The 72,089-nt window shown below is 44.5% G+C and overlaps 1 protein-coding gene across 1 annotated transcript; it reads left to right on the plus strand.

Moving 5' to 3' along the window:
• The first annotated feature begins 18,241 nt into the window (after nucleotides 1–18,241).
• On the plus strand, nucleotides 18,242–60,220 carry LOC135537149 (globoside alpha-1,3-N-acetylgalactosaminyltransferase 1-like). The gene is made up of 7 exons (XM_064963349.1): nucleotides 18,242–18,357; nucleotides 40,151–40,189; nucleotides 40,297–40,332; nucleotides 50,860–50,913; nucleotides 57,341–57,373; nucleotides 57,865–57,999; nucleotides 59,290–60,220. Exons 1-7 carry the CDS (start codon nucleotides 18,290–18,292, stop codon nucleotides 59,978–59,980), a joined length of 1,056 nt encoding a protein of 351 aa, XP_064819421.1. The 5' UTR covers nucleotides 18,242–18,289; the 3' UTR covers nucleotides 59,981–60,220.
• The last annotated feature ends 11,869 nt before the right edge of the window (nucleotides 60,221–72,089 follow it).

Raw genomic sequence — 72,089 nt, forward strand, 5'->3', positions numbered from 1 at the left:
CTATAGGGCTCTGGTCTAAAGTATTGCACTATATAGGGAACAGGGCTCTGGTCTAAAGTAGTGCACTATATAGGGAATAGGGCTCTGGTCTAAAGTAGTGCACCATTTAGGGAATAGGGCTCTGGTCTATAGTAGTGCACTATATAGGGAATAGGGCTCTGGTCTAAAGTAGTGCACTATTTAGGGAATAGGGCTCTGGTCTATAGTAGTGCACTATATAGGGAATAGGGCTCTGGTCTAAAGTAGTGCACTATATAGGGAATAGGGCTCTGGTCTAAAGTAGTGCACTATTTAGGGAATAGGGCTCTGGTCTATAGTAGTGCACTATATAGGGAATAGGGCTCTGGTCTAAAGTAGTGCACTATAAAGGGAATATGGTTCTATAGGGCTCTGGTCTAAAGTAGTGCACTATGTACGGAATAGGGTTCTATAGGGCTCTGGTCTAAAGTAGTGCACTATATAGGGAATAGGGCTCTGGTCTAAAGTAGTGCACTATTTAGGGAATAGGGTTCTATAGGACTCTGGTCTAAAGTATTGCACTATATAGGGAATAGGACTCTGGTCTATAGTAGTGCACTATATAGGGAATAGGGCTCTGGTCTAAAGTAGTGCACTATAAAGGGAATATGGTTCTATAGGGCTCTGGTCTAAAGTAGTGCACTATATGCGGATTGGGTTCTATAGGTCTCTGGTCTAAAGTAGTGCACTATATAGGGAATAGGGTTCTAAAGGGCTCTGGTCTAAAGTAGTGCACTATATAGGGAATAGGGTTCTATAGGGCTCTGGTCTAAAGTAGTGCACTATATAGGGAATAGGGCTCTGGTCTAAAGTAGTGCACTATATAGTGAATAGGGCTCTGGTCTAAAGTAGTGCACTATATAGTGAATAGGGCTCTGGTCTAAAGTAGTGCACTATATAGGGAATATGGCTCTGGTCTAAAGTAGTGCACTATATAGGGAATAGGACTCTGGTCTATAGTAGTGCACTATATAGGGAATAGGGTTCTATAGGGCTCTGGTCTAAAGTAGTGCACTATATAGGGAATAGGGTTCTATAGGGCTCTGGTCTAAAGTAGTGCACTATATACAGAATAGGGTTCTATAGGGTTCTGGTCTAAAGTAGTGCACTATATAGGGAATAGGGCTCTGGTCTAAAGTAGTGCACTATTTAGGGAATAGGGTTCTATAGGGCTCTGGTCTAAAGTATTGCACTATATAGGGAATAGGGCTCTGGTCTAAAGTAGTGCACTATATAGGGAATAGGGCTCTGGTCTAAAGTAGTGCACTATTTAGGGAATAGGGCTCTGGTCTATAGTAGTGCACTATATAGGGAATAGGGCTCTGGTCTAAAGTAGTGCACTATATAGGGAATAGGGCTCTGGTCTAAAGTAGTGCACTATTTAGGGAATATGGTTCTATAGGGCTCTGGTCTAAAGTATTGCAATATATAGGGAATAGGGCTCTGGTCTAAAGTAGTGCACTATTTAGGGAATAGGGCTCTGGTCTATAGTAGTGCACTATATAGGGAATAGGGCTCTGGTCTAAAGTAGTGCACTATAAAGGGAATATGGTTCTATAGGGCTCTGGTCTACAGTAGTGCACTATATAGGGAATAGGGATCTTTAGGGCTCTGGTCTAAAGTAGTGCACTATATATGGAATAGGGTTCTATAGGCCTCTGGTCTAAAGTAGTGCACTATATAGGGAATAGGGCTCTGGTCTAAAGTAGTGCACTATTTAGGGAATAGGGTTCTATAGGACTCTGGTCTAAAGTATTGCACTATATAGGGAATAGGGCTCTGGTCTATAGTAGTGCACTATATAGGGAATAGGGCTCTGGTCTAAAGTAGTGCACTATAAAGGGAATATGGTTCTATAGGGCTCTGGTCTAAAGTAGTGCACTATATACGGATTGGGTTCTATGGGTCTCTGGTCTAAAGTAGTGCACTATATAGGGAATAGGGTTCTATAGGGCTCTGGTCTAAAGTAGTGCACTATATAGGGAATAGGGTTCTATAGGGCTCTGGTCTAAAGTAGTGCACTATATAGTGAATAGGGCTCTGGTCTAAAGTAGTGCACTATATAGGGAATATGGATCTGGTCTAAAGTAGTGCACTATATAGGGAATAGGGCTCTGGTCTGAAGTAGTGCACTATATAGGGAATAGGGTTCTATAGGCCTCTGGTCTAAAGTAGTGCACTATATACGGAACAGGGTTCTATAGGGCTCTGGTCTAAAGTAGTGCACTACATAGGGAATAGGGCTCTGGTCTAAAGTAGTGTACTCCATAGGGAATAGGGCTCTGGTCTAAGGTAGTGTACTACATAGGGAATAGGGCTCTGGTCTAAAGTAGTGTACTACATAGAGAATAGGGCTCTGGTCTAAAGTAGTGTACTACATAGGGAATAGGGCTCTGGTCTAAAGTAGTGTACTACATAAGGAATAGGGCTCTTGTCTATAGTAGTGCACTATATAGGGAATATGGTTCTATAGGGCTCTGCTCTAAAGTAGTGCACTATATAGGGAATAGGGTTCTATAGGGCTCTGGTCTAAAGTAGTGCACTATATAGGGAAAATGGCTCTGGTCTAAAGTAGTGCACTATATAGTGAATACGGCTCTGGTCTAAAGTAGTGCACTATTTAGGAATAGGGCTCTGGTCTAAAGTAGTGCACTGTATAGGGAATAGGGTTCTATAGGGCTCTGGTCTAAAGCATTGCACTATATAGGAATAGGGCTCTGGTCTAAAGTAGTGCACTATATAGGGAATAGGGCCCTGGTCTAAAGTAGTGCACTATTTAGGGAATAGGGTTCTATAGGGCTCTGGTCTAAAGCATTGCACTATATAGGGAATAGGGCTCTGGTCTAAAGTAGTGCTCTATATAGGGAATAGGGCTCTGGTCTAAAGTAGTGCACTATTTAGGGAATAGGGCTCTGGTCTATAGTAGTGCACTATATAGGGAATAGGGCTCTGGTCTAAAGTAGTGCACTATAAAGGGAATATGGTTCTATAGGGCTCTGCTCTAAAGTAGTGCACTATATAGGGAATAGGGTTCTATAGGGCTCTGGTCTAAAGTAGTGCACTATTTAGGGAATAGGTCTCTGGTCTAAAGTAGTGCACTGTATAGGGAATAGGGTTCTATAGGGCTCTGGTCTAAAGTAGTGCTCTATATAGGGAATAGGGCTCTGGTCTAAAGTAGTGCACTATTTAGGAATAGGGCTCTGGTCTATAGTAGTGCACTATATAGGGAATAGGGCTCTGGTCTAAAGTAGTGCACTATAAAGGGAATATGGTTCTATAGGGCTCTGCTCTAAAGTAGTGCACTATATAGGGAATAGGGTTCTATAGGGCTCTGGTCTAAAGTAGTGCACTATTTAGGGAATAGGTCTCTGGTCTAAAGTAGTGCACTGTATAGGGAATAGGGTTCTATAGGGCTCTGGTCTAAAGCATTGCACTATATAGGGAATAGGGCTCTGGTCTAAAGTAGTGCACTATATAGGGAATAGGGCCCTGGTCTAAAGTAGTGCACTATTTAGGGAATAGGGTTCTATAGGGCTCTGGTCTAAAGCATTGCACTATATAGGGAATAGGGCTCTGGTCTAAAGTAGTGCTCTATATAGGGAATAGGGTTCTATAGGGCTCTGGTCTAAAGTAGTGCACTATATAGGGAATAGGGTTCTATAGGGCTCTGGTCTATAGTAGTGCACTATATAGGGAATAGGGCTCTGGTCTAAAGTAGTGCACTATAAAGGGAATATGGTTCTATAGGGCTCTGCTCTAAAGTAGTGCACTATATAGGGAATAGGGTTCTATAGGGCTCTGGTCTAAAGTAGTGCACTATATAGGGAAAATGGCTCTGGTCTAAAGTAGTGCACTATATAGTGAATACGGCTCTGGTCTAAAGTAGTGCACTATATAGTGAATAGGGCTCTGGTCTAAAGTAGTGCACTATATAGGGAATAGGGTTCTATAGGGCTCTGGTCTAAAGTAGTGCACTATATACAGAATTGGGTTCTATAGGGCTCTGGTCTAAAGTAGTGCACTATATAGGGAATAGGGTTCTATAGGGCTCTGGTCTAAAGTAGTGCACTATATAGGGAATAGGGCTCTGGTCTAAAGTAGTGCACCATATAGTGAATAGGGTTCTGGTCTAAAGTAGTGCACTATATAGTGAATAGGGCTCTGGTCTAAAGTAGTGCACTATATAGGGAATAGGGTTCTATAGGGCTCTGGTCTAAAGTAGTTCACTATATATGGAATAGGGTTCTATAGGGCTCTGGTCTAATTTAGTGCACTATATAGGGAATAGGGTTCTATTGGGCACTGGCCTAAAGTAGTACACTATATACGGAATAGGGTTCTATAGGTCTCTGGTCTAAAGTAGTGCACTATATATGGAATAGGGCTCTGGTCTAAAGTAGTGCACTATTTAGGGAATAGGGTTCTATATGGCTCTGGTCTAAAGCATTGCACTATATAGGGAATAGGTCTCTGGTCTAAAGTAGCGCTCTATATAGGGAATAGGGCTCTGGTCTAAAGTAGTGCACTATTTAGGGAATAGGGCTCTGGTCTATAGTAGTGCACTATATAGGGAATAGGGCTCTGGTCTAAAGTAGTGCACTATAAAGGGAATATGGTTCTATAGGGCTCTGCTCTAAAGTAGTGCACTATATAGGGAATAGGGTTCTATAGGGCTCTGGTCTAAAGTAGTGTACTCCATAGGGAATAGGGCTCTGGTCTAAGGTAGTGTACTACATAGGGAATAGGGCTCTGGTCTAAAGTAGTGTACTACATAGAGAATAGGGCTCTGGTCTAAAGTAGTGTACTACATAGGGAATAGGGCTCTGGTCTAAAGTAGTGTACTACATAAGGAATAGGGCTCTTGTCTATAGTAGTGCACTATATAGGGAATATGGTTCTATAGGGCTCTGCTCTAAAGTAGTGCACTATATAGGGAATAGGGTTCTATAGGGCTCTGGTCTAAAGTAGTGCACTATATAGGGAAAATGGCTCTGGTCTAAAGTAGTGCACTATATAGTGAATACGGCTCTGGTCTAAAGTAGTGCACTATTTAGGGAATAGGGCTCTGGTCTAAAGTAGTGCACTGTATAGGGAATAGGGTTCTATAGGGCTCTGGTCTAAAGCATTGCACTATATAGGGAATAGGGCTCTGGTCTAAAGTAGTGCACTATATAGGGAATAGGGCCCTGGTCTAAAGTAGTGCACTATTTAGGGAATAGGGTTCTATAGGGCTCTGGTCTAAAGCATTGCACTATATAGGGAATAGGGCTCTGGTCTAAAGTAGTGCTCTATATAGGGAATAGGGCTCTGGTCTAAAGTAGTGCACTATTTAGGGAATAGGGCTCTGGTCTATAGTAGTGCACTATATAGGGAATAGGGCTCTGGTCTAAAGTAGTGCACTATAAAGGGAATATGGTTCTATAGGGCTCTGCTCTAAAGTAGTGCACTATATAGGGAATAGGGTTCTATAGGGCTCTGGTCTAAAGTAGTGCACTATTTAGGGAATAGGTCTCTGGTCTAAAGTAGTGCACTGTATAGGGAATAGGGTTCTATAGGGCTCTGGTCTAAAGTAGTGCTCTATATAGGGAATAGGGCTCTGGTCTAAAGTAGTGCACTATTTAGGGAATAGGGCTCTGGTCTATAGTAGTGCACTATATAGGGAATAGGGCTCTGGTCTAAAGTAGTGCACTATAAAGGGAATATGGTTCTATAGGGCTCTGCTCTAAAGTAGTGCACTATATAGGGAATAGGGTTCTATAGGGCTCTGGTCTAAAGTAGTGCACTATTTAGGGAATAGGTCTCTGGTCTAAAGTAGTGCACTGTATAGGGAATAGGGTTCTATAGGGCTCTGGTCTAAAGCATTGCACTATATAGGGAATAGGGCTCTGGTCTAAAGTAGTGCACTATATAGGGAATAGGGCCCTGGTCTAAAGTAGTGCACTATTTAGGGAATAGGGTTCTATAGGGCTCTGGTCTAAAGCATTGCACTATATAGGGAATAGGGCTCTGGTCTAAAGTAGTGCTCTATATAGGGAATAGGGCTCTGGTCTAAAGTAGTGCACTATTTAGGGAATAGGGCTCTGGTCTATAGTAGTGCACTATATAGGGAATAGGGCTCTGGTCTAAAGTAGTGCACTATAAAGGGAATATGGTTCTATAGGGCTCTGCTCTAAAGTAGTGCACTATATAGGGAATAGGGTTCTATAGGGCTCTGGTCTAAAGTAGTGCACTATATAGGGAAAATGGCTCTGGTCTAAAGTAGTGCACTATATAGTGAATACGGCTCTGGTCTAAAGTAGTGCACTATATAGTGAATAGGGCTCTGGTCTAAAGTAGTGCACTATATAGGGAATAGGGTTCTATAGGGCTCTGGTCTAAAGTAGTGCACTATATACAGAATTGGGTTCTATAGGGCTCTGGTCTAAAGTAGTGCACTATATAGGGAATAGGGTTCTATAGGGCTCTGGTCTAAAGTAGTGCACTATATAGGGAATAGGGCTCTGGTCTAAAGTAGTGCACCATATAGTGAATAGGGTTCTGGTCTAAAGTAGTGCACTATATAGTGAATAGGGCTCTGGTCTAAAGTAGTGCACTATATAGGGAATAGGGTTCTATAGGGCTCTGGTCTAAAGTAGTTCACTATATATGGAATAGGGTTCTATAGGGCTCTGGTCTAATTTAGTGCACTATATAGGGAATAGGGTTCTATTGGGCACTGGCCTAAAGTAGTACACTATATACGGAATAGGGTTCTATAGGTCTCTGGTCTAAAGTAGTGCACTATATATGGAATAGGGCTCTGGTCTAAAGTAGTGCACTATTTAGGGAATAGGGTTCTATATGGCTCTGGTCTAAAGCATTGCACTATATAGGGAATAGGTCTCTGGTCTAAAGTAGCGCTCTATATAGGGAATAGGGCTCTGGTCTAAAGTAGTGCACTATTTAGGGAATAGGGCTCTGGTCTATAGTAGTGCACTATATAGGGAATAGGGCTCTGGTCTAAAGTAGTGCACTATAAAGGGAATATGGTTCTATAGGGCTCTGCTCTAAAGTAGTGCACTATATAGGGAATAGGGTTCTATAGGGCTCTGGTCTAAAGTAGTGCACTATATAGGGAAAACGGCTCTGGTCTAAAGTAGTGCACTATGTAGTGAATAGGGCTCTGGTCTAAAGTAGTGCACTATATAGTGAATAGGGCTCTGGTCTAAAGTAGTGCACTATATAGGGAATAGGGTTCTGGTCTAAATTAGTGCACTATATAGGGAATAGGGCTCTGGTCTAAAGTAGTGCACCATATAGGGAATAGGGCTCTGGTCTGAAGTAGTGCACTATATAGGGAATAGGGTTCTATAGGGCTCTGGTCTAAAGTAGTGCACTACATAGGGAATAGGGCTCTGGTCTAAAGTAGTGCACTATATACGGAATAGGGTTCTATAGGGCTCTGGTCTAAAGTAGTGCACTACATAGGGAATAGGGCTCTGGTCTAAAGTAGTGTACTCCATAGGGAATAGGGCTCTGGTCTAAGGTAGTGTACTACATAGGGAATAGGGCTCTTGTCTAAAGTAGTGTACTACATAGGGAATAGGGCTCTGGTCTAAAGTAGTGCACTATATACGGAATAGGGTTCTATAGGGCTCTGGTCTAAAGTAGTGCACTATATAGGGAATAGGGCTCTGGTCTAAAGTAGTGCACTATATAGTGAATAGGGTTCTGGTCTAAAGTAGTGCACTATTTGGGGAATAGGGCTCTGGTCTAAAGTAGTGCACTATATAGGGAATAGGACTCTGGTCTATAGTAGTGCACTATATAGGGAATAGGGTTCTATAGGGCTCTGGTCTAAAGTAGTGCACTATATAGGGAATAGAGTTCTATAGGGCTCTGGTCTAAAGTAGTGCACTATATACGGAATTGGGTTCTATAGGGCTCTGGTCTAAAGTAGTGCACTATATAGGGAATAGGGTTCTATAGGGCTCTGGTCTAAAGTAGTGCACTATATAGGGAATAGGGCTCTGGTCTAAAGTAGTGCACTATATAGTGAATAGGGTTCTGGTCTAAAGTAGTGCACTATATAGTGAATAGGGCTCTGGTCTAAAGTAGTGCACTATATAGGGAATAGGGTTCTGGTCTAAAGTAGTGCACTATATAGGGAATAGGGCTCTGGTCTGAAGTAGTGCACTATATAGGGAATAGGGTTCTATAGGCCTCTGGTCTAAAGTAGTGCACTATATACGGAATAGGGTTCTATAGGGCTCTAGTCTAAAGTAGTGCACTACATAGGGAATAGGGCTCTGGTCTAAAGTAGTGTACTCCATAGGGAATAGGGCTCTGGTCTAAGGTAGTGTACTACATAGGGAATAGGGCTCTGGTCTAAAGTAGTGTACTACATAGTGAATAGGGCTCTGGTCTAAAGTAGTGTACTACATAGGGAATAGGGCTCTGGTCTAAAGTAGTGTACTACATAAGGAATAGGGCTCTGGTCTATAGTAGTGCACTATATAGGGAATAGGGTTCTATAGGGCTCTGGTCTAAAGTAGTGCACTATATATGGAATAGGGTTCTATAGGGCTCTGGTCTAAAGTAGTGCACTATATAGGGAATAGACCTCTGGTCTAAAGTAGTGCACTATATAGGGAATACGGCTCTGGTCTAAAGTAGTGCACTATATAGGGAATAGGGTTCTATAGGGCTCTGGTCTAAAGTAGTGCACTATATAGGGAATAGGCCTCTGGTCTAAAGTAGTGCACTATATAGGGAATACGACTCTGGTCTAAAGTAGTGCACTATATAGGGAATAGGGTGCCATTTCGGCAAGAGCTGTCACTACAGTCCCTGGTTTGATTCCAGGCTGTATCACATCTGGCCGTGATTGGCAGTCCCATAGGGGCGTGTCGTCTGGGTTTGGCCCGGTGGTTGGCCGTCCGTTGTAAATAAGAATTAGTTCTTTAACTGCCTAGTTAAATGAAAGGTTAAATCAACAAACAGCTGCCATCTTGGTCACCTTCTGGCTCTGCTTGTTGTGAGCTTGTTAGCTGCTCCCCCCGTTACACACTTCCTGTCAACTTTCTCCCACTTCCTGTCAACTAACTCCCACTTCCTGTCAACTATCTCCCACTTCCTGTCAACTATCTCCCACTTCCTGTCAACTATCTCCCACTTGTTTACTTCACACAATATTAGGCCATCTGTGTGGCTAGCTATCGGCCGATGTGTTCCCTTGTCTCATTCTTTATCCCTGACGGCGTCTTTAATGGAAACATCCTCCAACTGAAGAAGAGGGGACTGTGTTACTAATGTCCGGCTGTGTCCTGAATGGCGCCGTGGGCCCTGGTCAAATGTAGGCCTCTGTATAGGGAATAGAGTGCCATTTTGGAGGCAGTCCTGCTCCAGCTGACTCTATCAGCTTCCTGTCTATCAGCTTCCTGTCTATCAGCTGACCTCCACCCTTCTCAAGAAATACATTCATTATTCAAATCACTGTGGGGGGAGTATAACAAACGCTCAGTAGCATCAGATTATTCACATTACAGAGACATCACCAGAGACTTTGGTCCGATGAGTCCAAATGTAAGATTTTTGGATCCAACCACCGTGTCTTTGTGAGACGCGGAGTAGGTGAACGGATGACCTCCGCATGTGTGATTTCCACCGTGAAGCATGGAGGAGGAGGTGTGATGGCGTGGGTTGCTTTGCTGGTGTCTGTGATTTATTTACAATTCAAGGCACAGTTAACCAACATGGCTACCACAGCATTCTGCAGCGATACGCCATCCCATTTGGTTTGCACGTAGTGAGATTATCATTTGTTTTTCAACCGGACAATGACCCAACACACCTCCAGGCTGTGTAAGGGATATTTGACCAAGAAGGAGAGTAATGGAGTGCTGCATCCGGGTTGGAGCGAGCGGTCGCATCTACACTTCGGTCCGCAGGTAGTATAACTTTTCATTACATTTCATTACATTTCATTATAGTACAACGGTTTGATTTGTCTAATCTTAGCAATTTCTTCTTAGCTAGCTACATAGCCGTCTTTGTATCAAAGATAATTGCGTAATTATCGTATTTCGTCGTCCTAACGTAGTCTACACTGCTTTCTGCCCAGCAGCTAGCTAACGTCCACTAGCACAGCAGCTAGCTAACGTCCACTAGCACTGTAGAAACTATTACACTCAACGACTCGATTAGTGTAGTGTTAGCTAGCTACATAGTTGTCTTTGCTGATCGTATTTTGTCGTCCTAACGTAGTCTACACTGCTTTCTGCCCAGCAGCTAGCTAACGTCCACTAGCACAGCAGCTAGCTAACGTCCACTAGCACTGTAGAAACTATTACACTCAATGACTCGATTAGTGTAGTGTTAGCTAGCTACATAGTTGTCTTTGCTGTCTTCGTATCCAAGGTAATTGTGTAGCTTAGAGTGTGTAGACTTAGAGTGATTATCTTAATTTACCGAGGTTAGCTAGCCAGCTATTTGTCGTCCTTAACGTAGGAGTCACTGCTAGCTAGCTAGCCAACAGCTAGCCAACGTCTTCCGAATTGAACTTCAACAACCCGGTCAACATTCCGCCTCGCTCCACAGGTAGTATCACATTTTCATTTCACTTCATTACAGTACAACGGTTTGATTTGTTTGATCGTAGCTAGCTAGCTACTTAGCCGTCTTTGTATCTAAGACAATTGTGTAGTCTGGAGCGATTTTCTAGGTTAGCTAGCCAGCTATTGTCGTTCTTTTAACGTAACGTTACGTAATCAACACTGCTAGCTAGCCAGCTAGCCCCGAATAGCAGCACTGTAGAAACCATTACACTCGACGGAACGACTTGATTAGTGTAGTGTCAACAACGTAGCCACTGCCAGCTAGCCTACTCCAGCAGTACTGTATCATTTCAATCATTTTAGTCAATAAGATTCTTGCTACGTAAGCTTAACGTTCTGAACATTCGATAAGTGTAGTCCACTTGTCATTCCAATCTCCTTTGCATTAGCGTAGCCTCTTCTGTAGCCTGTCAACTATGTGTCTATCTATCCCTGTTCTCTCCTCTCTGCACAGACCATACAAACGCTCCACACCGCGTGGCCGCGGCCACCCTAATTTGGTGGTCCCAGCGCGCACGACCCACGTGGAGTTCCAGGTCTCCGGTAGCCTCTGGAACTGCCGATCTGCGGCCAACAAGGCAGAGTTCATCTCAGCCTATGCCTCCCTCCAGTCCCTCGACTTCTTGGCACTGACGGAAACATGGATCACCACAGACAACACTGCTACTCCTACTGCTCTCTCTTCGTCCGCCCACGTGTTCTCGCACACCCCGAGAGCTTCTGGTCAGCGGGGTGGTGGCACCGGGATCCTCATCTCTCCCAAGTGGTCATTCTCTCTTTCTCCCCTTACCCATCTGTCTATCGCCTCCTTTGAATTCCATGCTGTCACAGTTACCAGCCCTTTCAAGCTTAACATCCTTATCATTTATCGCCCTCCAGGTTCCTCGGAGAGTTCATCAATGAGCTTGATGCCTTGATAAGCTCCTTTCCTGAGGACGGCTCACCTCTCACAGTCCTGGGCGACTTTAACCTCCCCACGTCTACCTTTGACTCATTCCTCTCTGCCTCCTTCTTTCCACTCCTCTCCTCTTTTGACCTCACCCTCTCACCTTCCCCCTACTCACAAGGCAGGCAATACGCTCGACCTCATCTTTACTAGATGCTGTTCTTCCACTAACCTCATTGCAACTCCCCTCCAAGTCTCCGACCACTACCTTGTATCCTTTTCCCTCTCGCTTTCATCCAACACTTCCCACACTGCCCCTACTCGGATGGTATCGCGCCGTCCCAACCTTCGCTCTCTCTCCCCCGCTACTCTCTCCTCTTCCATCCTATCATCTCTTCCCTCTGCTCATACCTTCTCCAACCTATCTCCTGATTCTGCCTCCTCAACCCTCCTCTCTTCCCTTTCTGCATCCTTTGACTCTCTATGTCCCCTATCCTCCAGGCCGGCTCGGTCCTCCCCTCCCGCTCCGTGGCTCGACGACTCACTGCGAGCTCACAGAACAGTGCTCCGGGCAGCCGAGCGGAAATGGAGGAAAACTCGCCTCCCTGCGGACCTGGCATCCTTTCACTCCCTCCTCTCTACATTTTCCTCCTCTGTCTCTGCTGCTAAAGCCACTTTCTTCCACTCTAAATTCCAAGCATCTGCCTCTAACCCTAGGAAGCTCTTTGCCACCTTCTCCTCCCTCCTGAATCCTCCTCCCCCTCCACCCCCCTCCTCCCTCTCTGCAGATGACTTCGTCAACCATTTTGAAAAGAAGGTCGACGACATCCGATCCTCGTTTGCTAAGTCAAACGACACCGCTGGTTCTGCTCACACTGCCCTACCCTGTGCTCTGACCTCTTTCTCCCCTCTCTCTCCAGATGAAATCTCGCTTCTTGTGACGGCCGGCCGCCCAACAACCTGCCCGCTTGACCCTATCCCCTCCTCTCTTCTCCAGACCATTTCCGGAGACCTTCTCCCTTACCTCACCTCGCTCATCAACTCATCCCTGACCGCTGGCTACGTCCCTTCCGTCTTCAAGAGAGCGAGAGTCGCACCCCTTCTGAAAAAACCTACACTCGATCCCTCCGATGTCAACAACTACAGACCAGTATCCCTTCTTTCTTTTCTCTCCAAAACTCTTGAACGTGCCGTCCTTGGCCAGCTCTCCCGCTATCTCTCTCAGAATGACCTTCTTGATCCAAATCAGTCAGGTTTCAAGACTAGTCATTCAACTGAGACTGCTCTTCTCTGTATCACGGAGGCGCTCCGCACTGCTAAAGCTAACTCTCTCTCCTCTGCTCTCATCCTTCTAGACCTATCGGCTGCCTTCGACACTGTGAACCATCAGATCCTCCTCTCCACCCTCTCCGAGTTGGGCATCTCCGGCGCGGCCCACGCTTGGATTGCGTCCTACCTGACAGGTCGCTCCTACCAGGTGGCGTGGCGAGAATCTGTCTCCTCGCCACGCGCTCTCACCACTGGTGTCCCCAGGGCTCTGTTCTAGGCCCTCTCCTATTCTCGCTATACACCAAGTCACTTGGCTCTGTCATAACCTCACATGGTCTCTCCTATCATTGCTATGCAGACGACACACAATTAATCTTCTCCTTTCCCCCTTCTGATGACCAGGTGGCGAATCGCATCTCTGCATGTCTGGCAGACATATCAGTGTGGATGACGGATCACCACCTCAAGCTGAACCTCGGCAAGACGGAGCTGCTCTTCCTCCCGGGGAAGGACTGCCCGTTCCATGATCTCGCCATCACGGTTGACAACTCCATTGTTTCCTCCTCCCAGAGCGCTAAGAACCTTGGCGTGATCCTGGACAACACCCTGTCGTTCTCAACTAACATCAAGGCGGTGGCCCGTTCCTGTAGGTTCATGCTCTACAACATCCGCAGAGTACGACCCTGCCTCACACAGGAAGCGGCGCAGGTCCTAATCCAGGCACTTGTCATCTCCCGTCTGGATTACTGCAACTCGCTGTTGGCTGGGCTCCCTGCCTGTGCCATCAAACCCCTACAACTCATCCAGAACGCCGCAGCCCGTCTGGTGTTCAACCTTCCCAAGTTCTCTCACGTCACCCCGCTCCTCCGCTCTCGCCACTGGCTTCCAGTTGAAGCTCGCATCCGCTACAAGACCATGGTGCTTGCCTACGGAGCTGTGAGGGGAACGGCACCGCAGTACCTCCAGGCTCTGATCAGGCCCTACACCCAAACAAGGGCACTGCGTTCATCCACCTCTGGCCTGCTCGCCTCCCTACCACTGAGGAAGTACAGTTCCCGCTCAGCCCAGTCAAAACTGTTCGCTGCTCTGGCCCCCCAATTGTGGAACAAACTCCCTCACGACGCCAGGACAGCGGAGTCAATCACCACCTTCCGGAGACACCTGAAACCCCACCTCTTCAAGGAATACCTAGGATAGGATAAGTAATCCTTCTCACCCCCCTCCCCTTTAATGATTTAGATGCACTATTGTAAAGTGGCTGTTCCACTGGATGTCAGAAGGTGAATTCACCAATTTGTAAGTCGCTCTGGATAAGAGCGTCTGCTAAATGACTTAAATGTAAATGTAAATGTAATGATCTGGCCTCCACAATCACACGACCTCAACCCAGTTGAGATGGTTTGGGGTCCTTCAAGACTGTTGGAAAAGCATTCCAGGTGAATCTGGTTGAGAGAATTCCAAGCGTGTGCAAAGCTTTCATCAAGGAAAAGGGTGGCTACTTTGCCGAATATAAATTCTAAAATATATGTTAACATTTTTTACACTTTTTTGGTTACTACATGATTCCATATGTGTTATTTCATAGTTCTGATGTCTTCACTATTATTCTACAATGTAGAAAATAGTAAAAATAAAGAAAAACCCTTGAATGTGTAGGTGTTCTAAAACATTTGACTGGTAGTGTGTATATATATATTTTTCATTATCATAATTTCACTTATTTTTTTATCTAGACTGTATTAAATAAATATAGTATATATTAGTATATTTATTTAATACAGTCTAGATAAAAAAATAAGTGAAATTATGATAATTTTCTGATCATGATAATGAAAAATGTAAAAAAAAAAAACATATTTGCCCCTCCCTTTTTTTAAATTTGGCTCATCTCATTTGCATAACTTTAAAGATATTTCTGACTGATGAACACTGACATGCTGGTGGGTGTGGTAACATTAAAATAAAACCCAGCCTTGAAACCAAACGTAGGATGACAATAATTTGTATGTCATATCATAGGAATAGACAACGCATTCACATGGATTTGCACGGAATGGTCAGATTGAATTTGTCACTGCCAGTCCATATATGTCACACTGCCGAAAAAAAATGACCTGTTGACATAAATCGCGGTGCAACGTCATGGGTTAAGTTCTGGCCATTATCTTTCTGCTCAAAAAAAAGTGGATTTCTACTGGTGTGGGCATTTTAAGGATTAGCTCACGAAAGCTTGAACATTGGAGATGTTGTCTCCAACAGCATTGTGCCCCTGCTGACCTCCAGATGGTCTGAAAATAAAGAAAACCCCTTGAATGAGCAGGTGTTCTAAAACATTAACAGAGTAGCCCTCCTTGCCGCCCTTAGGACTAAACCAAGTCGTATGAAAACAGGGGAGGACTTCACTTTAGCAGGTAAATAAATTACACACAATGAATACACGACATGAATAACCAACACTCGGGTACTGTGAGTATATCCAACATTATCGAACTGCAATAACTATGCAAAACTTTTTAGTTTACGTAACTAACACCAAAACAATTTCAAATATTCCTGTGTACATTGACGTTTTACACAGAAGTTGACAAAGTCACGTTCCCTATGATCACTGCATCTAACTGGCGGCAGTCTGGCTAATATGCACAGTGTGTCACGTTCTGACCTTTATTTCCTTTGTTTTGTCATTATTTAGTATGGTCAGGGTGTGAGTTGGGGTGGGCAGTCTGTGTTTGTTTTTCTATGATTTGGGGATTTCTATGTTTCGGCCTAGTATGGTTCTCAATCAGAGGCAGGTGTCATTAGTTGTCTCTGATTGAGAATCATACTTAGGTAGCCTGTTTTGTCATTGTGGGTTGTGGGTGATTGTCTATGTTAGTTGCTTCTGTCAGCACAGTTCTCATTATAGCTTCACGGTCATTATTTTGTTTATTGTTTTGTATAGTTTGTATTCAGTTGTTCAGTGCTTTCTTTTATTTAAAAAATCATCATGGACACATACCACGCTTCATTTTGGTCCGCTCCTTACGACGATCGTGACACAGTGGAGGTGAACCAGGAAGTGTTTGTGTTTGATTATGCAAATACTTTGACTGTGACCTTCCACAAAGTAATGTGACTGAGTGATTCTCTAACTGTGGTTAATCAATAATTTGAGTAGGACGTAACAATGTTGACAAACTATAACTAACAAAGCTGGCATGGTTCATGTAAAATCTAGCAACTTTAATAACACAAGCAAACAGCATGGAGCAAGTTAACTCAGGAGATGGAGAGAGGGAGAGAGGGATGGAGCTGGTTAACCCAGGAGATGGAGAGAGGGAGAGAGGGATGGAGCTGCTTAACCCAGGAGATGGAGAGAGGGAGAGAGGGATGGAGCTGCTTAACCCAGGAGATGGAGAGAGGGAGAGAGGGATGGAGCTGGTTAACCCAGGAGATGGAGAGAGGGATGGAGCTGGTTAACCCAGGAGATGGAGAGAGGGAGAGAGGGATGGAGCTGGTTAACCCAGGAGATGGAGAGAGGGAAAGAGGGATGGAGCTGGTTAACCCAGGAGATGGAGAGAGGGAGAGAGCTGGTTAACCCAGGAGATGGAGAGAGGGATGGAGCTGGTTAACCCAGGAGATGGAGAGAGGGAGAGAGGGATGGAGCTGGTTAACCCAGGAGATGGAGAGAGGGAGAGAGGGATGGAGCTGGTTGACCCAGGAGATGGAGAGAGGGAGAGAGGGATGGAGCTGGTTAACCCAGGAGATGGAGAGAGGGAGAGAGGGATGGAGCTGGTTAACCCAGGAGATGGAGAGAGGGAGCGAGGGATGGAGCTGGTTAACCCAGGAGATGGAGAGAGGGAGAGAGGGATGGAGCTGGTTAACCCAGGAGAGGGAGCGAGGGATGGAGCTGGTTAACCCAGGAGATGGAGAGAGGGAGAGAGGGATGGAGCTGCTTAACCCAGGAGATGGAGAGAGGGAGAGAGGGATGGAGCTGGTTAACCCAGGAGATGGAGAGAGGGAGAGAGGGATGGAGCTGGTTAACCCAGGAGATGGAGAGAGGGAGAGAGGGATGGAGCTGCTTAACCCAGGAGATGGAGAGAGGGAGAGAGGGATGGAGCTGGTTAACCCAGGAGATGGAGAGAGGGAGCGAGGGATGGAGCTGGTTAACCCAGGAGATGGAGAGAGGGATGGAGTTGGTTAACCCAGGAGATGGAGCTGGTTAACCCAGGAGATGGAGAGAGGGAGAGAGGGATGGAGCTGGTTAACCCAGGAGATGGAGAGAGGGATGGAGCTGGTTAACCCAGGAGATGGAGAGAGGGAGAGAGGGATGGAGCTGGTTAACCCAGGAGATGTAGAGAGGGATGGAGCTGGTTAACCCAGGAGATGGAGATAGAGGGAAGGAGCTGGTTAACCCAGGAGATGGAGAGAGGGATGGAGCTGGTTAACCCAGGAGATGGAGAGAGGGATGGAGCTGGTTAACCCAGGAGATGGAGAGAGGGATGGAGCTGGTTAACCCAGGAGATGGAGAGAGGGATGGAGCTGGTTAACCCACTGTTCCTAGGCCGTCATTTTAAATAAGAATTTGTTCTTAACTGACTTGCCTATTTAAATAAAGGTTAAATAAAGAAATAAAATGACACATGCAAATAGCACTTCATTTACATAATGCCTCTGTAGTACTGAACTCAGGGGCAGAATTTGTGTTAATCAGTGTAGCCAGCAGGCAGGTTCTTTCAACATGATGGCAATGTATCACTCTGACTGGTGCGCCCTTAAATTATTATTATTATTATTATTATTACTGCTGTTGAACAAATGTCCAAATGGTTTTGTCTTCGAGAAGTTTGGAGGGATGTTCATGTTAAAAGTCTGTGTCTGTCCCTTTAAGAGCACATGAGACTGGGTTAAGGGAGAGATGGCCATATAGAGATGCCTGTATTTGCGAACAAAGGACAATGTACATTTGATATCTGTCTTTTTTAACTGACAATAAATGAACTTTTACTAGGTCCTAAGTTCTCGGCCAAGGGTTGACCTACTGTTGAAGGAGTTATTTACTATTATACTTGTGACCAATCAATGGGAGAGTCTGATAGATGACAACACTGTAATGTAAATGTTGTGCTGTGTGCATTATGTACGTTATGTATTTGTTGTGTTATTCCCTGTTTGGTCCTCGAGAAGAGGAGCTAATTAGGAATCCTAATTCATGCTAAATACGAGGCCTTTTTTGACCTTATTTGGTCAAATTTGACCTTATTTGACTGTACTTTCTTATTTGGATGGACACTACATGTACAACTGGTTAGGGTTGTTTGGTAAAGGACTGTATTTTCAGGTTACTTCTGGTTTGGGTGTGGGTTACCGTGGTGATGTGTGTCCATGGAGGTACAGTTCAAAGTGCTGAGGCTCCTCCCCCTCATTTGACTTGGCTTGCTGAAGAGATAGCCACGAGCTTCATTGGAGAGATCTTCATTTGATTGGAAATTGCTTCTAGTGTAGATTTAACTAAATATTTGCTTACACTATTGGAGGAACAATGCATTTCAGTTCAAATGCAAAGCAGTTTGTTCTCCTTCTCATTGTTGGAATTGTTTTGCTTCTGGGGTATGTATGTGTCTATATTTTATGTAATTACTATGCATGTACTATGTGTGTAAGTAAATGGTGTTCTTTTGGAATAACTAAATCTGTACTAAATAAATTGAAGTTTAATTAAAGAGATGTAATAGTACTATTTCATGTCAACTCAGTGTACTGAGTGTACCCACCTTATCTACCCACCTTAAACTGTACTTGTCAGATTGTATTTGAGTGTTCTACTATACACATTCGGTGTACTTGTAGTGTCACCGAAAGATAATTGCAAATAGTAAATTCACTAGCATGTCCCATGTACACTAAAGATGCACTATTTGGCTTTGGTGCACATTTTTACATTTGACATGTCACTCATTTAGCAGACGCTCTTATCTAGAGAGACTTACAGTTATTACATTCATCTCCAGATAGCTAGGTGGACCAGTCATAGTCAGGACATTCATCTCCAGATAGCTAGGTGGACCAGTCATAGTCAGTACATTCATCTCCAGATAGCTAGGTGGACCAGTCATAGTCCGGACATTCATCTCCAGATAGCTAGGTGGACCAGTCATAGTCAGTACATTCATCTCCAGATAGCTAGGTGGACCAGTCATAGTCCGGACATTCATCTCCAGATAGCTAGGTGGACCAGTCATAGTCAGTACATTCATCTCCAGATAGCTAGGTGGACCAGTCATAGTCAGTACATTCATCTCCAGATAGCTAGGTGGACCAGTCATAGTCAGGACATTCATCTCCAGATAGCTAGGTGGACCAGTCATAGTCAGTACATTCATCTCCAGATAGCTAGGTGGACCAGTCATAGTCAGGACATTCATCTCCAGATAGCTAGGTGGACCAGTCATAGTCAGTACATTCATCTCCAGATAGCTAGGTGGACCAGTCATAGTCCGGACATTCATCTCCAGATAGCTAGGTGGACCAGTCATAGTCAGTACATTCATCTCCAGATAGCTAGGTGGACCAGTCATAGTCAGGACATTCATCTCCAGATAGCTAGGTGGACCAGTCATAGTCAGTACATTCATCTCCAGATAGCTAGGTGGGCCAGTCATAGTCAGTACCTTCATCTCCAGATAGCTAGGTGGACCAGTCCTAGTCAGTACATTCATCTCCAGATAGCTAGGTGGACCAGTCATAGTCAGTACATTCATCTCCAGATAGCTAGGTGGACCAGTCATAGTCAGTACATTCATCTCCAGATAGCTAGGTGGACCAGTCATAGTCAGTACATTCATCTCCAGATAGCTAGGTGGACCAGTCATAGTCAGTACATTCATCTCCAGATAGCTAGGTGGACCAGTCATAGTCAGTACATTCATCTTCAGATAGCTAGGTGGACCAGTCATAGTCAGTACATTCATCTCCAGATAGCTAGGTGGACCAGTCATAGTCAGTACATTCATCTTCAGATAGCTAGGTGGACCAGTCATAGTCAGTACATTCATCTCCAGATAGCTAGGTGGGCCAGTCATAGTCAGTACCTTCATCTCCAGATAGCTAGGTGGACCAGTCCTAGTCAGTACATTCATCTCCAGATAGCTAGGTGGACCAGTCATAGTCAGTACATTCATCTCCAGATAGCTAGGTGGACCAGTCATAGTCAGTACATTCATCTCCAGATAGCTAGGTGGACCAGTCATAGTCAGTACATTCATCTCCAGATAGCTAGGTGGACCAGTCATAGTCAGTACATTCATCTCCAGATAGCTAGGTGGACCAGTCATAGTCAGTACATTCATCTTCAGATAGCTAGGTGGACCAGTCATAGTCAGTACATTCATCTCCAGATAGCTAGGTGGACCAGTCATAGTCAGTACATTCATCTCCAGATAGCTAGGTGGACCAGTCATAGTCAGTACCTTCATCTCCAGATAGCTAGGTGGACCAGTCATAGTCAGGACATTCATCTCCAGATAGCTAGGTGGACCAGTCATAGTCAGTACATTCATCTCCAGATAGCTAGGTGGACCAGTCATAGTCAGGACATTCATCTCCAGATAGCTAGGTGGGACAACTACATATCTCAGTCATAGTAAGTACATTTTCCCTCAATAACATAGCTGTAAGTAGAGTCAGAGCTAGAATGGAGGATGGGGGTGGGGGGGGGGTCAAGTGCTGGTTAGGTGTATTTATGTATTTATTTTGGGGGGGGGGGAGTCGAGGTGAGGAGAAGGATTATTTAAGATGCTGTTTGAAGAGGTGGGGTTTCAGATGTTTCCAGAAGATGGGCAGAGACTCTGCTGTCCCTGTTTCAGGGGGAAGCTGGTTCCACCATTGGGGGGACAGGACAGAGGAGAGTTTGGACTGGACTGAGAGGGAGCTGCCCTCCCATTGGGGTGACAGGACAGAGGAGGGTTTGGACTGGACTGATAGGGAGCTGCCCTCACATTGGGGTGACAGGACAGAGGAGAGTTTGGACTGGACTGATAGGGAGCTGCCCTCCCATTGGGGTGACAGGACAGAGAAGAGTTTGGACTGGACTGATAGGGAGCTGCCCTCCCATTGGGGTGACAGGACAGAGGAGGGTTTGGACTGGACTGATAGGGAGCTGCCCTCCCATTGGGGTGACAGGACAGAGGAGAGTTTGGACTGGACTGATAGGGAGCTGCCCTCCCATTGGGGTGACAGGACAGAGGAGAGTTTGGACTGGACTGATAGGGAGCTGCCCTCCCATTGGGGTGACAGGACAGAGGAGGGTTTGGACTGGACTGATAGGGAGCTGCCCTCCCATTGGGGTGACAGGACAGAGGAGAGCTTGGACTGGACTGATAGGGAGCTGCCCTCCCATTGGGGTGACAGGTCAGAGGAGAGTTTGGACTGGACTGAGCGGGAGCTCAGGGGTGGGAGGGCCAAGAGACCTGAGGTGGCACAATGGAGTGCTTGGGTTGGGGTGTAGGGTAGCCTGAAGGTAGGGAGGGGCATTTCCTCCTGCTGTTCCGTAGGTAAACACCATGGTCTGGTAGTGGTGGTAGGGAGGGGCAGGTCCTCTTGCTGTTCCGCAGGTAAGCACCATGGTCTGATAGTGGAGCTTCGACTGGAAGCCAGTGGAGTGTGTGGAGGAGCAGGGTGACATGGGAGAACTTAGGATGGTTGAAAACCAGGCAGGCTGCAGTTTTCTGGATAAGTCGCAGGGGTTTGATGACACAAGCGGGGAGCCCAGCCAACAGCGAGTTACAGTAGTTCAGATAGGAGATGACAAGTGCCTTGATTAGGACCAGCACCGTTTCCAGTGTGAGGGTCGTACTCTACGGGTGCCCAGACTTTAGTTACATAGGATCTACTTCCTCCACACTCTTCCTAATGCGGTTTCCTCCTCCCCGCCAATATTAAATGAAATGTCACCTTGTTGATTGTATGGTTTGCACTGCATGCTGTCCGCTAGCTTAGCATGGTCTGGGTTGTAGCTAGTGATTGCTAGCCTCCAGCTGGTGTCCAGGTGATCATCTGTTAGAGTGGACTGCTATTTTGACTTGATGATCTTCATGTCTGAAAGTGCTGACTCACAGAGCTAGTCAGATCCAACATATGCTGTCATGGCAACATGGCAACTTTTCTGCTGTTTGGATATTTCTCCTCCACAATGAGGTTCCAAAAGTGTTGATGCCCTCGATTTGATTTGTGTTGTGCCCTTGATTTAATTTGTGTTGTGCCCTAGATTTGATATGTGTTGTGCCCTTGATTTGATTTGTGTTGTGCCCTCGATTTGATTTGTGTTGTGCCCTTGATTTGATTTGTGTTGTGCCCTCGATTGATTTGTGTTGTGCCCTCGATTTGATTTGTGTTGTGCCCTCGATTTGATTTGTGTTGTGCCCTCGATTTGATTTGTGTTGTGCCCTCGATTTGAGACCTGGAGAGGGTTCCAGTGAGATTAGTAGGAGAATAGAGACCTGGGGGGGAGTTACAGTGAGATTAGTAGGAGAGCAGCCTGTAATGATGAGGGCAAGCATATTGCCTGCCTTGTGTCGTGACTTCACTTGGTTAATCTGATGACTGTTATTTATTTAATCAACTAACTATGTTTAGTTGTTACCAGATTAAATGAATCATATAACCAGTAACTCATTAGGATTTGGGGCACCAAGGAAGAGGTTGTTTACAGAGTAACCATCTCTCGGTCTTTACCTATCACATCCATTAAACAGTCAACATGTTAATCACTACCTCTTTATCATATCATCATTCTGCATTTGCGGAAACCCCAGCTTTTACTCATGATCCAGTACTACACAAATTGGTTTAATCATTTATTTATACTAGCTAACTAAATAATAACCCAGAATAAACATACTCCCTTTATGTGAGACAAAGGTCCCAAATGCACTGACAATATGATGGCTTGTTACAACAGACCCCAGTACATTAAGTAGGATACTATATCAGTAGTATTCTGTATGTTACCCCAGTACATTAAGTAGGATACTATATCAGTAGTATTCTGTATGTTACCCCAGTTCATTAATGTATGTTACCCCAGTACATTAAGTAGGATACTATATCAGTAGTATTCTGTATGTTACCCCAGTACATTATGTAGGATACTATATCAGTAGTATTCTGTATGTTACCCCAGTTCATTAAGTAGGATACTATATCAGTAGTATTCTGTATGTTACCCCAGTACATTAAGTAGGATACTATATCAGTAGTATTCTGTATGTTACCCCAGTTCATTAAGTAGGATACTATATCAGTAGTATTCTGTATGTTATCCCAGTTCATTAAGTAGGATACTATATCAGTAGTATTCTGTATGTTACCCCAGTACATTAAGTAGGATACTATATCAGTAGTATTCTGTATGTTACCCCAGTTCATTAAGTAGGATACTATATCAGTAGTATTCTGTATGTTACCCCAGTACATTATGTAGGATACTATATCAGTAGTATTCTGTATGTTACCCCAGTTCATTAATGTATGTTACCCCAGTTCATTAAGTAGGATACTATATCAGTAGTATTCTGTATGTTACCCCAGTTCATTAATGTATGTTACCCCAGTTCATTAAGTAGGATACTATATCAGTAGTATTCTGTATGTTACCCCAGTTCATTAAGTAGGATACTATATCAGTAGTATTCTGTATGTTACCCCAGTTCATTAATGTATGTTACCCCAGTTCATTAAGTAGGATACTATATCAGTAGTATTCTGTATGTTACCCCAGTACATTAAGTAGGATACTATATCAGTAGTATTCTGTATGTTACCCCAGTACATTAAGTAGGATACTATATCAGTAGTATTCTGTATGTTACCCCAGTTCATTAAGTAGGATACTATATCAGTAGTATTCTGTATGTTACCCCCGTTCATTATGTAGGATACTATATCAGTAGTATTCTGTATGTTACCCCAGTACATTATGTAGGATACTATATCAGTAGTATTCTGTATGTTACCCCAGTTCATTAATGTATGTTACCCCAGTTCATTAAGTAGGATACTATATCAGTAGTATTCTGTATGTTACCCCAGTTCACCAGAAGAACGGCATGTGATTTAATAAGACATTTAAGTAGACGAAACCATGCTGTAGTACACTGTCCCTGGAACAGAACTTGTGATTGTATTGCAGCTACGCAGGTTGTACAGACCAGAGCAGTGGTTCCCAAACCTTTTATAGTTCAGTACCCCTTCAAACATTCAACCTCCAACTGGGTACCCCCTCTAGCACCAGGGTCAGCTGTACCCCCTCTAGCACCAGGGTCAGCTGTACCCCCTCTAGCACCAGGGTCAGCTGTACCCCCTCTAGCACCAGGGTCAGCTGTGTACCCCCTCTAGCACCAGGGTCAGCTGTACCCCCTCTTGCACCAGGGTCAGCTGTACCCCCTCTAGCGCCAGGGTCAGCTGTGTACCACCTCTAGCACCAGGGTCAGCGCACTCTCAAATGTTGTTTTTTTTGCCATCATTGTAAGCCTGCCACAAGCACACACTATACGATACATTTATTAAACATAAGAATGAGTGTGAGCTTTTGTCACAACCCGGCTCGTGGGAAGTGACAAAGAGCTCTTATAGGACCAGGGCACAAATAATAATATAATAATAATCAATAACCATTTTACATATAAAACCTTATTTGTTCATCGAAAATTGTGAATAACTCACCACAGGTTAATGAGAAGGGCGTGCTTGAAAGGAGGCACATAACTCTGCAATGTTGGGTTGTATTGGAGAGAGTCTCAGTCTTAAATCATATTCCACACACAGTCTGTGCCTGGATTTAGTTTTCATGCTAGTGAGGGCCGAGAATCCACTCTTAAGGTACGTGGTTACAAAGGGTTACATGCTAGTGAGGGCTGAGAATCCACTCTTAAGGTACGTGGTTACAAAGGGTTACATGCTAGTGAGGGCTGAGAATCCACTTTTAAGGTACGTGGTTACAAATGGTTACATGCTAGTGAGGGCTGAGAATCCACTCTTAAGGTACGTGGTTACAAATGGTTACATGCTAGAGAGGGCTGAGAATCCACTCTTAAGGTATCGGTAAGTAGACTGGAGTCAAGGCATGAAAGCGATAATGAGTCCAGTTGTTTGTGTCATCCGTTTAGGAAAAGTACCTGCGTAATTGTGCCCCCAACTCACTCAGGTGCTTCATTATATCACATTTGACATTGTCCATAAGCTTGAGTCCATTTGCACACAAAAATCCATACAATGATGGAAAGACCTGTGTGTTGTCCTTGTTAATGCAGACAGAGAAGAGCTCCAACTTCGTAATCATAGCTCAATTTTCTCCAGCACATTGATCATAGCCTTAATTTCGTCCCACACATTGATAATAGCTGCGGAGAGTCTCTGTAATCCTAGATTCAGATCATTCAGGTGAGAAAAAACATCACCCAGATAGGCCAGTCGTGTGAGAAACTCGTCATCATCAAGCGGTCAGACAAGTGAAAAACATCACCCAGACAGGCCAGTTGTGTGAGAAACTCGTCATCATCAAGCGGTCAGACAAGTGAAAATGATGGTCAGTAAAGAAAACTTTAATCTCGTCTCTCAATTAAAAAGAAACGTGTCAATACTTTGCCCCTTGATGACCAGCGCACTTCTGTATGTTGTAAAAGCTTTACATGGTCGCTGTCCATATCATTGCATAGTGCAGAAAATACACAAGTGTTCAGGGGCCTTGTTTTAACAAAGTTAACCATTTTCACTGTAGTGTCCAAAATGTCTTTCAAGCTGTCAGGTTTTCCCTTGGCAGTAAGAGCCTCTCGGTGGATGCTGCAGTCTACCCAAGTGGCGTCGGGAGCAACGGCTTGCACGTGCGTTACCACTCCACTATGTCTCCCTGTCATGGCTTTTGAGCCATCAGTACAGATACCAACACATCTTGACCACCAAAGTTCATTTGGTGTTCACATCACCAATGAACTATCATGGTCCAAACACACCAAGACAGTTGTGAAGAGGGTACGACAAAACCTTTTCCCCCTCAGGAAACTGAAAAGATTTGGCATGGGTCCCCAGATCCTCAAAAGGTTCTACAGCTGCACCATCGAGAGCATCCTGACCTGTTGCATCACCGCCTGGTATGGCAACTGCTCGGCATCTGACCGTAAGGCGCTACAGAGGGTAGTGCGAATGGCCCAGTACATCACTGGGGCCAAGCTTCCTGCCATCCAGGACGTCTATACCAGGCGGTGTCAGAGGAAGGCCCATGAAATTGTCAGAGATTTCGGTCACCCAAGTCAATAGTCACTTCACACAGATGAACTCAACTCGCCTGTACCCCTCCACACTGACTCAGTACCTGGTGTCCCCTGTATATAGCCTCGTTATTGTTATTCTTATTGTGTTACTTTTTATTTTAGTCTACTTGGTTAAGGGCTTGTAAGTCAGCGTTTCCACAGAAAAGTCTATACTGTTGGTTAAGGGCTGGTCAGTCAGCGTTTCCATGGTAAAGTCTATACTGTTGGTTAATCTTGAAACTCCCCATCCCGGATCCGGGTTTGTGACTAAAGCCTCAGGCTCATTAGCATAACGCAACGTTAACGATTTCTGAAAATCGCAAATAAAATGAAAATAATGCGTCTGCTCTCAAGCTTAGCCTTTTCTTAACAACACTGTCATCTCAGATTTTCAAAATATGCTTTTGAACCATAGAAATTGACTAATTTGTGTAAGAGTATGCAAAGCTAGCATAGCATTTTGAGTAGCATTTAGCACGCAACATTTTCACAAAAACCAGATAACCAAATAAATAAAATCATTTACCTTTGAAGAGCTTCTGATGTTTTCAATGAGGAGACTCTCAGTTACATACCAAATGCGCAGGACACCTGGCGGACACCTGGTAATTTCGGCGCAGGACACCGGGCGGACACCTGGTAAATGTGGTCTCTTATGGTCAATCTTCCAATGATCTGCCTACAAATACGTCACAATGCTGCAGACACCTTGGGGAAACAACAGAAAGGGCAGGCTCATTCCTCTCGCATTCACAGCCATATAAGGAGACAATGGAAAACAGAGCCTCAAAAATCCTTGTCATTTCCTGGATGCCATCTCATCTTGGTTTTGCCTGAAGCTCACGTTCTAGGGCACGCACAGAGAATATCTTGGTATTTCTGGACACGTCAGAGTGTTTTCTTTCGAAAGCTATCAATTATATGCATAGTCGAGCATCTTTTTGTGACAAAATATCTTGTTTAAAACGGGAACGTTTTTCATCCAAAAATGAAATAGCGCCCCCATAGATGTAAGAGGTTATTAAGGGCTGGTCAGTCAGCGTTTCCATGGTAAAGTCTATACTGTTGGTTAAGGGCTGGTCAGTCAGCGTTGCCATGGTAAAGTCTATACTGTTGGTTAAGGGCTGGTCAGTCAGCGTTTCCATGGTAAAGTCTATACTGTTGGTTAAGGGCTGGTCAGTCAGCGTTTCCATGGTAAAGTCTATACTGTTGGTTAAGGGCTGGTCAGTCAGCGTTTCCATGGTAAAGTCTATACTGTTGGTTAAGGGCTGGTCAGTCAGCGTTTCCATGGTAAAGTCTATACTGTTGGTTAAGGGCTGGTCAGTCAGCGTTTCCATGGTAAAGTCTATACTGTTGTTAAGGGCTGGTCAGTCAGCGTTTCCATGGTAAAGTCTATACTGTTGATTAAGGGCTGGTCAGTCAGCGTTTCCATGGTAAAGTCTATACTGTTGGTTAAGGGCTGGTCAGTCAGCGTTTCCATGGTAAAGTCTATACTGTTGGTTAAGGGCTGGTCAGTCAGCGTTTCCATGGTAAAGTCTATACTGTTGGTTAAGGGCTGGTCAGTCAATGTTTCCATGGAAAAGTCTATACTGTTGGTTAAGGGCTAGTCAGTCAGCGTTTCTATGGTAAAGTCTATACTGTTGGTTAAGGGCTGGTCAGTCAGCGTTTCCATGGTAAAGTCTATACTTTTGGTTAAGGGCTGGTCAGTCAGTGTTTCCATGGTAAAGTCTATTCTGTTGGTTAAGGGCTGGTCAGTCAGCGTTTCCATGGTAAAGTCTATACTGTTGGTTAAGGGCTGGTCAGTCAGCGTTTCCATGGTAAAGTCTATACTGTTGGTTAAGGGCTGGTAGGTCAGCGTTTCCATGGTAAAGTCTATACTGTTGGTTAAGGGCTGGTCAGTCAGCGTTTCCATGGTAAAGTCTATACTGTTGGTTAAGGGCTGGTCAGTCAGCGTTTCCATGGTAAAGTCTATACTGTTGGTTAAGGGCTGGTCAGTCAGCGTTTCCATGGTAAAGTCTATACTGTTGGTTAAGGGCTGGTCAGTCAGCGTTTCCACGGTAAAGTCTATACTGTTGGTTAAGGGCTGGTCAGTCAGCATTTCCATGGTAAAGTCTATACTGTTGGTTAAGGGCTGGTAGGTCAGCGTTTCCATGGTAAAGTCTATACTGTTGGTTAAGGGCTGGTCAGTCAGCGTTTCCATGGTAAAGTCTATACTGTTGGTTAAGGGCTAGTCAGTCAGCGTTTCCACGGTAAAGTCTATACTGTTGGTTAAGGGCTGGTAGGTCAGCGTTTCCATGGTAAAGTCTATACTGTTGGTTAAGGGCTGGCCAGTCAGCGTTTCCATGGTAAAGTCTATACTGTTGGTTAAGGGCTGGCCAGTCAGCGTTTCCATGGTAAAGTCTACACTTGTTGTATCTGTGACAAATAAAGTTTGATTTGATGTCACAAAGCTGTCCAGTACTTTAAAAAAAATCCTCTCCTGTTGTCATGGTTTCCAGTGGTTTGCAGAAGAGAAAGTCTTCCTTAACTCACCCCCCATAAACATAACGGACATATACCAGGAGCTGTGCCAGGTGTCTGTTGACTCATCCAGCTGTAAATCATGTAATTCACTGGCTTGTATGCAAAGCAGTAATTGTTTCAAAACATCTCCTTCCATGTCACTGATGCGTTGTGAAACAGTGTTGTTTGATGAAGGCATTTTCTGTGTAGTTTTTTGGGGCCTTTTCCCCCAGCATTGTTCCATCCATATCAATGGCAGCAGGAAGAATGAAGTCCTCCACAATAGCATGGGGTTTGCCTGTCCAAGCCACTGGGTAAATCACCATATAAGATTCTTCTAGCCCCTTCTTATTAATGGTGTCTGTTGCTTTTATACATGTCTTACTACTCAAAAATCATAATTCTCGCACAAACAACTCCTGTGGCTTATTTTTCAAATGGACATGTTTTGTTTCTAAATGTCTGAGCTAGAGTGAAGGTTTCATTGAGTTGTGAGATAGTACTTTTGCACATATTACACACTGTGGCTGAGGAAAGGCACTACTCCCAATATAAGTGAACCCCAAATCAATGTAGTTGTCATCATATTTGCGCCTCTTCGATGGGCCAACATCCAGGTCTGTTGTTCGGTGCTTTCCTGAGTAAAGAGGAAGTAGCTCTTCGGCTGCATCAGATCCACAACTGTCAGTGTCCATGCTAGCTGGGCTAACAACAAATGTAGAATTACTGATGCTAGCATTGGATGTGCTTGTGGAAGCAGAACAACTTGTGTCATCGCCAGGTGTAGGTGTAGTAATACTGGTAGTAGCAGTATTACAAGTAGAGCTGGTATGCGTCTCTATGGACTTTTCTTTTGACTATTTATCCATTTTCGAACAAATGGAGTGAACAGCAACTACATTTGGCTACATATGGACCATTAATTAGAGAGAGTAACAATTAATGTGATTGCATGTCATTGTGTTGTTATTTTGCTCGTCTCACAGTACGCACATTGCAATTTATTGCCCTGGCTACATCTGTAGTCATCATGCCTCCTTGCAGCATGCCTAAGGCACGTTCACGCAGATGAGCAGGGGCCCTGTGCATCTGTCTTTTGGTGTTTTTCAGAGTCAGTAGAAAGGCCTCTTTAGTGTCCTAAATTTTCATAACTGTGACCTTAATTGTCTATCGTCTGTAAGCTGTTAGTGTCTTAACGACCGTTCCACAGGTGCATGATCATTAAATGTTTATGGTTCATTGAATAAGCATTGAATAAGCATGGGAAACAGTGTTTAAACCCTTCACAATGAAGATCTTATACTGGTATTACTACATCCTATGGATGTGGATACTGCTTTAAATCAAATTTCTGCAGCATTAGTATAAATGTGATCAGCACATGTTAATTATTTAATTCCTGTGCTGTTTGTAACTACCCTGGTAGGTTGACTGATTACCTGAACCAGGTTGCAGGCACTGATTTAATGTTTTAAATGTTTTCTTGAGTGGGGAGCTTTATGAAAGCCAGTCAGTAGTGACCCAGAAATTGTACATCTCACTTGATATCACATACATTATCAAGCATTTCACACATGTTTTCCAGATACTGACTGTTAACACTTGGTCTATAGCAGCTTCCCACCATAATGGGCATTAGTTGAGGCAGATGAACCTGTAGCTATGTTACAGTATTTAACATGAGATACTCTCTAATCTTTACAGGAATGTGTTTCTGAATATAATCTGCAACACTGCCCCCATTGGCATTTCTGTATTTTCTGTAGATGTTATAACCATGTATCATACAATGAGTCCATATGGCAGAGGCAGACACATTCATAACTGGAGTTTAGAGGCCTGCCCCAATCCTGTTATAGACGGAGCCCCATCTATGCAAAAGCCCACCATTCGATCCCATGGAATCAGTTTGTCATCCCCTGTGCAGTTTCATGCTCGGGAATCGTGAGACGTGAATAGCATACCCCGACATGTAGAGAACAATAGACAATGCAGGGGCATCTCGAACCCCACAGCTAACGTCCATTTGGAGAGCAAAAGGTGGGGAGTTTGAGTCGTTCAGTCAGAGTTTCCTCTTGATTGCTATACCATCAATTCTTAGTTTCACAGTGTTATCTGACAAAGGTTTGTTTGTAGTTTCTGTTCCTTTCTACACATTGCTTTTACCCATTTCAACTGCGGCTGGTAATATCAAAGTCTCTGCAAAAGTGTATGGTTTCATAGCGTGGTGGGCTTTCACCGTGGGAATGATTCAAGAGCAACGGTCAAGTGCGGCAATTTGTCACAATCTAAGGTCACTCTGTATTTGAATTTTAACTATTCGATTTTAATACATGTCATTACGATTCTTAAGGTTAACCACATTACAATGATTTTGAGGGACAAAGATGACATAATAAAAAATAATAATTCAACCAGGGTTTTGGAAAATCTCCCGTTGACCCCATTGGAAACCGCTGGCTTAGATTGTTGACAACATGTAAGCTATATTTTGTCTCCAATGTTTATTGAAAACAAATATACATTAGCACAATGATCACTCTTCCTCTCTCATATACATCGTTACAGTTGTTGGTTAGCTAGCTAGCAAATTGTAGCCCTGGTCTAAAGTAGTGCCCTACCCCTATGGGCCCTGGTGTAAAGTAGTGCACTACCCCTATGGGCCCTGGTCAAAAGTAGTGCAATACCCCTATGGGTCCTGGTCTAAAGTAGTGCACTACCCCTATGGGCCCTGGTCTAAAGTAGTGCACTACCCCTATAGGTCCTGGTCTAAAGTAGTGCACTACCCCTATGGGTCCTGGTCTAAAGTAGTGCACTACATAGGGATTAGGGTGCCATTTGAAACATAGACGCTGATGTTTTTTATCTGAGCCAATTATCCATATTAGCATTGACATGAAATCTGTCCAAAAACCTCAAAACATGGTATCCCCATGGCAACTTCTTGTCATTGAGAGCTGTGCGACCATCCAGAATCACAACAACAGGCTGACTTACAGTTCCTTCCAGTTCTTTCCATAGAACCACAATTAGAGTGGTGTTAGATGTGTGAGTCTATCATCAAGTTCGACTCAGAGTGGTGTTAGATGTGTGAGTCTATCATCAAGTTCGACTCAGAGTGGTGTTAGATGTGTGAGTCTATCATCAAGTTCGACTCAGAGTGGTGTTAGATGTGTGAGTCTGTCATCAAGTTTGACTCAGAGTGGTGTTAGATGTGTGAGTCTATCATCAAGTTCGACTCAGAGTGGTGTTAGATGTGTGAGTCTATCATCAAGTTCGACTCAGAGTGGTGTTAGATGTGTGAGTCTATCATCAAGTTCGAGTCAGAGTGGTGTTGGAGAGTGAGTGTGTCATCAAGTTTGACTCAGAGTGGTGTTAGATGTGTGAGTCTATCATCAAGTTCGACTCAGAGTGGTGTTAGATATGTGAGTCTATCATCAAGTTCGACTCAGAGTGGTGATCGTAATAGTTTGCTGAGGGCTGATAGTTGTCACCCACTTCCCTTGAAAAACAGTTTGCCCTACAGCCAATTCTGTCGAATCAAAAGAATTTGCAAAAAACAGTCCGATTTCGACAGAAATATGGCTGAGATGCAAAGAAAGTTCAAGGAGACAAGAATGATCAGATTAATATTGCCATTGAGAAAATTCAAAACAAAACGAGACATGACCTTTTTCAAGGTAAATCTCGCAAAAAGACGCATTCTTGCATTCTAACTACCCGTTATTCAAAGTGCTCTGAACAAATTAAGGGAATTGTTCACAAACATTGGCACATCCTAAAATCCGATGATAGTCTTGGTAATGTGTTTTCGGACCTTCCCTTGGTCGTATTCTCATGGGGGCAGAAATCTCAGAGACCAATTGGTAAACTCTGATTTACCACCCCAAGATATTCATGAGCAACGTCTATTTGCGCCCCTACTGGATGGAAATTACAAATGTAATGGCTGTGCTCAATGCAATGGCACTTATAAATGTAGATCCTTCAAACACCCACAAACAGGGAAATCGATCCCAATAAAAGGTGTTATTACGTGCTCCACTAAGGCAGTTATTTATCTTATAACTTGTCCTTGTGGTAAAAATTGTGTAGGTAAAACAAAGCGCGAATTAAAAGTACGTATCTCAGAGCACCGTAGCACCATTAGGTGTAAAAACTTGACTTATCCAGTTGCGGCCCACTTCTTGGAAGCAGGCCACTCGATTTCGTCACTGCGTTATATTGGCATCGAACATGTCACCCTCCCTAGGAGAGGGGGTGACCTTGATAATTTATTGTTAAAACGAGAGGCTGCCTGGATCTTTAATTTAAAGACCCTTGCGCCCTCCGGTCTCAACGTAGACTTTGATCTGAAGCCATTCTTGTGATTATTGTGATTTTGCCATTGTAATTGTGTGTAAACTTGTATAGTCAAATTAATCCATGATCGTATGCTATCCATTTGTTTGTATGCTGTTCTTTGTATGACATTTTAATATTTGATTATTAACCAATGATATTAGGCCACTCCTGGCCATGATTACAGACACCTGTGTCCTTTGACACTATATAAACGAGTCATCCCGCAGTGTTTGTGATTGTACCCTGATGAAGACAGCTTGGCTGTCGAAACGTTGGTATTACATTTTTGCATCTGAGCTCCAAGAGTGTGCGGCTCTCTTTTATTTTTATTTTCAGATGTGTGAGTCTATCATCAAGTTCGACTCAGAGTGGTGTTAGATGTGTGAGTCTATCATCAAGTTTGACTCAGAGTGGTGTTGGATAGTGAGTGTGTCATCAAGTTCAACTCAGAGTGGTGTTAGATGTGTGAGTCTATCATCAAGTTCGACTCAGAGTGGTGTTAGATGTGTGAGTCTATCATCAAGTTCGACTCAGAGTGGTGTTAGATGTGTGAGTCTATCATCAAGTTCGACTCAGAGTGGTGTTAGATGTGTGAGTCTATCATCAAGTTCGACTCAGAGTGGTGTTAGATGTGTGAGTCTATCATCAAGTTCGACTCAGAGTGGTGTTAGATGTGTGATTCTATCATCATGTTCGACTCAGAGTGGTGTTAGATGTGTGAGTCTATCATCAAGTTCGACTCAGAGTGGTGTTGGATAGTGAGTCTATCATCAAGTTCGACTCAGAGTGGTGTTAGATGGGTGAGTCTATCATCAAGTTCGACTCAGAGTGGTGTTAGATGTGTGAGTCTATCATCAAGTTCGACTCAGAGTGGTGTTAGATGTGTGAGTCTATCATCAAGTTCGACTCAGAGTGGTGTTAGATGTGTGAGTCTATCATCAAGTTCGACTCAGAGTGGTGTTAAATGTGTGAGTCTATCATCAAGTTCGACTCAGAGTGGTGTTAGATGTGTGATTCTATCATCATGTTCGACTCAGAGTGGTGTTAGATGTGTGAGTCTATCATCAAGTTCGACTCAGAGTGGTGTTGGATAGTGAGTCTATCATCAAGTTCGACTCAGAGTGGTGTTAGATGGGTGAGTCTATCATCAAGTTCGACTCAGAGTGGTGTTAGATGGGTGAGTCTATCATCAAGTTCGACTCAGAGTGGTGTTAGATGTGTGAGTCTATCATCAAGTTCGACTCAGAGTGGTGTTAGATGTGTGAGTCTATCATCAAGTTGGACTCAGAGTGGTGTTAGATGTGTGAGTCTATCATCAAGTTCGACTCAGAGTGGTGTTAGATGTGTGATTCTATCATCATGTTCGACTCAGAGTGGTGTTAGATGTGTGAGTCTATCATCAAGTCCGACTCAGAGTGGTGTTGGATAGTGAGTCTATCATCAAGTTCGACTCAGAGTGGTGTTAGATGTGTGAGTCTATCATCAAGTTCGACTCAGAGTGGTGTTAGATGTGTGAGTCTATCATCAAGTTCGACTTCATTGTGGTGTTAGATGTGTGAGTCTATCATCAAGTTCGACTCAGAGTGGTGTTAGATGTGTGAGTCTATCATCAAGTTCGACTCAGAGTGGTGTTAGATGTGTGAGTCTATCATCAAGTTCGACTCAGAGTGGTGTTAGATGTGTGAGTCTATCATCAAGTTCGACTCAGAGTGGTGTTAGATGTGTGAGTCTATCATCAAGTTCGACTCAGAGTGGTGTTAGATGTGTGAGTCTATCATCAAGTTCGACTCAGAGTGGTGTTAGATGTGTGAGTCTATCATCAAGTTCGACTCAGAGTGGTGTTAGATGTGTGAGTCTATCATCAAGTTCGACTCAGAGTGGTGTTGGAGAGTGAGTGTGTCATCAAGTTTGACTCAGAGTGGTGTTAGATGTGTGAGTCTATCATCAAGTTCGACTCAGAGTGGTGTTAGATGTGTGAGTCTATCATCAAGTTCGACTCAGAGTGGTGTTAGATGTGTGAGTCTATCATCAAGTTCGACTCAGAGTGGTGTTAGATGTGTGAGTCTATCATCAAGTTCGACTCAGAGTGGTGTTAGATGTGTGAGTCTATCATCAAGTTCGACTCAGAGTGGTGTTAGATGTGTGAGTCTATCATCAAGTTCGACTCAGAGTGGTGTTGGATAGTGAGTGTGTCATCAAGTTCAACTCAGAGTGGTGTTAGATGTGTGAGTGTTCGTGAGTGGTGTCATCAAAGTTCGACTCAGAGTGGTGTTAGATGTGTGAGTCTATCATCAAGTTCGACTCAGAGTGGTGTTAGATGTGAGTCTATCATCAAGTTCGACTCAGAGTGGTGTTAGATGTGTGAGTCTATCATCAAGTTCGACTCAGAGTGGTGTTAGATGTGTGAGTCTATCATCAAGTTGGACTCAGAGTGGTGTTAGATGTGTGAGTCTATCATCAAGTTCGACTCAGAGTGGTGTTAGATGTGTGAGTCTATCATCAAGTTGGACTCAGAGTGGTGTTAGATGTGTGAGTCTATCATCAAGTTCGACTCAGAGTGGTGTTAGATGTGTGATTCTATCATCAAGTTTGACTCAGAGTGGTGTTAGATGTGTGAGTCTATCATCAAGTCCGACTCAGAGTGGTGTTGGATAGTGAGTCTATCATCAAGTTCGACTCAGAGTGGTGTTAGATGGGTGAGTCTATCATCAAGTTCAACTCAGAGTGGTGTTAGATGTGTGAGTCTATCATCAAGTTCGACTCAGAGTGGTGTTAGATGTGTGAGTCTATCATCAAGTTCGACTCAGAGTGGTGTTAGATGTGTGAGTCTATCATCAAGTTCGACTCAGAGTGGTGTTAGATGTGTGAGTCTATCATCAAGTTCGACTCAGAGTGGTGTTAGATGTGTGAGTCTATCATCAAGTTCGACTCAGAGTGGTGTTAGATGTGTGAGTCTATCATCAAGTTCGACTCAGAGTGGTGTTAGATGTGTGAGTCTATCATCAAGTTCGACTCAGAGTGGTGTTAGATGTGTGAGTCTATCATCAAGTTCGACTCAGAGTGGTGTTAGATGTGTGAGTCTATCATCAAGTTCGACTCAGAGTGGTGTTAGATGTGTGAGTCTATCATCAAGTTCGACTCAGAGTGGTGTTAGATGGGTGAGTCTATCATCAAGTTCGACTCAGAGTGGTGTTAGATGTGAGTCTATCATCAAGTTCGACTCAGAGTGGTGTTAGATGTGTGAGTCTATCATCAAGTTCGACTCAGAGTGGTGTTAGATGTGTGAGTCTATCATCAAGTTCGACTCAGAGTGGTGTTAGATGTGTGAGTCTATCATCAAGTTCGACTCAGAGTGGTGTTAGATGTGTGAGTCTATCATCAAGTTCGACTCAGAGTGGTGTTAGATGTGTGAGTCTATCATCAATTTCGACTCAGAGTGGTGTTAGATGTGTGAGTCTATCATCAAGTTCGACTCAGAGTGGTGTTAGATGTGTGAGTCTATCATCAAGTTCGACTCAGAGTGGTGTTAGATGTGTGAGTCTATCATCAAGTTCGACTCAGAGTGGTGTTAGATGTGTGAGTTTATCATCAAGTTCGACTCAGAGTGGTGTTAGATGTGTGAGTGTGTCATCAAGTTCGACTCAGAGTGGTGTTAGATGTGTGAGTCTATCATCAAGTTCGACTTAGAGTGGTGTTAGATGTGTGAGTCTATCATCAAGTTCGACTCAGAGTGGTGTTAGATGTGTGAGTCTATCATCAAGTTCGACTCAGAGTGGTGTTAGATGTGTGAGTTTATCATCAAGTTCGACTCAGAGTGGTGTTAGATGTGTGAGTCTATCATCAAGTTCGACTCAGAGTGGTGTTAGATGTGTGAGTCTATCATCAAGTTCGACTTAGAGTGGTGTTAGATGTGTGAGTCTATCATCAAGTTCGACTCAGAGTGGTGTTAGATGTGTGAGTCTATCATCAAGTTCGACTCAGAGTGGTGTTAGATGTGTGAGTTTATCATCAAGTTCGACTCAGAGTGGTGTTAGATGTGTGAGTGTGTCATCAAGTTCGACTCAGAGTGGTGTTAGATGTGTGAGTCTATCATCAAGTTCGACTCAGAGTGGTGTTAGATGTGTGAGTCTATCATCAAGTTCGACTCAGAGTGGTGTTAGATGTGTGAGTCTATCATCAAGTTCGACTCAGAGTGGTGTTAGATGTGTGAGTCTATCATCAAGTTCGACTCAGAGTGGTGTTAGATGTGTGAGTCTATCATCAAGTTCGACTCAGAGTGGTGTTAGATGTGTGAGTGTGTCATCAAGTTCGACTCAGAGTGGTGTTAGATGTGTGAGTCTATCATCAAGTTCGACTCAGAGTGGTGTTAGATGTGTGAGTCTATCATCAAGTTCGACTCAGAGTGGTGTTAGATGTGTGAGTCTATCATCAAGTTCGACTCAGAGTGGTGTTAGATGTGTGAGTCTATCATCAAGTTCGACTCAGAGTGGTGTTAGATGTGTGAGTCTATCATCAAGTTCGACTCAGAGTGGTGTTAGATGTGTGAGTCTATCATCAAGTTCGACTCAGAGTGGTGTTAGATATGTGAGTCTATCATCAAGTTCGACTCAGAGTGGTGTTAGATGTGTGAGTCTATCATCAAGTTCGACGACTCAGAGTGGTGTTAGATGTGTGAGTGTGTCATCAAGTTCGACTCAGAGTGGTGTTAGATGTGTGAGTCTATCATCAAGTTCGACTCAGAGTGGTGTTAGATGGGTGAGTCTATCATCAAGTTCGACTCAGAGTGGTGTTAGATGTGTGAGTCTATCATCAAGTTCGACTCAGAGTGGTGTTAGATGTGTGAGTCTATCATCAAGTTCGACTCAGAGTGGTGTTAGATGTGTGAGTGTGTCATCAAGTTCGACTCAGAGTGGTGTTAGATGTGTGAGTCTATCATCAAGTTCGACTCAGAGTGGTGTTAGATGTGTGAGTCTATCATCAAGTTCGACTCAGAGTGGTGTTAGATGTGTGAGTCTATCATCAAGTTCGACTCAGAGTGGTGTTAGATGTGTGAGTCTATCATCAAGTTCGACTCAGAGTGGTGTTAGATGTGTGAGTGTGTCATCAAGTTCGACTCAGAGTGGTGTTAGATGTGTGAGTCTATCATCAAGTTCGACTCAGAGTGGTGTTGGATAGTGAGTTTATCATTAAACCCCCCTCAACCTGGACATCCACCTCATCCTTGTTCTGACCGGAGACATTCTGTGGTGGTTTGGACGTTCTACAGGCCATGCCAGCACCTAAGCTTCCCTATTACGTTCATGATTCTTCTAACATCTACAACCCATCCCTATTTTTCAGCTTCACCTTTAAAGCTTGAATCCTTAATTGTTGAAACTGCCAACAATGAAGTTACAAACAACAAACCAAGTCCCCCCCCCGCTCCCCCCGCTCCCCCCTCGAGAATATGTACTGATAACGATAGGTTTACGCTGAGCAAAACAATAACAAAGGTAACGGCGTAACGGCGTTCTTCGTTTGTCGAAAGAGAGTCTGACCGAAATGCAGCGTGTTGGTTACTCATGTTTTTAATAGAACAAAATGACGATACATGAAATAACAAAAACAACAAACGGAACGTGAAAAACCTATACAGCCTGTCTGGTGAACACTAACACAGAGACAGGAACAATCACCCACGAAATACAAAGTGAAACCCAGGCTACCTAAATACGGTTCCCAATCAGAGACAACGAGAATCACCTGACTCTGATTGAGAACCGCCTCAGGCAGCCAAACCTATGCAACACACACACACCCCTAATCAGCCACAATCCCAATAACTAAAAAACCCCACTAAGAAATATAACAAACATAAACCCATGTCACACCCTGGCCTGACCAACTAATTAACTAAAACACAAAATACTAAGACCAAGGTGTGACAGTAGTTACACTGAAAACTACTTGCAAATAACATGAAGTACAGCAGAAGTATGTAAATAGAAATGGCACATGTAATGGAGGGTAGACACAGTTGAGATTTCACCCACAATGTAATTGTTTTGTTTGTAACTTACCTGCAAGTTACTGTAAAAAAAGGTACAGTATGTTACCGTAAATTCCAAATAAACTTCAGCATACCTTTAAACTATACAGGAGCTTTTCAACTAAACATGAATAATGTGTCAAATGGATGAATGCAAAGGGGAAAGTTACTCACCAGGATCAGCGTTTACTTCACATATTACTCACCTGGTTTTAAATGAACACATTTTCTCTCTGAGGCCACATGCCCATGCAATAATAACACATCATTGTTGTCGTAATAGCTAACGATTAAGCCCTTTTAAAAATACAAATTCTTCACACTTTTTTTTTTAATCATTGCATTATTCAAGTGTGCAATCTGGTTTAATTGAAAAGCTCCTGTATAGTTTGAATATCTTGCTTACATTTATATACTACTATATACACTATGGTTTGCACTTCAGGTTAATAGATGCTACACGCATGTAGCATGAATGAGGCTTTGCCCACACCACATCCAAGGTAATGTAAGGATAATGTAATGATCATGTAAGGATAATGTAAGGATAAAGTAAACTTGTGCAGCTCATAATTTGTAACTCGACTCAACTAAGCTGGATCCCCATTTTCAGTAGCTAATTGCATTATTGCGTTGCGTGGTGCCTAATTGTGTAGCGTATAAATTACATTTTCAGTAGCTAATTGCATTATTGCGTTGCGTGGTGCCTAATTGTGTAGAGTATAAATTACATTTTCAGTAGCTAATTGCATTATTGCGTTGCATGGTGCCTAATTGTGTAGAGTATAAATTACATTTTCAGTAGCTAATTGCATTATTGCGTTGCATGGTGCCTAATTGTGTAGAGTATAAATTACATTTTCAGTAGCTAATTGCATTATTGCGTTGCGTGGTGCCTAATTGTGTAGCATATAAATTACATTTTCAGTAGCTAATTGCATTTTTGTGTTGCGTGGTGCCTAATTGTGTAGCGTATAAATTACATTTTCAGTAGCTAATTGCATTATTGCGTTGCATGGTGCCTAATTGTGTAGTGTATAAATTACATTTTCAGTAGCTAATTGCATTATTGTGTTGCGTGTTGCCTAATTGTGTAGCGTATAAATTAGGCTTCAAAGCCAATCTGATGTAGAAGAAAAGCAGCGTGAGCAGCACATTTTGTGTAATAAGGCCTTTAAATGTTTTCATGACAGACTTGAATTGATTTTCTCCTCTCTTCCGAAAGGTATGTTCACCTTAGCTTCCTCAATGAAAGGCTCAATGGGTAAGATCAAGTTTCTGTTAATTTATTACACCCTAATGATGCTATAATGTGATATGGATTTTCTGATTGATTCATATTCACAGGGTTTGGTTTGACTCTTCCAACAGAGATATCCCAGTTGATGAGGACCAGAGGAACACCAGGTTAGTTGATATGAACCGAGAAATCCTCCCAACAAGTCATGATACTTGGTACTTCTAAATGCTCTTTCCTATTTCCTTAATGCTACCCGTTAGATCATTTACAGAGATAACTTTAACCTCTTGAATCTCCCCATCCCGGATCCGGGATCGTGACTGAAGCCTCAGGCTCATTAGCATAACGCAACGTTAACGCTTTCTGAAAATCGCAAATAAAATGAAAATAATGCGCCTGCTCTCAAGCTTAGCCTTTTCTTAACAACACTGTCATCTCAGATTTTCAAAATATGCTTTTGAACCATAGCAATTGACTAATTTGTGTAAGAGTATGCTAAGCTAGCTTAGCATTTTGAGTAGCATTTAGCACGCAACATTTTCACAAAAACCAGATAACCAAATAAATAAAATCATTTACCTTTGAAGAGCTTCGGATGTTTTCAATGAGGAGACTCTCAGTTACATACCAAATGTGCAGTTTATCCTGAAAGCGTCTGTGTGTAGGAGAAATCGCTCCGTTTTGTACATCACATTTGGCCTCCGAAACGAACCGAAAATTCAGTCACCTACAACGTCAAACTTTTTCCGAATTAACTCCATAATATCGACCGAAACATGGCAAACGTTGTTTGGAATCAATCCTCAAGGTGTTTTTTCACATATCTCTTCATTGATATATCGTTCGTGGAAGCCTGTATTCTTCTCTAAATTCCATGGAAAAATACTTGCAGCTGACTTTTGCGCACCAATTTCGGCGCAGGACACCGGGCGGACACCTGGTAAAGGTGGTCTCTTATGGTCAATCTTCCAATGATATGCCTACAAATACGTCACAATGCTGCAGACACCATGGGGAAACAACAGAAATGGCAGACTTACTCCTCTCGCATTCACAGCCATATAAGGAGACAATGGAAAACAGAGCCTCAAAAATCCTGCTCATTTCCTGGATGCCGTCTCATCTTGGTTTTGCCTGAAGCTCACGTTCTAGGGCACGCACAGAAAATATCTTTGCAGTTCTGGACACGTCAGAGTGTTTTCTTTCGAAAGCTATCAATTATATGCATAGTCGAGCATCTTTTTGTGACAAAATATCTTGTTTAAAACGGGAACGTTTTTCATCCAAAAATGAAATTGCGCCCCTAGAGTTTCAACAGGTTAACAGAGATGTACTGTACACAGTTACTAGTGGTGGGCACCAATAAGGACATGAACAAGTCATATTGTGATATTGGTTCATCATTGCTTCACTATTATGAAAAAGAGCAAACATGACTGTTCCCGGAGGCACAAAAACCTCTCAAAGGCCTTCAGCGTTACAAACTTAACGGGCTGCTGATGGATCAACAAGCTTCCCGTTGTATTCACACTGGTTAGGAGGTACAATTAGATAAAACCAACACATTATAGACCCACTAAGAGCAAACCAACAACCATTAGCTTTGGATCCAACAAACCCTGACCCATCGGAAAATCCCAACCCCATGACCCAACTGGCAATGTAAATCAGTCTGATGTTGTCCCGATGGAATGCAAAGGGGCAGGGTCTGTGGGGCATTTTCTCTCAGATTGTTTGCTATAGTTGAATCAGTGTTATTTGTTACAATGTATTTGTTCCATTTGGTTGTTTTCTCATTGTAAAAAATGGTCAAACAAAACTACAATACTTGAACAAAACCATGCGTGTATCGGTAGTCACACCGCTTGCTCAGTGAGTACCAGTTCCTCCTAATTCGGCTCGCACCGAGACTGGAGCCAATTGGACGTACTGCAAGATTCTCTAAAATGCCGTTTGAGGTGGCAGAGAAATGAACATTTTCTGGCATCAGCTCTGGTTGACATCCCTGCAGTCAGTCTTTTATTGTCCCCAGCAGAAGATGCACCTGTGTAATGATCACGTTGTTTAATCAGCTTCTTGATATGCCACACCTATCAGGTGAATGGCAAATGAGAAATGATCAGCAACAGGGATGTAAAGACATTTGAAAGAAATAAGCTTTTGTGCTCATGGATCATTTCCTGTATTTTTTTTCAGCTCATGAAACACGGAACCAACACTTTACATGTTGCGTTTACACACTGAGTGTACAAAACATTAAGGACACCATTTCTTTCCATCCATAACATAAACTGACAGGTGAATCCAGGTGAAAGCTATGATCCCTTATTGATGTCACTTGCTACATCCACTTCAATCAGTGTAGATGATACTATCGAGCATTTCACACACATTGTCTAAATACTGTTGGCACTTGGCGACCTATAGAAATACCCCTAAAAGGCTTTAGATGAGGCAGGTAAACCTGCAACCTCTTCAATAACACTGGACATGAGATCTTCTCTAAACATTACAGGGAAATGGCTCTAAATAAATAAAGCAACACCTCCCCCATAAGCATTCCTGTCTCTTCTGTAGATATTACATCCCTGTATTGCTACTGCGGTATCATTAAAGGAATTTTCTAAGTGAGTCTCATAAATGGCTAATATACAGAATGTTATCTGATGTTAGCAAGTTACTGATTTACGGAATCTTATTTCTAAGGCTACATATACAGTGTATTCAGGAAGTAAGCCCCTTGACCTTTGACACATTGTATTTAATTACAGCCTCATTCTAAAATTGATTACATTGCCCCCCCCCCTCCACAATACCCCATAATGACAAAGCAAAAAAAAACAGATTTTTAAGAAATTTGGAAAAAGTTAGGCTGCCAAGTGGTTAGAGTGTTAGAGTGTTGGACTAGTAACCGAAAGGTTGCAAGTTCAAATCACTGTCGTTCTGCCCCTGAACCCACTATAGAGTTTCCATATTGGTGCCGATCACTAATAATCAAATCAAATGTTATTGATCACATACACGTATTTATCAGATGTTATTGCGGGTGTAGCGAAATGCTTGTGTTCCTAGCTCAACAGTGCAGTACTACCTAACAATTCACAACAATACACAAATCTATATGGGTATTATGATTAGCATTGTCAGAGTGGCATTGACTAAAATACAGTAGAATAGAATACAGTATATACATATGAGATGAGACAAGCTGTTATGTACTTGAGTGAAGACCCAAAAGCGGTTTTAACAGAAAACAGAGTTCTTTAATGAAAAACAGGAATGGCATAAATCCTCTTCCAACGTAGTCAATGGAACAAAAAGAACGTTAGTATAATGCAGGATGCACCTGCCAGGCAGACTCCGACAGGATAGGACAAGGTGGAAGCAAACGGGACGACAGCTTGCTTCTGGCATCGAAAACACAAACAAGAATCAGACACTGAAAGTAGCAGGAACAGAGAGAGAAATAGAGACCTAATCAGAGGGGAAGAGAGAACAGGTGGGAAGGAGTGAATGAGCTAGTTAGGGGAGATGTAGAACAGCTGAAGAATGAGAGACAGAGAAGGTAACCTAAAAAGACCAGCAGAGAGAGACAGAGTGAAGAGAAAGGACAGGAACAGACATAACAAGACATGACAGTACCCCCCACTCACCGAGCGCCTCCTGGCGCACTCGAGGAGGAAACCTGGCGGCAACGGAGGAAATCATCGATCAACGAACGGTCCAGCACGTCCCGAGAGGGAACCCAACTCCTCTCCTCAGGACCGTACCCCTCCCAATCCACTAGGTACTGATGACCACGGCCCCGAGGGCGCATGTCCAAATCTTACGAACCCTGTAGATGGGTGCGCCCTCGACAAGGATGGGGGGGGGGACGAGCGGGGGCGCGAAGAACGGGCTTAACACAGGAGACATGGAAGACCGGGTGAACGCGACGAAGATAGCGCCTGTCGGGAGAAGAAGTCGCACTGCGACAGGATTAATGACCTGAGAAATACGGAACGGACCAATGAACCGCGGGGCCAACTTGCGAGAAGCTGTCTTAAGGGGAAGGTTCTGAGTGGAGAGCCATACTCTCTGACCGCAACAATATCTAGGACTCTTGGTCCTACGCTTATTAGCGGCCCTCACAGTCTGCGCCTATTACGGCAAAGTGCCGACCTGACCCCCTTCCAGGTGCGCTGCAACGCTGGACAAAAGCCTGAGCGGAGGGGACGCAGGACTCGGCGAGCTGAGATGAGAACAGCGGAGGCTGGTACCCGAGGCTACTCTGAAAAGGAGATAGACCGGTAGCAGACGAGGGAAGCGAGTTGTGGGCGTACTCTGCCCAGGGGAGCTGTTCTGACCAAGACGCTGGGTTACGAAAAAGAAAGACTGCGTAAAATGCGACCAACAGTCTGATTGGCCCGTTCGGCTTGACCGTTAGACTGGGGATGAAAGCCGGACGAGAGACTGACGGAAGCCCCAATCAAACGGCAAAACTCCCTCCAAAATTGAGACGTGAACTGCGGGCCTCTGTCGGAAACGACGTCAGACGGAAGGCCATGAATTCGAAAAACATTCTCGATAATGATCTGAGCTGTCTCCTTAGCAGAAGGGAGCTTAGCGAGAGGAATGAAATGAGCCGCCTTAGAGAATCTATCGACAACCGTAAGAATAACTGTCTTCCCCGCTGATGAAGGCAGTCCGGTGATAAAATCTAAAGCGATGTGAGACCACGGTCGAGAGGGAATGGGAAGCGGTCTGAGACGGCCGGCAGGAGGAGAGTTCCCAGATTTAGTCTGCGCGCAGACCGAACAAGCGGCGACAAATCGACGCGCGTCACGTTCCCGAGTGGGCCACCAGAAACGCTGGCGAATGGAAGCGAGCGTACCCCGAACGCCGGGGTGGCCGGCTAACTTGGCAGAGTGGGCCCACTGAAGAACGGCCGGACGAGTAGGAACGGAACGAACAGAAGGTTCTAGGACAAGCTCGCGGCGACGGAGTGTGAGCGAGTGCTTGCTTTACCTGCCTCTCAATTCCCCAGACAGTCAACCCGACAACACGCCCCTCAGGGAGAATCCCCTCGGGGTCGGTGGAGACCTCAGAAGAACTGAAGAGACGAGATAAAGCATCAGGCTTGGTGTTTTTTGAGCCCGGACGATAAGAAATAACAAACTCGAAACGAGCGAAAAACAGAGCCCAACGAGCCTGACGCGCATTAAGTCGTTTGGCTGAACGGATGTACTCAAGGTTCCTATGGTCAGTCCAAACGACAAAAGGAACGGTCGCCCCCTCCAACCACTGTCGCCATTCGCCTAGGGCTAAGCGGATGGCGAGCAGTTCAGTGATTACCAACATCATAGTTACGTTCTGACGGCGATAAGCGATGAGAGAAAACGCGCAAGGATGGACCTTGCCGTCAGAGAAAGAGCGCTGAGAAAGAATGGCTCCCACGCCCACCTCTGACGCGTCAACCTCAACAACAAACTGTCTAGAGATGTCAGGTGTAACAAGAATAGGAGCGGATGTAAAACGATTCTTAAGAAGATCAAAAGCTCCTGGGCGGAAACGGACCACTTAAAGCACGTCTTAACAGAAGTAAGGGCTGTGAGGGGAGCTGCCACCTGACCGAAATTACGGATGAAACGACGATAGAAATTAGCGAAGCCCAGAAAGCGCTGCAGCTCGACGCGTGACTTAGGAACGGGCCAATCAATGACAGCCTGGACCTTAGCGGGATCCATCTTAATGCCCTCAGCGGAAATAACGGAACCGAGAAAAGGAACAGAGGCGGCATGAAAAATGCACTTCTCAGCCTTCACATAAAGACAGTTCTCCAAAAGGCGCTGGAGGACGCGTCGCACGTGCTGAACATGAATCGAGAGAGACGGTGAAAAAATCAGGATATCGTCCATGTAAACGAAAACAAAAATGTTCAGCATGTCTCTCAGGACGTCGTTAACTAGTGCCTGAAAGACAGCTGGAGCGTTAACGAGGCCGAAAGGAAGAACCCGGTATTCAAAGTGCCCTAACGGAGTGTTAAACGCCGTCTTCCACTCGTCCCCTCCCTGATGCGCACGAGATGGTAGGCGTTACGAAGGTCCAATTTGGTGAAAAACCTGGCTCCCTGCAGGATCTCGAAGGCTGAAGACATAAGAGGAAGCGGATAACGATTCTTAACTGTTATGTCATTCAGCCCTCGATAATCACGCATGGGCGCAGGGACCCGTCCTTCTTCTGAACAAAAAAAAACCCCGCTCCGGCGGGAGAGGAGGAGGAGACTATGGTACCGGCGTCGAGCGAAACCGACAAATAATCCTCGAGAGCCTTACGTTCGGGAGCCGACAGAGAGTATAATCTACCCCGGGGGAGTAGTTCCCGGAAGGAGATCAATACTACAGTCATACGACCGGTGTGGAGGGAGAGAAGTGGCCTTGGAACGACTGAACACCGTGCGCATATCGTGATACTCCTCCGGCACCCCTGTCAAATCGCCAGGCTCCTCCTGTGAAGAAGAGACAGAGGAAACAGGAGGGATAGCAGACATTAAACAGGTCACATGACAAGAAACATTCCAGGATAGGATAGTATTACTAGACCAATTAATAGAAGGGTTATGGCGCACTAACCAGGGATGACCCAAAACAACAGGTGTAAAAGGTGAACGAAAAATGAAAAAGAAATGGTTTCGCTATGATTACCAGAGACAGTGAGGGTTAAAGGCAGCGTCTCACGCTGAATCTTGGGGAGAGAACTACCATCTAAAGCGAACAAGGCCGTGGGCTCCCTAACTGTCTGAGAGGAATGTCATGTTCCCGAGCCCAGGTCTCGTCCATAAAACAGCCCTCCGCCCCAGAGTCTATCAAGGCACTGCAGGAAGCAGATGAACCGGGCCAGCGGAGATGGACCGGAAAGGTAGTGCGTGATCCAGAAGGAGAGGCCTGAGTAGTTGCGCTCACCAGTAGCCCTCCGCTTACTGATGAGCTCTGGCTTTTACTGGACATGAGGTGACAAAATGACCAGCGGAGCCGCAGTAGAGACAGAGGCGATTGGTGATTCTCCGTTCCTTCTCCTTGGCCGATATGCGGATACCCCCAGCTGCATAGGCTCAGCATCCGAGCCGGCGGAGGAGGGTGGCAGTGATGCGGCAGGTGGCAGTGATGTGGAGAGGGGAGCAGCGGAGAACGCGAGCTCCTTTCCACGAGCTCGGCGACGAAGATCAAACCGTCGCTCTATGCGAATAGCGAGAGCTATTAAGGAGTCCAGACTGGAAGGAACCTCCCGGGAGAGGATCTCATCCTTAACCTCGACGAGGAGACCCTCCAGAAAACGAGCGAGCAAAGCCGGCTCGTTCCAGTCACTAGAGGCAGCGAGAGTGCGAAACTCAATAGAATAATCCGTTATGGATCGATTCCCCTGACATAGGGAAGACAGGGCCCTGGAAGCCTCCTCGCCAAAAACAGAACGGTCAAAAACCAGTATCATCTCCTCCTTAAAGTCCTGATACTGGTTAATACACTCAGCCCTCGCCTCCCAGATTGCCGTGCCCCACTCACGCGCCCGTCCGGTAAGGAGAGAAATGACGTAGGCGATGCGGGCTGCGCTCCTGGAGTAAGTGTTGGGCTGGAGAGAGAACACCACATCACACTGAGTGAGGAATGAGCGGCACTCAGTGGGCTCCCCAGAGTAACACGGTGGGTTGTTGATCCTGGGCTCCGGAGACTCGGAAACCCTGGAAGTGGGCGGTGAATCGAGGTGGAGTTGGTGAACCTGTCTTGTGAGGTCGGAGACTTGGACGGCCAGGGTCTCAACGGCATGTCGAGCAGCAGACAATTCCTCCTCGTGTCTGCCTAGCATCGCTCCCTGGATCTCGACGGCGGAGTGAAAAGGGTCCGGAGCCGCTGGGTCCATTCTTGGTCTGATTCTTCTGTTATGTACTTGAGTGAAGACCCAAAAGCGGTTTTAACAGAAAACAGAGTTCTTTAATGAAAAACAGGAATGGCATAAATCCTCTTCCAACGTAGTCAATGGAACAAAAAGAACGTTAGTATAATGCAGGATGCACCTGCCAGGCAGACTCCGACAGGATAGGACAAGGTGGAAGCAAACGGGACGACAGCTTGCTTCTGGCATCGAAAACACAAACAAGAATCAGACACTGAAAGTAGCAGGAACAGAGAGAGAAATAGAGACCTAATCAGAGGGGGAAGAGAGAACAGGTGGGAAGGAGTGAATGAGCTAGTTAGGGGATATGTAGAACAGCTGAAGAATGAGAGACAGAGAAGGTAACCTAAAAAGACCAGCAGAGAGACAGAGTGAAGAGAAAGGACAGGAACAGACATAACAAGACATGACACAAGCAGTATGTAAACATTATTTAAGTGACTAGTGTTCCGTTATTAAAGTGGCCAGTGATTCCATGTCTATGTATATGCGGCAGCAGCCTCTAATATGCAGGGTTGAATAACCAGGTGGTAGCTGGCTAGTGATGGCTATTTAACAGCCTGATGGTCTATGTAGCTGGCATAGATAATATTAACAAAAAGCCGAGCTGCTCGAATCTTTGCGCCAGGAGTGGCATAAAGTCACCCAGCATCAATGTGAAAGACTGGTGGAGGGCATGATAAGACACATGAAAGCTGTGATTGAAAATCAGGGTTATTCCCCCAAATATTGATTTCTGAGCTCTTCCTAAGTTAAAACATTAGTATTGTGTTCATTAAAAATGAATATGAACCTATTTTCTTTGCATTATTCGAGGTCTGACAACACTGCATCTTTTTTTGTTATTTTGACCAAATAAATGCTCTAAATCACAATATTTTAATTTGGTATTTGGGAGAAATGCTGTCAGTAGTAGTCAGTAGTTTATAGTTTTAATGTTTATAAAACATTTGTAATTTTACCCGAACACATACCGATAAATAGTAAAACCAAAGAAACTGATACTTTTGCAGTTTTAATGTTTTCCAGGGCTGTAGTACCCTCTAAAGTTCAGGGTTGAGTAACCAGGTGGTTGCTGGCATAGGTAATGGTTACAATAGATTCAGTATGTGTATTATATATCTGGTTTCCGAGCCGGTCACGGGTGCACCTCAGCCACGCTCAAGGTACTAAACGATATCATAACCGCCATCGATAAAATACAGTACTGTGCAGCCGTCTTCATCGACCTGGTCAAGGCTTTCGACTCTGTCAATCACCATATTCTTATCGGCAGACTCAGTAGCCTCGGTTTTTCTAATGACTGCCATGCCTGGTTCACCAACTACTTTGCAGACAGAGTTCAGTGTGTCAAATCGGAGGGCATGTTGTCTGGTCCTCTGGCAGTCTCTATGGGGGTGCCACAGGGTTCAATTCTCGGGCCGACTCTTTTCTCTGTATATATCAATGATGTTGCTCTTGCTGCGGGCGATTCCCTGATCCACCTCTACGCAGACAACACCATTCTGTATACTTCTGGCCCTTCATTGGACACTGTGCTAACTATCCTCCAAACGAGCTTCAATGCCATACAACACTCCTTCCGTGGCCTGCAACTGCTCTTAAACACTAGTAAAACCAAATGCATGCTGTTCAACCATTTGCTGCCTGCACCAGCACGCCTGACTAGCATCACCACCCTGGATGGTTCCGACCTAGAATATGTGGGCATCTATAAGTACCTAGGTGTCTGGCTAGACTGTAAACTCTCCTTCCAGACTCATATCAAACATCTCCAATCTAAAATAAAATCTAGAGTCGGCATTCTATTTCGCAACAAAAGCCTCCTTCACTCACGCCACAAAACTTACCCTAGTAAAACTGACTATCCTACCAATCCTCGACTTCAGCGATGTCATCTACAAAATAGCTTCCAATACTCTATTCAGCAAACTGGATGCAGTTTATCACAGTGCCATCCGTTTTGTTACTAAAGCACCTTATACCACCCACCACTGCGACCTGTATGCTCTAGTCGGCTGGCCATCGCTACATATTCGTCGCCAGACCCACTGGCTCCAGGTCATCTACAAGTCCATGCTAGGTAAAGCTCTGCCTTATCAGCCTTATCTCAGTTCACTGGTCACGATGGCAACACCCACCCGTAGCACGCGCTCCAGCAGGTGTATCTCAGTGATCATCCCTAAAGCCAACACCTCATTTGGCCTCCTTTCCTTCCAGTTCTCTGCTGCCTGTGACTGGAACGAATTGCAAAAAATCGGTGAAGTTGGAGACTTTTATCTCCCTCACCAACTTCAAACATCTGCTATCTGAGCAGCTAACTGATCGCTGCAGCTGTACATAGTCTATTGGTAAATAGCCCACCCAATTGACCTACCTCATCCCCATACTGTTTTTATTTATTTACTTTTCTGCTCTTTTGCACACCAGTATCTCTACCTGCACATGACCATCTGACCATTTATCACTCCAGTGTTAATCTGCTAAATTGTAATTATTTGCCTACCTCCTCATGCCTTTTGCACACAATGTATATAGACTTTTTTTCTTTTTTTCTACTGTGTTATTGACTTGTTAATTGTTTACTCCATGTGTAACTCTGTGTTGTTGTCTGTTCACACTGCTATGCTTTATCTTGGCCAGGTCGCAGTTGTAAATGAGAACTTGTTCTCAACTAGCCTACCTGGTTAAATAAAGGTTAAATAAAAATAAATAAATAAAAAATACTGTATAGCCATCCTTAATCATTGTACCACGTCTTTCTACAGCCTGAGTAAGTCCATATTCAGGAGCAGAGAACAGAACATCATCTCTCCAGAAAGGTGTGTATCTGTATTTTACTGTGCCATCGTTCACCATTTGGCTGGCTACCCAAACTCCATGCTACTGGCCAAACTCTACACCCTCTGCACACGGACGTTAGTTTCTTCTCCGCAATGCATCTGACTCTGATTACGTCCGCAACGTTTTCTCGAACAAAAACACATTTGAACTTGTTTTAAATTAGTGGAATCTCCATGTAGTGATTTCATCCATGTGGTTTAACCCATGGATGAAACACATGAAGTTTATGGAGAACTGATTTGGGGCGGTTGGTAATTCTCCAGTGGCTGTGGGATTTAGTTATGTTAATTAAGACTAAATTAAGACTAATCTAATTAAGACTAAATTAGAGGTGTGATTGATGTCTGTTTACAGGTTATGTAATGTCAGGTTCAAACATTACATGTGATCTATCACCCCAATGTCAAATTACACATATGTAATGTTTATATTATTAAACCAGATTTTGTATCGATCATTGAAGATCTATTGCACGTATGAAAACAATGATATCCCCTGATGCTGAAGACATCAGTTTTGTAAGAATATGTTCGTGATGGCTGATGAGCAACGATACATCACAAACACAATCTATTCTCATTGTGGTCAGTGAGATTACATTAGAAACTTAGTCCTGTCAGTGATCAATTGACAAGTCTTACTAATGCTACATGGCTACCTGTTTCCAGCATGTAAATATATCACTTTATCCCCCAAAGTGTTGGAGAGAAAGTTGAAGAGGGCATGTGGTTGGGGGGATGGGATACTTTTCACTCATGGGGTACAGTAGATCCCACCTCTCCCAAAACACAAGGACACAGACCAACTACAAATGCCATCTCCACCCAGAAACTGCCAGCCCAGACCCAACCCCTTCCCCAACAAAAGTAAACTGACAAACAGTTAACTATTCCAATAGACCAGCCATCAAACCCCAGGCTCCAATCTCAAACTCCAATCTCAGGCTCCAATCTCAAACAGACAAAATCCATTTATCAACATGCAAAAAAACCTCTAGATCAAACAGAGACGCATACAAAGCTCTCCCTCACCCTACATTTTGCAAATGTGGCCATAACGACATCTCTTAATTTCTGTTTACTAGCAAAAACTCAACCAGGAAGTACCAGTGATGCGCTCAATACGGAAGTATTCCAATGAAAGACACAAAGGTACAGGACTGTTTTGCACAAATTGGAATATGCATCGACGACGTAATCCCCACAGTGACAGTACATAAATGGTCTCTGTCTAAACACATATGACAACATTAAAGGGATTTTAAATGATACTATTATGAATAGATCTTGGCATATACATACATATGTCATGTATTATCCTCTATTATTGTATTCTATCCACTGTCCTCCTTGCGCATGCTCAATGCAAACACACTTAATTAATATTTCTTAAAACACATCAATATAGTCAGTACATATCCTAAACAAAAAGCCATGGATTACAGTCAACATCTGCACTGAGCACTGAGCTAAAGGGCTGCTGCTTTCAAATCCGGAAACTTATAAGAAACCCCACAAATGGGACGCTAGCGTCCCACATACCCTAGAGAGGTTAAACTGTCAAGAGGAGTAAAACAAGGTTGTCCACTATTGGCATATCTATTTATTTTTGCCATCAAAATCCATCAAAATCAGAACAAACAATAACATCGAGGGATTATAAATCCAGGGCTTAAAACCACTGACGATTAATCTTTTCTTATAAATCCACAATTTGGATCCCTACATAGAGTATCTAGACAATTATTTGAACCTCTCTGGATTACAACCACATTTAAACAAGTGTACTACTATATTACGTATTGGATCACTAAAAAACTGTTTCATTACCGTGTAGTTTACCAGTAAAATGTTCTGACAGCGAAGTTGACATACTCTATTCACTCTGTATTCCCGAAAGAAAGACATTTTCTCACTACAATATATTTCAATAGAAAGTTAACAAAAATAGATGAGATCTTGCTACAACGGAAAGGAAAATATCTGTCTATTTGTGGAAAAATCACCCTGATTAACTCTTTAGTCATACCCCAGTTTGCCTATTTAGTCATGGCCTTGTCTACACCTACCAACTTGTTTTTTTAATTACAGAGGCAAAAAATATTACATTTTACCTGGAACGGTAAGCCAGAAAAAAATTAACGGGCCTATTTATATACTAAAGCATTAGACCTCTCACTAAAGGCTTCAGTAATACAAAAACTATACTTAAATCAAAACTAGTTCTCTAGCAGATTTATAAAAATAGCTCACCCCATGTTCACTGTAAAACCAGATAAGGTCCGTGAACTCAAATGTTTTTACGAAACAGATTTTACCTCAAAAGTTTTTAGTTAAACTCAAAAGTAAAAGGTAAGGATACACCTAAATCCTTTTGAATTACTTGTACAAACTCTATTTTTTACGTACTTATCTTAAAAATATGTTTAAATAATGTTTAATTGCTGCATATTTAATTGCTATGCTTTCTCTTTACTCAACTTCATTGAGTAGTGCAATAGTTGTCCCAACTCAAAATATTAACTTCAATGAAACTCAAATTCTTACTCAAACCATTTTTGGAAACTGATTTAGATAGGTACTATTAACTAAAAACGTACCAAACCATGTGTCACACCCTGACATTAATTTGCTTTGTATATTTCTATGTTTTGTTTGGTCAGGGTGTGATCTGAGTGGGCATTCTATGCTGTGTGTCTAGTTTGTCTGTTTCTGTGTTTGGCCTGATATGGTTCTCAATCAGAGGCAGGTGTTAGTCATTGTCTCTGATTGGGAACCATATTTAGGTAGCCTGTTTGGTGTTGGGGGTTGTGGGTGATTGTCCTTATGTCCTTGTTCTGTCTGTGTTACTTAGCGCCAGTATTTAGGCTGGTTCGGTTTTCGCGTTACGTTAATTGGTTTTGTATTTGATTCGTGTTTACTTTGTTTTCATTAAACATGGATCGTAATAGCCACGCCGCATTTTGGTCTGACTCTCCTTCACCTATAGAAAACCGTGACTCCATGCTATATTCTTAGTACGCACAACAAATTTAGTCAATTTTTTTATTCTAAGGCTTGAATTATATAAAATAAATCATATAGATTACTATAAATATACTGTACAAAATACAATTGGGAATCAAATAAAGTAAACAATTTAAAATGTTCTTGACAACTCAAACCAGACTTTAATATTCATATGCCTGTGTTTTCAATTTGACAAAATGCCTGCCTCCAACACAATAACCAAATGTGACACTAACCAGGTTTCCATATAACTTTTTTTATGCGAGTAAAAACAAGTTGGGATCTTTCTGTCTCTGTAAAATTAATTATTAAAGAAATGTCAGTGGAAACTGATATAAAATTGATATAATAACCATCATATTGAAGTAAACTTGGAGTCACATGATGCCGTGTGGTCCTCTCACTACGACTTGTCCTGAAAGCATGCAGTTTATTAGACTACAAATGAAATAAGTAATGATGAACTTCACAGGGGGGTGAAAGTGCATTGTGCTGAGCGTGATGCTCATTTCTAATAAATATCAAGGGTCTTATTCTGGTCAAATGATCATGATGCTTGGCTGCAGTTTGAAAATGAAATCTCACTCTTTTGTCCAATCTCATCATGTAGGCTTTACGTGCATGAAATGGTTAGATGGAAAAATGATTAAAAACATTTTGAACTTTTAAAGAATTTATTATTTTTTGTAACACAATTTTATTTTTTTATTTTATTTTATTCAATTTTATTTATTCAAACTATCAAGAAACTAAGAAAATGGCAGCTGCATCGCTGCTGATATGCTAGCGTTAGTTGACAGTAATTTAACATTTGTTGATAGTTATTTGAGCCTGTATAGACCATCTACAGTTGGACTATCCAGATAGAGTCACTGAATCTTCTATTGGAAACATTGTCCATAAATGAGACAAAAACGGGGAAATGAGGAGCCACACATTAAACCTGCAGAAATGAGACAAAACCATGAACTGTTATAAACGTTTTATATTAATATTAAATAAAGAAATATAAATATTATCGTCTTCAGGGATCAGGCCAACCACTGTCGTGTCGTCAGCAAACTTAATGATGGTGTTGGAGTACAGGAGTGGGCTAAGCACACACCCTTGAGGGGCCCCCGTGTTGAGGGTCAGCATGGCAGATATGTTTTTGCCTGACAACACCAACTGGGGGCAGCCCATCAAAAGTCCAGTATCCAATTGGAGAGTGAGGCATTTAATCACAGGGTCCTTACTTTAGTTGGGGTGGAATGTGAGTTGGAGTGGGTCCAGAGTGTCTGAGTTGATGATGTTGATGTGACCAGTCTTTCAAAGCATTTCATGGCTACAGACGTGAGTGCTAGAGGGGATGGGCTAGCAGTTGCTCGATGGAGGTGGCATTTGTAGTTGGCCTGTGTTCTTGTGTTGGGGCGAGGGTAAGAAGTGAGATCTCCTACACCTTGATTGAAAAGGCATTTCTAAAAGGTATCCCCCCCCCAACCCCATGCCCTTTTCAACTTTCCCTCCAACACTTTGGGGGATAAAGTGATCTATTTACATGCTGGTAACAGGTATTACATTATGAAATGATCAATTGATCACTGACAGAACTAAGTGGCTAACATGACATTCACTGACCACAATGAGAAAAGATTGTATTTGTCATGATGTAAAATGCATTTGGAAAGTATTCAGACCCCTTCACTTTTTCCACATTTTGTTACATTACAGACTTATTCTAAAATTGTTTCAATAAAAAATGTTTTTCATCAATCTAAACACTATACCACATAATGACAAGGCAAAAATAGGTTTGTAGGACTTTTTGCAAATGTATTAAAAATAAAAATTAGTCAGACCTTTTGCTATGAGATTCGAAATTGAGCTCATGTGCACCCTGTTTCCATTGATCATCCTTTAGATGTTTTCTGCAACTTGATTGGAGTCCACCTGTGGTAAATGCAATTGATTGGACATGATTTAGAAAGGCACACACTTGTCTATTTAAGGTCCCACAGTTGACAGTGCATGTCTGTAACGACGTTCTTCGTTTGTCGAAAGAGAGTCGGACCGAAATGCAGCGTGTTTGTTACTCATGTTTATTAGTGAAAACAAATAACGAAACTATACATGATAACGAATAAATACAAAACAACAAAATGGAACGTAAAACCTATTACAGCCTGACTGGTGAAACTAACACAGAGACAGGAACAATCACCCACGAAATACAAAGCGAAACCCAGGCTACCTAAATACGGTTCCCAATCAGAGACAACGAGAATCACCTGACTCTGATTGAGAACCGCCTCAGGCAGCCAAACCTATGAAGCACACACCCCTAATCAGCTACAATCCCAATAACTAAAAAAAAAACTAAATACAACAAACAATAAACCCATGTCACACCCTGGCCTGACCAACTAATTAACTAAAACACAAAATACTAAGACCAAGGCGTGACAATGTCAGAGCAAAAACCAAGCCATGAGGTTGAAGGAATTGTCCACAGAACTCCGAGACAGGATTGGATCTGTCGAAGGGTACCAAAAAAAGATTTTGCAGCATTGAAGGTCCCCAAGAACACAGTGACCTCCATCATTCTTAAATGGTAGACGTCAGAAAAAGGCACATGACTGCCCACTTAGACTTTGCCAAAAGGCACCTAAAGAACTCTGACCATGAGAAACAAGATTCTCTGGTCTGATGAAACCAAGACTGAACTTTTTGTCCTGAATGCCAAGCTTCACGTCTGGAGGAAACCTGGCACCATCCCTACGGTGAAGCATGGTGGTGGCAACATCATGCTGTGGGGATGTTTTTCAGCGACAGGGACTGGGAGACTAGATTAACAGAGCAAAGTACGGAGAGATCCTTGACGAACACCTGATCAGGGCTTCAGACCCTAAGCACACAGCCAAGACATCGCAGGAGTTGCTTGGGACAAGTCTCTGAATGTCCTCGAGTGGCCAGAGCCCGGACATGAACCTGATTGAAAATGTCTGCAAATAGCTGTGCAGCAACGCTCCCTATTCAACCTGACAGAGCTTGAGAGCATCTGCAGAGAAGAATGGGAGAAACTACCCAAATACAGGTGTGCGTCATATCCAAGAAGGCTCAAGGCTGTAATCGTTGCCAAAGGTGGTTTAACAAAGCTTTGAGTAAAGGGTCTGAACAGTTATGTAAATTTGATATTTAAGTTCTAAAAGCTTGGTTTTGCTTCGTCATTATAGGGTATTGTGTGTAGACTACGATAAAGCGATACAAGCATAAAACCCACGCACAAACCTCAGCAGTTCTAAAAATAGTTATATAAAGGTTAGCAACTTTTCCTAGCAACTTTTGATGAGAGTGTAATAACAGCATCTCTTCGTTACAATGATGCAATTAACTAATGAATTACGTTTTGTTCTCCCAGGCTATTGTACAAGCAGCCCAGTGTCTTGGTGGGGTGAGTAGTGTTGTTATGTTAGTTAGTTAGTTACATCTCATTGTTATCTTTCACATTAGCATATAGCTTAGTATACCGTACGTCTTTTCATGGACCTTAAATTGCAAAAACATTGAGCTCATAATCAGAACAACACAGTCAGGCTTGATCTGTCTATTTGTAAACATTGAGCTCATAATCAGAACAACACAGTCAGGCTTGATCTGTCTATCTGTAAACATTGAGCTCATAATCAGAACAACACAGTCAGGCTTGATCTGTCTATCTGTAAACATTGAGCTCATAATCAGAACAACACAGTCCAGCTTGATCGGTCTATCTGTAAACATTGAGCTCATAATCAGAACAACACAGTCCAGCTTGATCGGTCTATCTGTAAACATTGAGCTCATAATCAGAACAACACAGTCAGGCTTGATCGGTCTATCTGTAAACATTGAGCTCATAATCAGAACAACACAGTCCGTCTTGATCTTGTTTTGTTTCTTTAGTCGTACTGATGTGGTGGCAGTCACCCCATGGTTGGCACCCATCGTCTGGGAAGGAACCTTTGACCCTGACCTCATCGACACAATCTACAAGTCCATGAACCTCACCATAGCAACCACAGTGTTTGCCGTTGGAAAGTGAGTAGCCTACAACCTTTCCCAAATATTCCAAAAGGGAAATTAAACTATCAATATTTTTACAACACTGAAACTACACTGAGTGTAGCGTTTTCCACGACTATCAACAAGACACCAAATTATCCCTCCAATAGAGTTTCAGACACTCGTAGAATCTTTGCCAAGGTGCATTAGAGCTGTTCTGGTGGCTGGTGGTAGCCCAAGTTTGCTGGTGGTGGCCCAAGGTGGCTGGTGGAGGCCCAAGGTTGCTGGTGGAGGCCCAAGGTGGCTGGTGGTGCCCCAAGGTGGCTGGCGGTGGCCCAAGGTGGCTGGTGGAGGGCCAAGGTGGCGGGTGGTGGCCCAAGGTTGCTGGTGGTGGCTCAAGGTGGCTGGTGGAGGCCTAAAGTGGCTGGTGGAGGCCCAAGGTGGCGGGTGGTGGCCCAAGGTTGCTGGCGGTGCCCCAAGGTGGCTGGCGGTGCCCCAAGGTGGCTGGTGGAGGCCCAAGGTGGCGGGTGGTGGCCCAAGGTGGCTGGTGGAGGCCCAAGGTGGCTGGTGGTGGCCCAAGGTGGCTGGTGGTGGCCCAAGGTGGCTGGTGGAGGCCCAAGGTGGCTGGTGGAGGCCCAAGGTGGCTGGTGGTGGCCCAAGGTGGCTGGTGGTGCCCCAAGGTGGCTGGCGGTGGCCCAAGGTGGCTGGTGGAGGCCCAAGGTGGCGGGTGGTGGCCCAAGGTTGCTGGTGGTGGCTCAAGGTGGCTGGTGGAGGCCTAAGGTGGCGGGTGGTGGCCCAAGGTTGCTGGTGGTGGCCCAAGGTTGCTGGTGGAGGCCCAAGGTGGCTGGTGGTGCCCCAAGGTGGCTGGCGGTGCCCCAAGGTGGCTGGTGGAGGCCCAAGGTGGCGGGTGGAGGCCCAAGATGGCTGGTGGTGGCCCAAGGTGGCTGGTGGTGGCCCAAGGTGGCTGGTGGAGGCCCAAGGTGGCTGGTGGAGGCCCAAGGTGGCTGGTGGTGGCCCAAGGTGGCTGGTGGAGGCCCAAGGTGGCTGGTGGAGGCCCAGGGTGGCTGGTGGAGGCCCAAGGTGGCTGGTGGAGGCCCAAGGTGGCTGGTGGAGGACCAAGATGGCTGGTGGAGGCCCAAGGTGGCTGGTGGAGGTCCAAGATGGCTGGTGGAGGCCCAAGGTGGCTGGTGGAGGCCCAAGGTGGCTGGTGGAGGCCCAAGGTGGCTGGTGGAGGACCACGGTGGCGGCCCAACTCTCTATTAAGACGCTTTATGTTGATGTTTCCTATATTGTGACCGTTACCTGTGTGTCTTTAAATTCTGACAGATACGTCCGCTTTCTCCGAGATTTCCTAGAGACAGCAGAGAAGCACTTCATGGTCGACTTCAACGTGCGTTACTACGTTTTTACAGATCGTCCCGACGATATTCCATCAGTGAACCTGTCACAGGGGAGACATTTAAGTGTGATCCAGGTGCCAGGTTCAAACCGCTGGCAGGAGATATCAGCCCGGAGGATGGAGATCATCCAGACAACAATCGAACGTCAGATCAGCAGGGAGGCTGACTACATCTTCTGTCTGGACGTGGACAGCAAGTTCTACGCTCGCTGGGGAGCCGAGTCTCTGGGCAGGCTGGTTGCTGTGATTCACCCATGGTTCTACCAGGCGACCCGTGACCACTTCACATACGAACGGCGTCCAGCCTCGACAGCCTACATCCCCATGGATGAGGGAGATTACTACTATGCCGGGGCCCTGTTCGGAGGATTCGTGGAGGATGTGTACACGCTAACAACGGTCTGTCGGAACCAGCTTGAAGAGGACGCGAAGAATTCCATCGAGGCTGCATGGCAGGAGGAGAGTCACCTCAACAGGTACCTGCTTTACAACAAGCCCAGCAAGCTGTTGTCTCCCGAGTACCAGTGGGATGACAAGAAGACCAAAACCAAAGAGGTCAAAGTCATTCGCTTCTCTTCTGTCGTTAAAAACTATGCTGAAATTCGTCCCAATGTATAGGACTAGGAATTGGATATTCGACTGACAGAAGAAAAACTGAATTGATTATGGATAATGTTAGGTTAAATTGTCGTGGAAATTCCCTTAATTACCAAATGATGAGAGAGCAAATCACACACCAGTCAGAGTTATGCTTAATCTTCACCTTTAATCATAATTAAGCTTTCGCAATAGCATTTTGACTTTCAACAGTTCAGTATCTCTAATGAAAAGTTGAGAGTGCCAACATAATAGCAAATGGGATCCTTTATAAGATCACACCCCCCCCCCCCTAGACGACATGACAAACCACAGGTCTCAAGGAACTTACACAAAGAAAGACTTTACTTCAGAGAGGAGTATCCCCTAGCCAGACAGAGTTGGCATAAATTATTGTTCAGTTTGGTCTCCTAAGCAAAGTTCTTATCTAGTCCTTGGTACAAAATGGTACCAAGACATTACCAGCACCCTATGATATATATCAAATTGTCATTTAGATACAACCAATTCTAAATACAACCAATCTTGGACAAGCTCATGGAGAGGAGAGGGAGGCTATAGGTCAAGATAGGGGCAACCGAGAGGGAGCATAGAATGATTCCAGAAACTGCCATCGTCCTCTCCCCGATGGGAAAAGTAGGGAGTGACTGGCACACAGACACAGTGGAGCAAAAGATATGTTTACACATGATGACACCTTGACCTCTCCCCTCTCTGCGGCCCATGCAACTTAGTCCTGACAGAGAACAGATAACTGCCAATGGCCACCATTATAGTACAACAAAATACATTCTTATGAGAAATAACTCATAAGCATATCATGAAAATAAAACATCCTATCTATGTTACCCAACTAATTCTGATTATTCTCCAACAAAGTTCAGGTATAGCTTCACTGAGGTTTGGGTTAAGGTTAGGTTAAGTTCAGGTATAGCTTCACTGAGGTTTGGGTTAAGGTTAGGTTAAGTTCAGGTATAGCTTCACTGAGGTTTGGGTTAAGGTTAGTTTAAGTTCAGGTATAGCTTCACTGAGGTTTGGGTTAAGGGTATAGAGGTTTGGGTTAGTTCAGGTATAGCTTCACTGAGGTTTGGGTTAAGGTTAGGTTAAATTCACTGGGTTTGGGTTATAGCTTCACTGAGGTTTGGGTTAAGGTTAGGGAAAGGTATAAAATGTCACAGTGGATATACAGCTGTCCGGCACCATTCATTTTCTGTTGGTGAAATATATACGCTGACATAAAACTACTATGTTAAATGTACTGTATATCAGTCACTGTTGTAGTTTGGGGATAATAGCATTCTTCATTTATAGGAAATATAGGAATATTTTTCATTACCTTATTCATCCTGTATTCTGTAGCCTATCTACTGTATGTTGATTACTGGGAACAATGTCAATAAATATTATGTTTAAAAAAATATTACGGTTATGTGTATTTAAAAAATAAAATATATATTTAACCACTTTCAGAATGTTTGTGTAATTTCCTCAGCCTAACTGAAAACAACATCTCCCCTGTGACAACGATGTGCGGTGTATGAGTAACAAACCAGTGGTTTAGTGGAGAGATGGAGAAATAGGGAATGTTGCATGGCTTCCATCTATAGATGTGTAGATCGGACAAGACACAGTGGTGGATTTACATTAAGGAAAAGCGTCACTGAGGTCAACGTGGAGCTGGCATTCAAATGTAACGATTTTCTTAGTATGAAATATCAGACCAATGCGCAGCGTGGTAAGTGTCCATAATATATTTATTAAACTGAACACAGAATACAAAAGAACAACAGAAATAAATGAAAACCGAAACAGTTCTGTATGGTAAAACACAGAAAACAACTACCCACAAATCATAGTGGGAAAACAGGCTGCCTAACTATATATATATATATTTGTTTTAATCTTTATTTTACTAGGCAAGTCAGTTAAGAACAAATTCTTATTTTCAATGATGGCCTAGGAACAGTGGGTTAACTGCCTGTTCAGGGGCAGAATGACAGATTATGTACCTTGTCAGCTCGGGGATTTGAACTTGCAACCTTTCGGTTACTAGTCCAATGCTCTAACCACTAGGCTACACTGCCGCCCCAAGTATGGTTCTCGATCAGAAACAACGATCGACAGCTGCCTCTGATTGGGAACCATACCAGGCCAAACACAGAAATACATAACCTAGAATACACAACACTGAATGCCCACCCCAACTCACGCCCTGACCAGACTAAAACAGAGACATAAAAAAGGAACTAAGGTCAGGACATGAACAATTCAATAAATATTATGTTTAAAAAAAATATTACGGTTAACAAAGAAAATTTAGCCCTTTAAAAATGATAATATGGAGGATTCACTTCCTTGTGTAAAAGCATCCTGCCAATGACAACAATGACGTTCTTTTGTTGTTGAAGGAGAGTCGGACCGACAAAGTTACCAGTTTATTATAAAGACAAAACGGAACTATTTAAATAAATACAAAAAAAACAACAAACAGAACGAAACCTAATGCCTGACTGGTGCAACCTACACAGAGAATGTTGCAAAGGATAAATACGGTTCCCAATCAGCGACAGAGAAGCACCTGACTCCGATTGAGAATCGGGCAGCCAACCTAATTAACACACACACACACCCCTAATCAACTGGAATCCCAATACAAACCCCAATATGAAACATTCATAATAACCCCATGTCAACCCTGGTCTGACTAACTAATGAACTAAAACACACAATACTAAGACCAAGGCGTGACAGTGTACCATCTAATCCATGTAAGGGATAATCAACGAGGGGCTATGGGTTCAATGGATTGACATGGATGTGTTCCGTGACCATTTTTGACTTTAAAACCACAATACAACCACATGTTTATAGAATCCATTTAAAATGATTGAGGATGACAAGTTCAAATTGAAAATACTTGAAAACGAATTATATACACAGATTATAATATGAAAACAAGTAGTTATAACTACACTGAACAAACAATATCAACTCAACACGCAACAATTTAAATAGATTTTACTGAGTTACAGTTCCTATGAGGAAACCAGTCAATGTAAATAAATTCACCAGGCACTAATCTGTTGATTTCACATGACTGGAAATACAGATATGTATCTGTGGTCAAAGATGACTTTAAAAAAGGTAGGGGCGTGGATCAGACAACTGGTGTATCTGGTGTGACCATCATCAAAGTAGGGGCGTGGATCAGACAACTGGTGTATCTGGTGTGACCATCATCAACGTAGGGGCAACATCAACTGAATACTGGTGTGACCATCATCAACGTAAAACGTGGATCAGACAACTGGTGTATCTGGTGTGACCAACATCAAAGTAGGGGCGTGGATCAGACAACTGGTGTATCTGGTGTGACCATCATCAAAGTAGGGGCGTGGATCAGATAACTGGTGTATCTGGTGTGACCATCATCAAAGTAGGGGCGTGGATCAGATAACTGGTGTATCTGGTGTGACCAACATCAAAGTAGGGGCGTGGATCAGACAACTTGTATCTGGTGTGAAACATCACAATATCAACTGGTGTATCTGGTGTGACCATCATCAAAGTAGGGGTGGATCAGATAACTGGTGTATCTGGTGTTGGCGTGGATCAGATAACTGGTGTGACCATCTGAAAATGAATTGATCATCAAAGTAGGGGCGTGGATCAGATAACTGGTGTATAATGGTGTGACCATCATCAAAATATCTGGGTGACCAAATCAACACGAAACAATAAACAGATGGTGTATCTGGTGTGACCATCATCAAAGTAGGGGAAATCAGGTGTATCTGGTGTGAATCATGTATCAGATAACTGGTGTATCTGGTGTGACCATCATCAAAGTAGGGGCGTGGATCAGACAACTGGTGTATCTGGTGTGACCATCATCAAAGTAGGGGCGTGGATCAGATAACTGGTGTATCTGGTGTGACCATCATCAAAGTAGGGGCGTGGATCAGACAACTGGTGTATCTGGTGTGACCATCATCAAAGTAGGGCGTGGATCAGACAACTGGTGTATCTGGTGTGACCATCATCAAAGTAGGGGCGTGGATCAGACAACTGGTGTATCTGGTGTGACCAACATCAACGTAGGGGCGTGGATCAGACAACTGGTGTATCTGGTGTGACCATCATCAAAGTAGGGGCGTGGATCAGACAACTGGTGTATCTGGTGTGACCATCATCAAAGTAGGGGCGTGGATCAGATAACTGGTGTATCTGGTGTGACCATCATCAAAGTAGGGGCGTGGATCAGACAACTGGTGTATCTGGTGTGACCAACATTTGATCAGGCTGTTGATTGTGGCATGTGGAATGCTGTTTTTTTGTTGTTGTTTTTTTCACCTTATTTAACCAGGTAGGTCAGATGAGAACAAGTTCTCATTTACAGCTGCCACCTGGCCAAGTTAAAGCAAAGCAGTACGACAAAAACAACAAGACAGTTACACATGGGATAAACAAATGTACTGTCAATAACACAATAGAAAAATCTATATACAAATGGAGTAAGGAGGCAAAGCAATAAATAGGCCATAGTAGCAAAGTAATTCAATTGAGCAAATCAACACTGGAGTGATAGATGTGGAGATTATGTAAAAGTAGAAATACTGATGTGCAAAAGACCAAAAAAGTAAATAAAAACAATATGGGGATGAGGTAGATAGTAGGATGGGCTGTTTATAGATGGGCTATGCAAGGCTGCAGTGATCGGTAAGCTGATCAGATAGCTGGTGATTGAAGTCAGTGAGGTAGGTATAAGTCTCTAACATTTTTTTTGTGTGCAATTTGTGTCAGTCATTGGCAGAGTCAAAAGCATTGGCCAGGTATGATATCGTTTAGTACTTTGAGCATGGCTGAGCTACACCCGTGACCAGCTAGGAAACCGGACTGCACAGCAGAGAAGGTACGGTAGGATTCGAAATGGTCAGTGATCTGTTTGTTAACTTGGCTTTCGAAGACTTTAGAAAGGCAGGGCAGGGTGGATATAGGCCTGTAACAGTTTGGGTCTAGAGTGTCGCCCCCTTTGAAGAGAGGGATGACCGCGGCAGCTTTCCAATCTTTAGGTGAGGTTGAACAGATTAGTAATAGGGCTTGCAACAATGGCGACGGATAATTTTAGAAAGAGAGGGTTCAGATTGTCTTGCCGAGCTGATGTGTACGGGTCCATCGTGCAAAGTTATTGGCCGGGGTTGGGGTAGCCAGGAAGAAAGCATGACCAGCCGTAGAGAAATGCTAATTGAAATTCTCGATTATCGTGAATTTATTGGTGGGGACAACGTTTTCTAGCCTCAGTGCAGTGGGCAGCTGGAAGGAGGTGCCTTTATTCTCCCTGGACTTTACAATGTCCCAGAGCTTTCTGGAGTTAGAGCTTCAGGATGCAAATTTCTGTTGCATATCGTTGCATATCGCTGGGAGTTTTCGATGCTAGAGCAGTACGCCACAGGATGTTGTGCTGGTCGAGGGCAGTCAGGTCTGACGTGAACCAAGGGCTATATCTGTTCTTAGTTCTGCATTTTTTGAAAGGGGCATGCATATTTAAAATGCTGAGGAAATTACTTTCAAAGAACAACCAGGCATCCTCTACTCATGTGATGAGGTCAATATCCTTCCAGGATACCCAGGCCAGGTCAATTAGAAAGGCCTGCTCGCAGAAGTGTTTTAGGGAGTGTTTGACAGCGATGAGTGGAGGTCGTTTGACCGCGGACCCATAACGGATGCAGGCATTGAGGCAGTGATCGCTGAGATCCTGATTGAAAACAGGAGAGGTGAATTTGGAAGGCAAGTTCGTCAGGATAATATCTATGAGGGTGCCCATGTTTACGGATTTAGGGTTGTACCTGGTGGGTTCCTTGATAATTTGTGTGAGATTGAGGGCATCAAGCTTAGATTGTAGTACGGCCGGGGTGTTAAGCATATCCCGGGTTAAGGTCACCTAACAGAACGAACTGTGAAGATAGATGGGCAATCAATTCACATATGGTGTCCAGGGCACAGCTGGGAGCTGAAGGGAAACTATTACAGGCAGCAACAGTGAGAGACTAATTTCTGGAGATTCATTTTTAAAACTAGAAGCTCAAACTGTTTGGGCATAGACCTGGAAAGTATGACAGAACTTTGCAGGCTATCTCTGCAGTAGATTGGGATGGTTGGGATGGTGTTCTTTAGCTTGCAAGCCTCCCCCTTTTTTCCTCCAAAAATAACGATGGTCAATATGGCCTAACACTTCTATTTCTGTTTCATCAGACCAGAGGACATTTCTCCAAAAAGTACGATCTTTGTCCCCATGTGCATTTGCAAACTATAGTCTGGCTTTTTTATGGCGGTTTTGGAGCAGTGGCTTCTTCCTTGCTGTGCTGCCTTTCAGGTTATGTCAATACAGGACCAGTTTGGACCAATGTCAATATTGGACCAATGTCAATATTGATACTTTTGTTTCAGAACATGTCTCCTTCCTGAGCGGTATGACGGCTGCGTGGTCCCATGGTGTTTATACATGCGTACTATTGTTTGTACAGATGAACGTGGTACCTTCAGGCATTTGGAAATTGCTCCCAAGGATGAACCAGACGTATGGAGGTCTACAATTTTTGTATGGGTCCTGGCTGATTTCTTTTGATTTTCTCATGATGTCAAGCAAAGAGGCACCAATTGACTCAAATTATGTCAATTAGCATATCAGCAGCTTCTAAAGCCATGACATCCTTTTCGGGAATTTTCCAAGCTGTTTAAAGGCACAGTCAACTTAGTGTATGTAAACTTCTGACCCACTGGAATTGTGATACAGTGAATTATAAGTGAAATAATCTGTCTGTAAACAATTTTTGGAATAACTACTTCTGTCATGCACAAAGTAGATGTCCTAACCAACTTGCCAAAACTATAATTTGTGAACAAGAAATTTGTGGAGTGGTTGAAAAACAAGTTTTAACCTAAGTGTATGTAATCTTCCGACTTCAATTGTATACACTACAGACAAAAAACTACTATTTTAAATGCACTATTTATCAGTCACTGTTGTAGTTTGGGGATAATAACGTTCTTCACTTCTAAGAAAATATATTTTTTTATTACCTTATTCATCCTGTATTCTGTAGCCTATCTACTGTATGTTGATTACTGGGAACAATGTCAATAAATATACGTTTACAGACACTTAGGTTGGAGCCACTCATTTTTTTAACCACTCATAATTAAATGACAGTAACAGCTGTTTAATCTTACTCAATCCTACAGAGTTCTAACGTCCTCTGAGGACCTCTGTGTTGCTGCGTTGGTCCCTGTGGAGTGGACGGGGGCCATTTCTGGGCCAGACGGACTTCCTTTCTGGTCTGGCGTTGGGGAATAATCAGAATTAGTTGGTAACATCGGTAAGATGTTTTATATCAATCATATGTTTGTAAGTTACTTCTCATCAGAATGTGTTTGTATAATACTGTGGCGGGGTTTGCAGTCATCTGGTCTCTGTCAAGACTAAGTTACGTGGGCCGGAGAGAGGGGAGAGGTCAAGCGTGGATCTCTTGGCTCCACAATGTCTGTGTGCCAGTCAGTGTGTCTCTGTGATCTTGTCAAGATAGGATGGATTTGATATATGGCTGTTGATATGGAGGATTTGTTTATGGTTCTGAGTTTGAGAAAAGAACATAGTTTAGGAGACAATGCTGAACGATAAATTATGGCCAATGCTGTCTGGCTATGTGTGTCTTTTCTATAAAGGATCTCAGTTGCAATGTGTAAGGGTCTCTCAGAGAATTCATTGATAGACACTGAATTGATCCGAGAGTCACAGGGTTGTGATAGAGCTCATATAATTTAAAGATGGACTTTGTGATAACTAAACCTGACTTGTGTGTGGTTTGCTCTCATGATTTGGTAAATAGAGGACATTTCCACGACACTGGTAGAGGTGGTGGTCTGCTGCGAGGCAGAAGGCTGGGCCCGGTCCAGTCTGGCTAAGCTGATGGAGGTGATGATGCTCTGCTGGTGGGTGGGGCCTGTGGGGTGCACTGGGTCTGGTTGGGGGTTTCTGGGTGGTCCTCTGTCCAGCGCAGCATAGGGGGTGTTTGCCTACCAAGTACCACGTCCTGTAGAGACTTGGTAAACATCCCTACTGTCTGCTTCCTCAGGTGGGAGTGGTCGTGCAGGTGCTCTGGGGTGATTGTTGGGTGGTGAGCAACGGGCACGTTCTGGAGTAGGCCACACCCTCTGGTGATGTCAGCATTGATTTCTGAATGGTACGGGGATGAAAGTCTTTGCGGGGCAGCAGAGTGGAGTTGGTAATTGGGGTATTTGAGAGGTATTTGGGGAACCACTCAGAGGCCCTCTCTGCTACTCTGATGACCAGGCTGCCTACTCTCTCCTGCTCCACTCGCAGGTTGTTGGTGCCGGTGTGAATAATAATGTAGCCTGGTGTTCCAAAGTCAGGCTGGGACAGGATGTGGAGTGCATCTTGCGTTTTTGGGCACCATATTTTGGACACCTTGTGGTGAGGGAAGTGTTTAACCTCTTGGATGAATTTCCCATTTGAGTCAATGAGGATGGACACCTCAGTGGGTTGTACCAGAGTAGTTGGCTTATGATCTGGGGCTGGGGTACACAGGGCCTGTGTACAAGGAGGGGTGTGTGGGGGTGTGTCAGGGGTGGCCAGAGAGCTTCTCTCTGAGGCAGGTGTCCCCATGTGAGCCTCCTTCTTGACTGGGGGTGTGGGTAAAGGGTGGTCAGTATGGGGGGGGGTAAAGGGTGGTCGGTATGGGGGGAGGTAAAGGGTGGTCGGTATGGGGGGAGGTAAAGGGTGGTCGGTATGGGGGGGGGTAAAGGGTGGTCGGTATGGGGGGGTAAAGGGTGGTCGGTATGGGGGGTAAATGGTGGTCGGTACGGGGTAAAGGGTGGTTGGTATGGGGGTAATGGGTGGTCGGTATGGGGGGAGGTAAAGGGTGGTCAGTATGGGGGTGATGGGTGGTTGGTATGGGGGGAGGTAAAGGGTGGTCGGTATGGGGGGTAAAGGGTGGTCGGTATGGGGGTAATAGTATAGTTGGTATGGGGGGGGTGGTAAGGGTGGTCAGTATGGGGGGTAATGGGTGGTTGTCATGGGGGGGGTAATGGGTGGTCGGTATGGGGGTAAAGGGTGGTCGGTATGGGGGGGTAAAGGGTGGTCGGTATGGGGGGAGGTAAAGGGTGGTCGGTATGGAGGGGGTAAAGGGTGGTCGGTATGGGGGGGGATAAATGGTGGGGGGGATCGGTACGGGGGTAAAGGGTGGTTGGTATGGGGGGTAATGGGTGGTCGGTATGGGGGAGGTAAAGGGTGGTCAGTATGGGGGTGATGGGTGGTTGGTATGGGGGTAGGTAAAGGGTGGTCGGTATGGGGGGTAAAGGGTGGTCGGTATGGGGGTAATAGGATAGTTGGTATGGGGGGGTAAAGGGTGGTCAGTATGGGGGTAATGGGTGGTTGTCATGGGGGGGTAAAGGGTGGTCGGTATGGGGTAAAGGGTGGTCGGTATGGGGGTAAAGGGTGGTCGGTATGGGGGGGTAAAGGGTGGTCGGTATGGGGGGGTAAAGGGTGGTTGGTATGGGGGGGGGTAAAGGGTGGTCGGTATGGGGGTAAAGTGTGGTCGGTATGGGGGTAATAGGATAGTTGGTAAGGGGGTAATAGGATAGTTGGTATGGGGGGGTAAAGGGTGGTCAGTATGGGGGTAAAGGGTGGTTGGTATGGGGTGGATAAAAGGGTGGTCGGTATGGGGGAGGTAAAGGGTGGTCGGTATGGGGGAGGTAAAGGGTGGTCGGTATGGGGGGAGGTAAAGGGTGGTCAGTATGGGGGGAGGTAAAGGGTGGTCGGTATGGGGGTAAAGGGTGGTCGGTATGGGGGGTAATGGGTGGTAGGTATGGGGGTAACGGGTGGTCGGTATGGGGGTAAAGGGTGGTCAGTATGGGGGGGTAAAGAGTGGTCGAATGGGGGTAAATGGTGGTCGGTATAGGGGGGGGTAAAGGGTGGTCGGTATGGGGGGTAAAGGGTGGTCGGTATGGGGGCGGTAAAGGGTGGTCGGTATGGGGGCGTAAAGGGTGGTAGGTAATGGGGGGTAAAGGGTGGTCGGTATGGGGGGTAATGGGTGGTCGGTATGGGGGTAAAGGGTGGTCGGTATGGAGGGGTAAAGGGTGGTCGGTATGTGGGGGTGTAAAGGGTGGTCGGTATGGGGGATAAAGGGAGGTCGATATGGGGGGGTAAAGGGTGGTCGGTATGGGGGTAACGGGTGGTCGGTATGGGGGTAAAGTGTGGTCGGTATGGGGGGGTAAAGGGTGGTCGGTATGGGGGAGGAAAAGGGTGGTTGGTATGGGGGTAAAGGGTGGTCGGTATGGGGGTAAAGGTGGTCGGTATGGGGGGTAAAGGGTGGTCAGTATGGGGGTAATGTGTGGTTGTCATGGGGGGGTAAAGGGTGGTCGGTATGGGGGTAAAGGGTGGTCGGTATGGGGGTAAAGGGTGGTCGGTATGGGGGGGGTAAAGGGTGGTCGGTATGGGGGTAATAGGATAGTTGGTATGGGGGTAAAGGGTGGTCAGTATGGGGGTAATGGGTGGTTGTCATGGGGGGTATGGGGGGTCGGTATGGGGGGGGTTAAAGGGTGGTCGGTATGGGGGGTAAAGGGTGGTCGGTATGGGGGTAAAGGGTGGTCGGTATGGGGGGGTAAAGGGTGGTCGGTATTTGGGGTGTAAAGGGTGGTCGGTATGGGGGGTAAAGGGTGGTCGGTATGGGGGGAGGTAACGGGTGGTCGGTATGGGTGAAGGTAAAGGGTGGTCGGTATGGGGGTGGTAAAGGGTGGTCGGTAGGTGGGAGGTAAAGGGTGGTCGGAATGGGGGGAGGTAAAGGGTGGTCGGTATGGGGGAGGTAAAGGGTGGTCGGTATGGGTGGAGGTAAAGGTGGTCGGTATGGGGGTGGTAAAGGGTGGTCGGTAGGTGGGAGGTAAAGGGTGGTCGGAATGGGGGGAGGTAAAGGGTGGTCGGTATGGGGGAGGTAAGGGTGGTCGGTATGGGGGGTAAAGGGTGGACGGTATGGGGGTAAAGGGTGGTCGGTATGGGTGGAGGTAAAGGGTGGTCGGTATGGGGGGTAAAGGGTGGTCGGTATGGGGGGTAAAGGGTGGTCGGTATGGGGGTAAGGGTGGTCGTTATGGGGGTAAAGGGTGGTCGGTATGGGGGGTAAAGGGTGGTCGGTATGGGGTGGGTAAAGGGTGGTCAGTATGGGGGGTAAAGGGTGGTCGGTATGGGGGGGTAAAGGGTGGTCGGTATGGGGGTAAAGGGTGGTCGGTATGTGGGGGTAAAGTGTGGTCGGTATGGGGGGTAAAGTGTGGTCGGTATGGGGGAGGTAAAGGGTGGTCGGTATGGGGGGGTAAAGGGTGGTCGGTATGGGAGGGAGGTAACAGGTGGTCGGTATGGGGAAAGGTAAAGGTTGGTCGGTATGGGGGGGTAAAGGGTGGTCGGTATGGGGGAGGTAAGGGTGGTCGGTATGGGGGGTAATGGGTGGTCGGTATGGAGGGTAAAGGGTGGTCGTATGGGGGGGTAAAGGGTGGTCGGTATGGGGGGGAGGTAACAGGTGGTCGGTATGAGCTGCAAAACCTGGACCCGTACAAATCAGCTGGGCTTGACAATCTGGACCCTCAATTTCTGAAACTATCCGCCTCCATTGTCGCAACCCCTATTACCAGCCTGTTCAACCTCTCTTTCATATCGTCTGAGATCCCCAAGGATAGGAAAGCTGCCGCAGTCATCCCCCTCTTGAAAGGGGGAGACACCCTGGACCCAAACTGTTACAGACCTATATCCATCCTGCCCTGCCCATCCTGCCCTGCCTCTTCATAAGCCAAGTCAACAGATCACTGACCATCTCGAATCCCACCGTACCTTCTCCGCTGTGCAATCTGGTCTCCGAGCCGGTCACGGGTGCACCTCAGCCACGCTCAAGGTACTAAACAATATTATAACCACTATCGATAAAAGACAGTACTGTGCAGCCGTCTTCATCGACCTGGCCAAGGCTTTCGACTCTGTCAATCCCCATATTCTTATCGGCAGACTCAGTAGCTTCTGTTTTTCTAACGACTGCCTTGCCTGGTTCACCAACTACTTTGCAGACACAGTTCA

The sequence above is a fragment of the Oncorhynchus masou genome, unplaced genomic scaffold (assembly GCF_036934945.1).
Source record: "Oncorhynchus masou masou isolate Uvic2021 unplaced genomic scaffold, UVic_Omas_1.1 unplaced_scaffold_713, whole genome shotgun sequence".
Taxonomy (NCBI): Eukaryota; Metazoa; Chordata; class Actinopteri; order Salmoniformes; family Salmonidae; genus Oncorhynchus; species Oncorhynchus masou.

What these genes read in the sequence shown, in the direction of transcription:
- LOC135537149 (XM_064963349.1), top strand. Translation starts at nt 18,290, where the DNA reads ATGCATTTCAGTTCAAATGCAAAGCAGTTTGTTCTCCTTCTCATTGTT. An exon ending in AACATCATCTCTCCAGAAAG is followed by an intron (nt 50,914 to 57,340) that starts GTGTGTATCTGT and finishes TTGTTCTCCCAG; the next exon opens with GCTATTGTACAAGCAGCCCA. An exon ending in CAGCCCAGTGTCTTGGTGGG is followed by an intron (nt 57,374 to 57,864) that starts GTGAGTAGTGTT and finishes TTGTTTCTTTAG; the next exon opens with TCGTACTGATGTGGTGGCAG.